The following is a 68678-nucleotide window of genomic DNA, read 5'->3' as shown; positions in this document are numbered from 1 at the left end:
GGTGGTATGGACATGAAGTGTCTCCAGAGGCCATGTGCAGAGGGCATAGATGCCACTGATAGAAGCACTGGGAAATGGTAGAGGCTTTAGGAAGCAGGGCTGGTTGAAGGAAGTTGGTGTTTGGAAATGTGTTCTGGAAGGCTGTCTTGTTTCTGCCCCTCCCTCCGTCTGCTTTCTGGCTGTTGTAAGGCGAGCAGCTTTGAGCCTCAAATACTCTGCTTTGTTATAGGCCCTGAATCAGCAGAGTAAATTCACACCATGGACTAAAACCTCTGAAGCTGAGGCAGAAGAAATCTCTCTTCTTTTAAGTTGATTTTTTGGAGATTTTGTCACAGTAACAGAGACCTAACAAGGCAGTTGGTTTTGAGATTTGATTTTAATGGGACTTTTATCACAAAAGTAAAAAAATAAAAAAAGGATTGTCTTACTCCACACAACATATAAATTTTCATGAAAACACATCCATTTAGTCCCTAGAAGTCCATCCTCTCCCCTCATACAAAACACAATAATCCTATCCTAATAACCTCAATACACTACTGCGTCACCTCTAAGAACTAAAGTGCCAAGCTGCATGTAAGTGTCACCTAAGTAAAATTGGGTGGGCTCCATGGAAGCTTGGGGGTGACAGTGGTGGTGGTGGTGGTGGTGGTGGTGGCCACAACCAGTGTACACATTTAATCCTAGCACTTGGGAGGCAGAGGCAGAGCCAAGGGGTTGATTTTGAGGCCAACCTAGTATACTTAGTGAGTCCCAGGACAGCCAGTGCTGTTACACAGAGAAACCCTGTCTTGAAAAATCAAATAACCAAAAAGTCTCCATGTGAAACAAAATTCCTAACAATCTGTGACCAAGTGAAACCAAGCAAGTTACACACAGTAAGACAGTGGTGGGCCTGACCCAACTTGCCTGTTACATCCAGTAGTACAGTGTCTTAGTTGGTGCTTACATTGCTGTAAAGAGTCATCATGACCAAGACAACTCTAATAAAGGGCAACATTTTAATTGGGGCTGGCTTATAGGTTCAGAGGTTCAGCCTATTATCATAATGGGAAGCATGGAGGTATCCAGGCAAGTATAGTGCTGGAGGAGTTGAGAGTTCTACATCTTCATCCAAAGGAAGCCAGGAGCAGACTGTCTCCAGGCAGCTAGGAACAGGATCTCAAAGCCCACCCCCACAGTGACACACTTCTTCCAACAAGGCCACACCTACTCCAACAAGACCACACCTCCTAATACTTCTACTCCCTGGGCCAAGAATATTCAAACCACCACAGACAGTGACAACCTGACCTACCTTGCTTGTAATACTCCAGCTTCAAAGGCTGACATTCAAATATGGGAGCCATATGGGAGCCATTCTCACATTTGAACCACCACACTGGTGTTTACTATTCTAAACATTCTGTTTATAACTTTCAAGTATGTGAATTTGCAGTTTCAAAGTTAACTTTTTTGGCTTAAAGTATTGATGTTTGAATGTAGTGTTTTCTCAGCCTTTGCCTCTGTCTTAGGGTTTTATTTCTGTAACAGACTCCATGACCAAGCCAACTCTTATAAAAATAACATTTATTTGTGGCTGGCTTACAGGTTCAGAGGTTCAGTCCATTATCATCAAGGCAGGTACATGGTAGCTTCCAGGCAGACATGGTGCAGGAGGAGCTGAGAGTTCTACATCTCCATCTGAAGGCTGCTAGCAGAATACTGGCTTCCAGGCATCTAGGATGAGGATCTAAAAGCCCACACACACAGTGTCACACCTACTCCAACAGGGACACATCTTCTAATAGTGCTACTCCCTGGGCCGAGAATACACAAACCATCATAGCCTATCTCTGTTCTTTCTTGTACTTGCCCAAATCTGCTGGTGATGCTTTCCTCTGTTTCTAACTGATTGATTGATATGGTTGGTCATTTCCAGAATTTAGCTTGACTTTGTTGTTGGTCTCAAGTTCCTTGCTGAATTCTCTTTCTTTTTGTTGGCTTTTTTCATCAATATTATTGATTTTCTCATCCACTTTGTTGACGTCTCTACCTTCTTTGTCTGGGTCATGGATTGATTTCTTTACTTGGTTCATTCAGTTGCATTTATTTGACTTCACTGGTCATTTTTGCTAGTGAATTTCTCAGATCTTCAGCTGGTATTTTACCCATCTCAGTGTCTTTGAATTCTGTAACTGAGGGTTTGTGATCATTGGGACATCATTTCCGGTTTTGACAGGAAAGGTCCTCTCCATCTGGCTGGCTTACCTCACAAGAGTTTGAGAATGCAAACCCACATGGGGGAAGGCGAGAACTGATGTCTGTAGCTGGAATCATTCTTCCTGACTTTCTTCTGTTTTCATGCTTTGCCCTTCTGTTTCCCTGAACTTTTCAGGTGTCCTAGCATTCCTCTTGTGGCTATCCAAAGTCCTCTTGTCTTTCTCTCTATGCAATTGGATCTGCTTCTTCTTATCCTCACCACTTCTTCATCAGGTCACACAGAGGCAGCTTCAGATCCATCAGCTTACCCCAATATTTGCTTTCAGATGATTTTTTTTTTGGTGATGGAGCCTTTCTTTGTGGTTATACTAGGGTTCTCTAGAGAAACAAAGAGAACTGGTGGAGAAACACACACACACACACACACAAAATTTATTAGAGTGACTTACAGGCTGTGATCTGACTATTCCAACGATGGCTATCTCTCAACATAAGGAAGAATCCAGTCCAAAGCTGGATGTCTCAGTGGTCTTTAATATAAGCTGGAATCCCAAGGAAGTAGGCTCTAATGCCAGGGAAGAAATGTACCTGCCAGAGGAAACAAGAACTTCCTTCTTCCATACCCTTTATATAAGCTCCCGCCAGAAGTTGAGGCACAGATTTAAGGTGGGTCTTCACACCTCAAATGATCCAGTGAAGAAAAAGTCCTCACAGGTGTAGCCAGCAACTTCAGTTCTGGGTAATTTCAGATGTAGTCAAGTTGAGAACAAAGAGTAGCCATCACAGTGGCTAAGCCATTATCTAACTTGAAGCAACAGACTGTGTGTTTGTCCTTTTGGAAACATTTGCTGTGTTGGTACAGCATTGCCAGCTAATGTGTGCTCACCAATGAGGTCAGAACATTTGTGACCATTGCTGTTTGGTCCCGTGTTTATTTGCCATAACTCTTTCCAACCAACTTGCTTTGGAGCATGATGAAATTGAGCAGAAGAGCTTTTGAGGTCATATCTCATCCTTTCAACATGACCCATGTAATTGGGTTCTGCTCTAGGTGGCAATGCAATGGGACCTAGTGAGCACTGAAGCCAAGCTGTCCTGTGTTCTCCCTGTGTAGTCAAGGTTCTCCAAAGGGGGGAAAAATAGGAGTGTGTGTGAGAGAGCAGGGGAGGTGTTAAAGAATTGGCTCATGAGGCTGAGAGTTCTGCAAGTTCAAATTCTGCAGGGCAGGGCAAGACATATCTTCAAGGAAGAGTTCAGATTACGGTGTTGAGTTTAAGGGCAGTCTAGAGATAGAATGCCTCCGTTGCTGGTTCTTTTTTCTCTCTCTTAAAGCTTTGAGTTTGTTAAATGAGGCATACCTACATTATGTGGATAATTAGCCATTACACTCTCTTATTCCAGTGAGCCCTCCCTGCAGTTTTGAATGTTGTCTGAGCTGTCCAGGCACCACCTATGAGGTAAACCCAGGAGTGCCTGTGTTGGTAGTTTGATTGCACAGACCTATTCTGGTAGGGTTTCCATTGCTGTGAAGGGACACACCATAACCAGGCACCTCTTAAAAAGTACATTTGATTGGGGATGACTTTAAGGTTCTGAGGTTCAACCCATTGTCATCATGGTGGGAAGCATGGCATCATCCAGGCAGGCATGGTGCTGCAGGACCTGAGATTTCTACATCTTGATCTGTAGGCCTCTCGAGAAGACTGGCATTTTCATGCATCTAGGAGGAAGCTCTCTCAAAGCCCACTTACACAATGACACACTTCCTTCAACAAGGCCCCACCTACTCCAACAAAGGCCATACCTCCTAATGGTACCACTCCCTAGACCAAGCATATTGTTACCACACCCATGAACGGAGACATAATTCTTCTCTGAGCACTGATACTTTCCCCAAAGACTAGACAGATGTGAGACCTCACACAGCTTATGTTCCAGTAAGAGAGAGTTTAAAAGTCTACAGAACAAAATCAGCTATGTGCCACAGAAGAGGAAGAAATCACAAGGAAAGAGGGGAGCCATTAAGCCAGGCCTTTAAGAGCACACACATTATTGGCAAATTCTGACTTAATATATTTCTACTTTCAAAGAAATAATAAAAAATTCTTTTGCACTCAATTCTTAGAACAATTGTTATGATTTCACTCTTTCATTCAGAGACAGTCCTGTGCTGTCTTGATTTTTCTTATTTTTCACTTTTTAGCTTAGCTTAGCTTAGCTTAGCTTAGCTTAGCTTAGTGTGTGTGTGTGTGTGTGTGTGTGTGTGTGTGTGTGTGTGTGTGTATGTCAGAGAGGGCATTAGATCCCCTGAAACTGAAGTTACAGACAGTTGCAAGTTGGCACATGGGTACTGGGAAGCAAATCTGGGTCCTCCGAAAGAGCAGCAAACATTCTTAACTGCCTTGGCAGCTCTTCAGCCCCAATTATTTAATTATTTTCTTAAAAGATACCAACAAGAATTCTTGTATAAAATGTAGTTATATGCCCTGAATTTTAATGTATCTAACAGAAGAATATAAAATTGAAAAGTCCTAGAAAATGAGAATAAGTTATTACAACATTTTCTGGTCTTGAGTTGGAAGCACAAAATTATTTCATGAGTTAAAAAAACAGCAGCATTGATTCCATATGTGGGAGCTTATGGACATTAACTGGAAATATAACCAAAACAATTGGCAACAGGTCCTTTTTTTTGACACTTTGAGGTTGGTTTTAATGTATACATCATGATACATATTCACAAGGTTTATGTCATACCAAACTGGGACACTACACACACGAGGTGACAAGTACTTTAATAATCCCTTTTCCCTCTCTTACACTTTAAAGACATGCTTATTTCTAGCCACTCATAGCTCCAGTCACTCTGAACAAATAAATTCTCTGATTTTTTTTAAAGATTTATTTATTTTATTTATATGAGTACATTGTAGCAGTTTTCAGACACACCAGAAGAGGGCATCGAATCCCATTACAGATGGTTGTGAGCCACCCATGTGGTTGCTGGGATTTGAACTCAGGACCTCTGGAAGAGCAACTGGTGCTCTTAACCACTGAGCCATCTCTCCAGCCCCAAATACATTCTCTCATCAATGACTTCCCTTAGAAGAATCCCACTTTTGCCTTGAAAGCACTTATTCTCTATTAGCTTATAATTAACTTGGCTTCTTAAGGTTTCAAGCAGAAATTATCCGAGACAAATCAGATCTGATACAGCCAAGCCTGTAACCAGAGGCACAGTGAGTATGCAAACAAATGGCAGGTCTCAGCATGGGGAGCCCTGGACACTACGAGTTGGTAACATGGACAGTCCTGTGTGTGGCTCAGCATCTGGTTTGAGTTCTGTGGCACTTGGCTTTTAGTTAAAAATAGATGGAACACTGCCGAGTCTCTCCCTGAGAGACTAATGTGGAGAGAGTCACTCAGATGGAGGAAACAGCGAGCAGTCTTGACACAACACCTGTTTTATTTTATTGGCACATTTAAGCATGGTGTCTAGTACTGTGGGACCTGTTAGTAGCCAAACAATATAAAATACAAGGCTCCTTTTTCTTTTCATAGGACACTAACAACTCTCGTTCCATCCTGACTTTTTTATGAAAATGACATATATGTGTTGTTCTGTTTCTAAAACAAATACTGGTCAAGGTCATATAAAGCTACAGAGGAAGTTCCAATTGCCAAATGTGAGGTGGGAAAGGCTGAGTTGTGATGATGAGTTCACCCCCTTTTCTATAAGCTCGTCTGCACCCAAAAACTTAGTCTAGGATGGCAGGAACTAGAGCTTTGGTTCTTATTACTAGAACCCTTTACTGTAGGTGGGAAATTATCTTAGCTAATTTTCCATTGCTATGATGAAATGCCACGACTGAGACAATATATAGAAGAAACTGTTTACTGGGGGCTTGCTTCTATTTTCAGATGGTGGGACCATGACTGGCAAGGTAGGGAGACTTGCAGCAGGTAAGCAAACGTGGGAGTGGGGCAGTAGCTGAGAGCATTCTTATTGACACAACAACCAAAAGGTCAAGAGAGAGAGACAGAGCCAACTGGAATAGTGTTCTTTTCAAACCTCAAAATCCACTTCCAGAGACATTCCTCCTCCAACAAGGCCACACCTCCTAATCCTTCCCAAACAGTTCCACCAACTTGGGACCAAGCATTCAAATATATGAGCCCGTGGGGACCAATTCTCAACCAACCACCACAGTGGTCTTCCTTTTTATCATAACTTTCCCTCGTTTCACTATGGCCTACTTCCTTGGTAGAAGTTGCCAGGAGGCTTTAAATTCCACAATATTACACTACATGGATAGGGTCAACAGACTGATTTATTCTGGTGCTGCTGTGACAAGCAGTGTAACTCTTCATCTTTCTGAACTCTTATTTCACCCTCACTACCATCTTTAAACTGCTGTCACTTGGGTTGCTAAAGAGGTGAGGATTAGAGTCAAGCACAATAGAGATGTTGTAAGGGTTACTTTTGATGTCAGAATTACTAAGGAAGCTGTTAGAGATGGTGAAACACCCAAGGTCTTCCTGAAAGTACTCCTATAAAACTTTAACATTTGGATTGGTAAACAGAATAAAGAAGTTCTCTCCTCAGTGCGGATGGGCATCATCCAGTCTGTCAAGTGCCTGAATTTTCTCTCTGCTTATGTTAACCCATCATTTTCTCTTGCCCACCAGTACTGACATTCTTTTTTCTTTTCTCTTTTTTTTTAAGATTTATTTTTCACTTTATTTGTCACTTTCTTCAGACACACCAGAAGAGGGCATCAGATCCTGTCACAGATGGTTAGGAGCCACCATGTGGTTGCTGGAAAGTGAAGGTTCAGGACCTTTAGAAGAGCAGTCAGTGGTTTTAACTGCTGAGTCATCTCTCTAGCCATACTAACATTCTTGATTCATAGGTCTTAAGTCTTAGGGAGGAAATGTCAGTTCCTCTGTTTCTCAGGCCTTTGCCTCACACTAAGTTATCCTGCTATGGGTCTTCCTGAATCTCTAAACTGCAGCCTCCATAATCAGGTGAGCCAATCTCTGGATCAAACCCCACTCCCCTCCAAATCTGTGTGAGAGAGAGAGAGAGAGAGAGAGAGAGAGAGAGAGAGAGCGCGAGCGCATGAATATATCTTAATGGTCTTGTTTATCTAATACAGATTTCTTAAGCAGATAAAGGTAGCAGTCATTCTTTTTCTCTTTTCTTTTTTCCTCACCTACAATACAAACTAAATCCAAGAGGAAAAAAATCAGCAAGATGCTAGCAAGTGAAATGCCACAGTTTATCACAAGGATTATACACAATGACTAACATACATAACTCAGCAGAATTGTATGTGTATTTATACACATGATATACATGATATATATGTATATAATAATATTTATATATTTATATATAAAACAAGAATAGTTTGAAAATAGATCACAAGTTGGGGGAGGGGAGGAGCTGAGGAGGGTAAGTGTGGATCAGAATTAGGAACTACCATATTCACATATGAAATTCTCAAAAAAACAAACAAACCAGCAATAGAACCAGTGCTATAAATAAGATCATCTCAATAGATGAAAAAAATGATAAATATTCTCTAATGATTAAAAACCCTTAATATATCAGGACTAAGAGATTGCTTTGATATACTAAGGCTCACAAGAGAAACTACAAAAACATTCAGTGGTGTTAGACTGGCATCTTTTCCACTATTTACACTTCTGTTCAGGAGAGTACTAATTAGTCTAGGCAGACTAACTAGGCCAGAAAAACAAATAAAAGGCTCTAAATTAGGAAAGAGAAGCAGACAGTTCTTTGCACAAATGATGTGACCCTATAGATATAAGCATTAAAGATTTCCTGTAGCTAAAGTGATGATGAACTCCTTAAAGTCATAGGACACAAATAAAACCTACATAACTCAATCACATTCTGTCTGCTGACAGTGAGTAATCTGTGATGAAATTTACAGAACAATTTCATTCATGGTAGTGTCAAAAGGAATGAGGCCTGATGTAATGATACATCTGCTGTATCTTCCAGGGCTTGGGAGGCTGAGGAAGGAAGAGTCCAAGTTTGAGACCACTGTAAGCTGCATAAGATCCTGTCTCTTACGCACATGCACGTGCGCGCATGCACACACACACACACACACACACACACACACACACACACACACACACAATGTGCTACCACAGAGTTTAGTTGACAACTCAGGAGAAAAATTCGTCTTTACAGCAAATAGGGTAGAGAAAACTGGATGTCTCCATAAAACTGGGCCCTTACTAAACACAATACACAAATATAATTAACTTAAAATGGATCAAAGAAAGACCTAATTTGTAAACTATTAGAAGCATACACTGGATTGGATTTGGTGATGGTTTCTTACATGTGATAGAAAGGGCACAGGAAATTTTAAAAAATGGTAAAATTACACTTTTTATACATTTTAACATTTTATGCATCAAAAATGATACTGACCAGGTAGTTTTTTAAAAGAGAGAGAAAGTCACACAATAGCAGACACTTGCAAATCAGATATCTGATAGGAATTGATATTCAAAATATGTAGAGAATGCTTAGAACTCAACAACAGGAAAACAAAAGATCCAATAAAATTGGACAAAGGACTTGAACTATCAAAAGATGGACAAATAGGCAATAAAAATATAAAGATATGCTCGGTGGCTCAAAAAGTCATGTGGGGAATGTTACTTAAAATGCTAAGGTATATGTACCACACCATACCGGGTAAGGTGCCCACTATCAAAACGAACAACAACAAACTCAGCAAATGGCATGCATTGGTGAGGAGGAGAATACTTCCAAATGTAAAGAGGTACAGAACACAAAACAATAGGGCCACCATAACAGCAAGTAAGAGTATGACAGTTCCTAAAGACAACGTAGAATTACCGTATGCATTAGCAAGCTGCTTTTTGCTGTCAAAACAACTGAAGAAATTAACTTACAAGAGAAATGCTTCATTCAACATTTCTCATTATTCTGGAAGATCCAATCCAAGGTCAGGTGCTCACATTGCTTTGAGCCTCTGGTGGGTGTTTTCAATGGTGGAAAGCAAATTGTTTACCTCATAACCAGGAAATAACCAGGGAACAAAAAAGAAGAGGCAAGAGTCCCAATGGCCTAAAGATTCACCCAGGCCTTATCTCTGGAAGGACCCATCACCTACATGGTGGTTTGCATTCTTTGGCACTGAACACTTGGTTCCCAGTGGTGCTATTTGGGGAAACCTAAGGGGTTCAGTCTTGCTGAAAGAAGAATGTCACTGGGGTCAGGCTTTGAGGTTAAAAGTCTCTAACCATTTCCAGGTGACCCTTTCTGCTTTGTACCCGTGGTTTATGATGTGAGTTCGTAGCTTCCTGTCACCATGCCCTCTGCCTGCTGCCTGCTGCCTGGATTGTAGACTCCAATCCTCTAGAACCACAAGCCAAAATAAAGTTTCTGCTATAAGTTGCCTTGGTCATAGTGTTTTATCACAGCAGCAGCAAACTAATATACCCTCTGTGATGTCTATTCCCAGTTGTCAACTTGACTATCTGGAATGAATTATAATCCAGGGATGGAGGGCATACCTGTGACCCAGACCTTGAGGCCAGAAGACATGCACAGCCTTAATCCAGATCTTGAGGCACCTCTTCTGCTGGAGCCATACAGTCTGTGGAGGCCTTCATAAGGGCAATGGAAGAAGGGAGGGTTCTTCACCTCCTTGCATTACTTGCCAGGACATCTATTGGGAACTACTTCTTTAGGATTTCAGATTATACGGAAGACCAGATGAACCACCCAGGCTTGTGGGACTGGTAGACTTTTGGACTTTCCATTTACAACTGGCCATTGTTGGGTTAGTTGGACTGCAGCCTGTATATTCATTCCATAAGTTCTGTGACTCTAAATAAACCTGACAGGTAAAGAACCTCTCAATAGAACTACCTTCAGAAACAAGCCTTTAACTCATGGAACTGGGAAGAACAGTTATAGAAACCATAGCACCATGTCATCTAGGGAGTCCAATTCTGGATGTAATTGAAAGACTCAAAGAGGCTCACAAAGAGATGCTTTACTCTTGGGAGAACAACATCGCTATTCACAGTAGGTAATGGATTGACTATCCTAATCACCCATGTACAAATGACAAAACAAATCATGAAACAATCTGCAATGCAATATCATTTAGTATTAAAAGGGAAAGGTGTTCTGGTATGTTCTAAAACATATCTGAATATTGGGACATTACAAGCCAATCACAAATAGTCAAATCTGTATGATTCTGGTTATAGACAAGAGCTGAGATAGTTCACGCGAATCCCACAGTGGACTAGTAGCCTCTAGGATTTATAGTGTAAATAGACAACAACACTACTAGAACATGGAAAATAGACATAAAATAGACATTTCACTGGGAAGGAAGGATCTGCAAATGAAAACTAGCATGAAAAGGCATTCAGTATCACTAGCCATAATAAAAATAGAAGTTAAAATCACAGTGACGTGTCATTACATGCCTATCAGAATGGTTAGAATAAAGAATAGTAAAAAAAAATACTAAATGGATGTGGAAATTGGACCAGCTGTTGGCAGAAATATAAAATGATCCAACCACACTGAAAAATATTTTGATCATTTTCTAAAAATTTTAAATGTATGACCCAGCGGTTGGTTGTATTCTTGGGCCTTGATTCAGAAAGAATGGCAACATGTGCTTGCAAAAAATAAGCATGCATAACATTCTTTCTTCTCAAGAGCCAGGAAACTGGATGTGTGGCTAGTTAAATGAACTGTGGTGTATTTATACCAGGGAATTCTATGCATACACAAAACCACTTTGGATGATTCCATGAAATTACAGCATGAAGAAGGGCCAACCCCAAAACATCGTTCATCATGTACTTCCTTTTACATAACATTTTTAAATGACTGTGTTTTAGGAATGAAAGACAGATTAGTCATTGCCAAAGCCTGGGGATAGGAAGGGACTCAGGAGAGGAAAAATATTTTGGGGGAGGGGGAACAAAACCATCTTGTGCTTGGCTCAAGCTTTGCTCAGTACTGGGACTCCTGAAGACGTTGGGAGCTCTATGAGGTGCTGGGCAACCCCAGGGAAGCCAATGCTACCTTGGGATTAATTTCAGCACCTCCAGGGCAGAAAAGAGGTTGGGATTGTTGTTCTCTGCAGCATCTATCTTTAAAGGGTCTTTGAATTTCCAGATACTGCCAGGGAAAATGTCCGAGGCTATATTTAACAGCTCCTGTATGCAATTAGCATTCCAGTAATCACTAGCACTGGAAGGTGAGCAGAGCAACCAAATGTTCTCTACCTGATTATATCAGAAGTACCGCATGAGTTTCTCCAACAACCCAGGTCAATTCCTCAGACACCACTAAAGGCCAAGCAGAGGAAAAGCAGCTTTCTGACCATCCGCCCTTCAGTTTTCTTAAGAAGCCCAGACATGATCTTCATGAGTCTAAAGATTTGCAATCTTGGTTTCAGCCTCAACACAACTGTGTTCCATTTTCCACAGTTGCCACCACTTTGAGGGTCTCTGGAGGCCACTGCTGAGGATCTAGGAAATGCTCTTTCTGAAAAGCCACAGGCTACTTGATCCTGGACTTGTGAGTTTACAGAATCCCAAGTGTAGCTGTTAAAGCACATTGCTGCCCATTTATACATTGATGTTGTTTCATTTCTGCCCACATATATTTAACCTCTGTTCTCTTTGTAGAGAAGAAAGAATACACACACACACACACACACACACACACACACACACACACACACACACACACACATACACACACACCTTGGCTTTTTGAAATTTCAATTGTTCCCACAGAGATCACAGTGGGTAAAGGCAAAGTAACTCAGGCCCTCTCATTCCCACCCACCATCTGGGGCGAGTATACGTGAGTTCTCTTTCCTCTCTAATCTGGCTTTGACTGAAACTGATGAGTGGTTGCCAGGTAATAGGAATCCTCTGTGAAAATCAGAGGAGGGGGCAATCCATTATGCCCCTCCCTCTCCTTGATGAAAGATGCCCAGGGCTTAAGACATTAAAAAAATTTAAAGCCAAATTTAAAATTCTAAAATCAGTGTCATGCTGCTGTTCTGTTCAGTTCTATTTACTCATTTATTCATCCACCTTTTAAATTTTTAAGTCTTACTAAGTAACTCTGGCTGGCCTGTTTCTATGCAATCATTAAACACTTTGTTCATGGCTTTCTTTAAAAACAAGATGCCCTAGGATAATACCCACATTTACATATACATACCATTTTGCTTCATGGTTTTAGAGAGTCTCAGACCAGCTAAATTGACTCAGCCAACCTGGGCACGGTAGCTGCTTGTTAGAATTAAAGTATCGGGTGGTCAAGAGAATAAATAGTCAACTAAATATGGAAAAAAATAAGGAAGTTTCTGTCTCGGGCTCCAAATGTCCAGGCATAACAAAAGAAGATTTTAAAACATGGTATCCCGATGTAGAAGTAAAAGAGTAATTTCAGTTAAATACAGACTGAAATTTTTCAGAAAGTTAGAAGTCAGAAAGAGCCATATTCGAAATGCATGTAATGTGATCCCCGAGGAAAGGCACAGGCCCCACATGCTGCACGCTCACATGTATGCAATCGGGTTGCTGAGGAAAGGCACAGGGCCCAGACATGCTGTGTGCCCACAGCTGCTGCAGGAGGACCCAGAGGCAGCTAGCAAAGAGATTTTCCAGGGATGGGAAGAAGTGCAGCCAAGCTAGCATTGACTTCTAACTCTTTTCCCCACTGAAGTGGATAAGAGGTAAATAACAGTAGTGTTCCCAGACATAAGAAGAAAGTGGAGTCTTGGGCTGTATGATCTGCACAAGGAAAGCTGGTGATACCCTCAAGACAGAAATACTGTTTGGAGCACTACACCTCACTTCACAGGCAGTGAAGGAACGGGATTAGATGCTCTTAAAGGTACATAACCAAGGGTTTTCAAATGTCAAAAAATGTTAAAATCCAAGGGAATCCTAACAGCAGAATTATCCTCCAGAATCAATGTCATGGAGCAAAGTAGAACTTAGAATAACTATTATGATTTGGGAATAATATTCAACAAGTCCTCAGGGAAATTCAAAAGCAGAAGAAAAATAAAAACAAAAGTAAGTAGTTAGGAAAATATATTTTTGTAGACCAATAGAAACGAGTATTCTGAAAATATTCATAAGTGATAACCAAAGCAAAGGAAAAATTAAGCAGAAAACAAAGACCAAAATATAATATAATTCAAAGGAGAGAAAATTAATCTAATTGAATCAATTCTTACGCATCTCTTTCCCACCTCACTACTAAAGAGTTAATGGGAAATCAGCCTATTCCAGGTAAACTAGAGAACATCAGAGCCCACATTGGGCCTCAAGGAGTCTGAGCTGTCAGCAGTGGTCTATGAGTGATCACAGAGGGCTGTGAGAACAGACATGGCTCTAACCAAAAGTCACAAGCCAAAAACAAGCTACAAACTGATCTTAATTCTGTTCACCTCCAGTTATTTTTGTTAGGTCTTGCTTTTGTTTGTTGGTTGGTTTTGTTTGTTTGTTGTTGTTGGTTTTTTTTTTTTTGGTAGAAGAGTGAAAAGAATGAAAAGCCATAGTTAAAACTCCTCATCATTTATGGAGAGAGAGAGAGAGAGAGAGAGAGAGAGAGAGAGAGAGAGAGAGAGAGAGAGAGAGAGCATATTTTCCTAGAGATTCAGGCATCTCTCTAGCTGTTAAAGAGAGAACTTTTTAAATAATCACTATATTCCAAGCATGTGCTGGGAACTGCATTGCCCCATCAGGGATGGGCAGGGAATCAGGAGTTAAACTTTGTGCTTGATGTTATAGTGCTGGCAGACAGCAGAAATGCTCTGAAAACCTAGGTCTCCTGGACCCCAGGGTGTCACTTTTAACCTCTCTGCATTACTGTTTCAAGTTTATTGAATGCTGTGGCTCTGTGTCTACAGCAGGCAACCCTTCACACACCGCTTTGCCTTTCTGAGAAACAAGATGCTCAATGGGGAAAGCACAGGAAGATCTTTAAATGCATAGTTGTGGCTCCTTGTTCACTAACAGTTAAATAGTTTACCCCAGTAGATTTTAAAAAATCTGTAGGAGCTGGAGAGATGGCCCAGAAGTAAAAGCACTGATTGTTCTTCCAGAGGACCTGGACCAGCACCTACATGAATGCTCACAATCAGATGTCATTCAGGATCCAGGGTATCTGATGCCTTCTTCTGACCTCCATAGACACCAGGACACATATGGTATACATGCACACCACACATATAAACTAATAAATAGATCTAAATATTTTTAAATAAAACACACACACACACACACACACACACACACACACTATAGTGTGTAGGCTAAACAATTGCAACATGAAGAAACTAGACTAGAAACCAAAGGAGAGCGTGTCCACCATGAGATGGATGACTTAAGTGATAAAGAATGAGCTTAAGGAATAGTAACCTTTACCCTTAGCTCCCTTGAAATGGTCGCTAAGCCTTTGGAATGCCCCATGGCAGAAAGTCTTTGTTTACCTAGGTATCTTTGGTAGCAGTGGACAGCCATGTGGTTTCAGCTCAACTTCTGGAGGGACTGAAAATTAAAAGTCAGCCATGTAGGCCATCAACCATATCTCCACGATCAATTGACAACCACAGCTCTGGATTTGCAGGCTAAGGGCTTGCAGTGTTCAGTGCATGTTACCATACAGTTTCAGGACAGGTCAGCACAGCCTCCCCAGGGCAACTCACATTACATACAGCGCTTGGCTGTAATGAACACTAACCATGAGAATATGTGTCAGGATGTCTTGAGTCCCCTGAATCTCAGGGAAGTGTTTATTCTGAGTGTTTTTTCAAAGCTAATCTTACACTTGCTGTATGGTGATGCGGATTTCTCATTAAAATTCTCATAACTAATTCTGGAGAATATGACTCTTTTCAATTAATTCATAGGAAAACTGGGGACATAATCTAGCCCTCCCACAGGGCACAGCACACGGGATGATACTACAGTGACAATGTATTTGCCGGCACTCTTGTGATCCATATATCAATAGTCTTGTTATCCTTGCTTGCATGCTATCTGTCATTAGGCATTCCGGGGAAGTTGATTATTTGTAGAAGGTAACAATTCAGTCTTGGACACTACAGACATAGCTTTGATTTCCACGCCCAGCAATTACTGAAGCTTGGGGCAGGCTATTTAATCTCTATGTTTCATGAGCCTTATCTCTTTAATAATATTTAGGTTGCATGGTTGACATAAAAATTAAATAAGACTCCGTTTAACTCACCTTGCTATTGATTCGCTGTTGCTGTCATTGATCTTTCCTATCGGTCAACTGTGTAAGCATGAAGAGAGGGTCGGGCATATTTTTCTATAAAAATCAACATTTCATTATTTCTTTTCATTTTTACTGTGGTGGAATATTAAGTAGCTACCTATATTAATAAAGTATAACTTAAAAACCCTCCACCTGATTGCCTTTAATTATGGATAGGATGGTAAATGGTGGCATTTACCTTGTTTTGTCTCTATTTCAACACATATCAAATGGTCGGTTGGTATCTGTCTGATTAAATTATTCAGTTTTTTTAAAAGTCTGACTTTTTTTAAATATTTATTTATTATGTATACAACACAGTTTTCTGCCTGCATGTATGCATGTAGGCCAGAAGAGGGCACCAGACTCCATTATAGATGGTTGTGAGCCACCGGGTGGTTGCTGGGACTTGAACTCAGGACCCCTGGAAGAGCAGACAATGCTCTTAACCTCTGAGCCATCTCTCCAGACCAAAAGTCTGACTTTTAAATCTTTGATTTTTTAAAACATTTTTCTAGTTTTTGTGTGTGTGGGTGTCTTGCCTGCATGTCTGTGCTCCACATGTGTGTGTGCAGAGCTCAGAGAAGCCAGAAGAGGATGCTGGATCTCCCAGGAACTGGAGTTAAAAGTTGTCTGTCAGCCAAATTGTGGGTGCTAGGAGTTGAACCCAGGTCCTCCTGAAGAGCATTCAGTGCTCTTAACCACTGAGCTATCTCTCCAGGCCCAAACCCTTAAGTCTTATAAAAAGATTTAGTACCATTTTAATCTGGTTTACAATGTTTAGTGCTGTAGTTCTGGAGAGATTTTAGTGTTTTGTCTTTTTTTTTTAGATTTAAATAATGTATAATACTTTTATAAAATACAAAATAAGAGCTGGTGAGATGGCTCAGTGGGTAAAGGTGATTACTGACAAAATGGGTTGGATCAATGGAACCCAATGGAACACTTGATGGAAGGAGAGAACTGGTTCCTGACACCTCTGTCCTCAGATTTCCATGGGTACCTCCTTCATGAATAAAAACAAATTAAAAAGAAAATATGAAATATTTCACACTTTACAAAGAACTTATTAAAAATGTCACTCTTAATCCTAATAGTTGGTCAAGTGTTGCCAGTATTTTGGACCCCCTCAAAAACTTAAGATCAAAGGAGCCCTCTCCTGCTTGGCCTAGCTTTTTCCTTCTCCACCTTTCTCGATGAACAGGATACTTTCAGCTGAAAAGTGTTTCTGACCTGGAAAAGAGAAATGGGTGTGGGCCTAGAAGTAATGAACAGACATGGCCAGATCTGCTGGCCAGTGCAAACGTTGAGATGGTAATCCTGTGTTCAGGCAAAGTAACTGGGACCAGGTGACTCATCGGAGAAAACAGCCACAGTCCACAGTTACACTGAAATGCTTCCTGTGTAGACAAAGGTCACACTTACCACAGTGGAGTGGAGCGCAAGGATCTGTGTATATGTACATATCACACACGTATGTACGTATCACACATATATATGCACATATCACACACATATGTACACATCACACATATATGTGTATGCCTCTGAGAAAAAATGCATTCATTTCTGAGAGCCAGGATCACGTTATAGGTGGTGGAGCTGTGTTGGCAACAGAACATGGACTGATCGGACATTTTAGAGTCTTGGAGTACAGGGCTGGTGAGCAAACCCTGGACACCCCCAGGCTTTTCACAGGCAGCTAACAAAAACTATTCTCACCGAGCCCAGACTGAGGACTCTGCTTTAGGCTTTTTTTTTTTTTTTTTTTATAACCACCAATCAGAGGAGGGAGTCCTGTAAGTGGAAATCAAAGTATTGTACTGTGCCTTTGAGCTGTTCTCAAGTATGGGGGTTACAGAGTAAGTTTGGCCATATGTCAATAATTGTTGGACTGAGTGATAAAAATATTGTGGGGTCTCCCATGCATTCATTGTATGCCTGACAATTGTTTAATTAAAAGTGTTCCATTTGTTTGTAACAATTTTATCGACTCGTATGTAACTCAGGAGCTCTGGGCCTTTTTATCAGTCTTGATCAGCAGCTCATGTCCAGTGTCTAGAACAATCTCTCCCTGTTCCGTGACTATTTAATCCACCAGCTCGCTACATGTTTAAAGCCTTTCAACAGAGATTCTAGCTTCCTTCTGTCCAATGAACGCATGAGATTCAGTACTGAGCTCCGCTCTTGACCTAATATAGATTGTAAGGCAAAGTGCTTATGTTGTTTGTTTTCCACTCCTCGTGACAAACCTTAGTGTAACAGTGCCCATTGGCACAGCAGTGACAAAGGAAGACAGGGTCGAGGACACTGAGGAGGAGCAGAGCACAGTAAGTACGCTTGGTTCACCCTCCCTTGTCCTCTCTCCAACCTCCTCTTCCCAGACTGCCACCACAATGTTTTGTGCACAGATCACTACCTGTATTCTTCACAAAGTATCTTGAATTTTTAAAAGAATGTTATTTTCTGGCCAGAGCCGTCTAGAACATTTGTGGTTCTCATGGATTAGGGCCCAAGTACGGCACTGAAAAATTTTCTGGAATTCATAATTATCGTCTCAAGGGAGAAAAAAAATACTTCAATGCCTTCTATGCAGGTGTAAATAATATCCATTGTTCTTATTTGCTGTGTTTACTAATATGAAAAGCATGAGTATAAGGCATCTCACAGCAGTCTTGGGCTGGGACCTGTCAATGAATAGAATCAGTACCCTTAAAAGAGCCAGAAAGAGGACTCTTTTGGTATCTCAAGACATGGCTAAGCAGCCTGTCTGCAAATGAAAGGCTCTCAGGAAGAATGGGCATAGCTAACACAGTGGTCTTGGAATTGTAGCCTTGAGAGCCGTGAGAAATGAACTTCTGACTAACCCAGTTTGTCTCACTCTTAAGGACAGCCCAAACTGATGGAGAATAGGTAGAGATGGCTCAGGGGTTAAGAGCACTGACTGCTCTTCCAGAGGTCCTGAGTTCAATTCCCAGCAACCACATGGTGGCTCACAACCATCTGTAATGGGATCCGATGCCCTCTTCTGGTGTGTCTGAGAACAGCTACAATGTACTTATATACATGAAATAAATTAATCTTGAAAAAATAAGTTTAAAAAAATAAAATAAAGGGGTTGGTGGTGGTGGGAGGAGTCAGCCAGTGACTCAGGTTCCTATTGTGAGACAATTCCACATGGCCTCTTGCCTCATGACTCTGTTCTGAACTCTCTTCAAGAACATTTGTGATAAATGGCCTTGGGTGACAAAAATCATATTCTTCCTTAAATCAAAAGACAATTTATTCTCCAGTACACAAGATAATATCTCCATCTGGAACAAAGGCCAGATAGACCTACTTAGCCTTTTCAAAGATGTAGTTTCCCTAAACTTGGGGTTCTTTTCCTACAGCACTCTACTGCCACTCTGCAGGTATGGCTGGCTCTCTCTGTATTGTCTTACAGGAAATGAGGCTCAGAGAACTGAGATGAATATCCTCACGCCCCTGTGTGCTGTACATGATAAAGTTAATTGTCTCTAAGAGATCAGTAGATTGACAAACATCGCAGTTAGTCAACACAACTGACCAACACTGGACACAAGCTAGACCTACCACACTGAATGGCCCACCTAATAAGGCAACATATATTCTTAAACACCCATGAAGATTCCTCTACTAGAAGCCATGTTTGACACCACAGAACAAACTCCAATACAGTTTCTTAATCATGGTATAATGAACTTAGAAATTAGCAGCAAAGGAGCCAGTGGTGGTGCACACCCTTAATTCAAGCACTTGGGAGGCAGAGTTTGAGGCCAGTGGGTTAACCAAGGAAACCAAGTGAACTCTTCCATACGATTAAAACAGAAGAAGAACACATCCATGAAGGAGCCCTTTAAGGAGAATTTAGAGCTGTAAGTGCCTGTATTAAGAATGAAATCTAGGCAGGTATGGTGGCACACACCTTTAATCCTAGCACTAGGGAGGCAGAGACAGGTGGATCTCAGTAAGTTTGAGGCCAGCCCGGCCTACAGAGCAAGTCTAGAACACCCCACTCCCCGAAACGAAATCTCATTTACACAACCAAAACCTACCTCCCACCAATAGACTACTTCAAGAGATAGAAGAGAAAACTAAACCTACAACAGAAGAAATAGGAAAGGCAAGATTGGAAATGAATCAAGAGTGGAAAATCAACAGTTCTGATTCTTTGAAAAGATGCAGAAGAAAGTCTTTAATAGAAAGAGAAGGAGGGAGGAGGGAGGGAGGGAAAGAGGAGGAGAGGAAAAGAGAGGAGAGGAGGGGAGGGGAAGGGAGGGGAGGGCAGGGGAGGAGGCTCAAATGGCTAAAACCAAGAGTGAGTCAGTGGCCATCACCTCCTAACCCTAGAGAGCACAAGAAAGGAGCAATGGAATTAGGTTGTCAGCTTTTCCATAGTAAAACCAAACACAGCCTTCCATTAGAGCCTTCACTAGGCTCTCTGAAGGACGGACTGAAAAAGCTAACAAAGGCATTACTGAAATCCCTGCGCTTATTAGTCAGCTGCTCAACCTTCAGCTTGGAAACCCATCTACCCAAGCTGTTCCCATCTTCACAGGAGAAAATGGGTGCTAAGAGACTAGAGTCAGCATAAAAACAGTAACAATGCAGCAATTCTACACAACCCAGGCGCAAACATCTATAAAAGTGACATTATATTGATCAAAGTTAGCAGCAATTAAAACCATGACCCACTCGGGCTGGTGATGCCAACAGTGCTGAGAATTATGGAAATTCCTGCCGCCTGCACATAACATTTTGGGAATTTTGTAGCATTCAGCAGCAGATGTCCTTGTGTCAGACTTCAGTAAACTCCGGCAAGTGGCTAATTTTAGGGACCCTGAAGTATTTACTTAGGAAGACATGGCTATCTGATCGTACCTTAGGGACCTACAGAGGCCATTAACACTTGGCAAGTCTTATTTTAAAAGTCGCCTATGGCTCGTTTGTTTGCTTGGGTGTATAGCACTGTCAAGAGGACCTGCTTTCTTTTCTTTTATGAGGAATGATAAAAATCAACCTAAGTGTTATTTTTATGTCAACTGGACACGAAAACAGTTATCTGAAAGGAGGGAACATCAATCAAGAAAATGCCTCTATAAGATCTGGCTGTAGGGCATCTTAATTAGTGATTAATAGTGGAAGGCCCAGCCCACTGCAGGTGGTGCCAACCCTGGGTTGGTGGTCAGAGCACCCAATAGCATGTCATAACGAGCAAGCCAATGAGCAGCACCTCTCCACGGCCTTTGTATGAACTGCTGCCTCTGGGTTCCAGCTCTGCCTGAGTTTTTGTCCTACCTTCAATGATGGATTACAATGTGGAAGTGTAAGCCAAACAAAACCCTTTCTCCCCAATTTGCTTTTGGTCATGGTGCTTCCTCACAGCAATTCCCTGCTTTCTTCCCATGATGAGATCTTCAGACAGTGCAGATGTGACAATCTCCAGTCAGTCATGTGAAGACTTGTAAGAAGGCAAAGTGGTACCAAGTGACAGAACACTGGCATAAAGGCAATTCCTACTTGTACAATTCCTTTCTTCCCTCCTCCCCAGTCTTGGGTACTTAAACTTCTGCCCTAGTTCCAACTATGCTCCATCTTGTTGCTCTCTTGTGTGATTCTTATTCTGAGTGTCAGGTATCCTCACACCTGTTTGGAAAAACCACCCTTGTTGCAGGGGAAGAGCCTGAGCTCTCCTAAGACATGGTACCTGACACTCTCAGATCTGTGGGGCCCAGCCTTCAACTTATGCCATGTGATACAGGATTTTTGCCTTGAAAAACACCTGTGATTGTCATGTAGGATTTAATAAGAGATGATGCCGAGTCACCTGTCATCTTTCCAAGGACAGCTATTCCCAGAAGGTGCAGCGGATGCGATTTGCATTTTTAAAAAAGTTCATTAAATATTCACTACAGATAAACCAACAAAGAGCAAGTATGGGAAAGAGGATCTGAGTAAGGATCTCTAGGTAGGATAGTGGGGGAAAAGATAAAAACTTGAAAGTATGGGCTGGAGAGATGGCTCAATGGTTAAGAGCCCTGACTGCTCTTTGAGAGGTCCTGAGTTCAAATCCCAGCAACTACATAGTGGCTCACAACCATCTGTAATGAGATCTGATGCCCTCTTCTGGTGTCTAAAGACAGCTACAACGTACTTATAGATAATAAAAGAATAAATAAATCACTAAAAAACCCAAAACCTTGCAAGTGAAGAGAACAGCCCTTTTTAGGAGGAAAGACCGACGTCTCTTCCTGGGATAGAATGAAGTGTCAAAGGGACAGCTGAGATGCATATGTAAGTGATGGGGGGTGATGGTGGGGATGTGGGGGTGGGGTGGGGGTGGTGGTAAAGGGGTTTGCTTGTGCAGTGACTCCCATTTGCTCAGTAAAATCAGAAACATTGCTAACCAGGGGCAGAGTTAGTGTTGTGATTGAAGGCCTTTGTTACAGGGTTTCCAAATTGTATGCGATCTTGTCTACCACATCACTCACCTTTGATCAGACAATCAGGGTAGCACAGATTGTAGGCTGTGGCTTTGTGAACATACCAGAACAGAAAGACATGACAATTAAACAAATCCATTGTGGGAAGGGGTCACCAGGAGGATAAAGTGAAAGTTTAAAAAAATCGATTAAAAAAATGTATTTAAAAAAATCCAACTGATGTGTTAAGAGGGCAATAAGGGTGCCTGGGTATTCCACACCATAAGGACACATTTGTACTTTAGGCTGTAGGCAGTTATTACATGTTATTCAGAGCTAACATGTGCACACTGTAATGGGCTGTTCTTTCTGCACTGCTCGCTGTCCCCCCGAGTCAATGGTCTTGGAGGAGGACACATGATACTAGCCAAGACCAAACTGTTTCACCAAGCGTCTCAGCCTGGAGTCCAGACACTGAGGGGAAAGAACAGGAAAGGTGTGGAGGAAGGAGGCACCTTAAGGTCCTGGCTAATCACCTCATCAGAGATGCAGTCAGCTTTGAAATGATCAACTGCCTTATGTCAGCCCTCCCTGTAACATCTGCTGCCTTGGAGAAGAACTTGCAGTTCTTTTAAGGTCTTAACTCACACTTCCTTCTCCACACTGCCAGCTCTGAGTAAAATACAACTTTCAACAGTCAACTTTTAGTGTTTTCTACTGGTGTTTATGGTGATGATACAAGCCCTAGAATTTCTGTTTTAAACAGTGATAGAGCAATATGCCACCTAAAACAAAGTTATGAGAGAAAACTGGGAACTTCAAAGTGGCTCAGCTTTCCTCAGTTTCCCTAGCTGGCTACATGGGAATGTCAAATTCCTTGAAGATCACCAATCAGATACTCTAGCCTCAGGGTTCTTCACTCCAGTGCCAGTGTTTTTCATATTACTCTGCAAAAACAATTCATGTGGGTCATATCCTAGGATGTATTATAGTTTATATCATTTGTTTATCCCAGGCTATCCCTAAAGTAGCAGTGCTCCTAGCCTGCTCACATATTATGGTTTAAAGTTTATTTCTGAATGATAGCTTCAGTGTGCCCCTTAGTCAGCAATTTTTTATTCTTGTGTAATATTTTACTCCTGATACCTCAGATTTTATCCATATCCATTTTGAGGTGCAACCTCAGGAGGCTGGAATGTGGTATGACAGAGTTGTGGGAAAGAAAAAGAAACATTTAAATATTTCACTACAAGTCATTTTAATTCTAACACTTATGTCAACATTTACAGCATAAATCACTCATGTTATAAAAGAATCATTCCTTCATCTAGAATGTGATTGAAATTAGATATTGGTAAACAGGCAATGTAAATACCTCAGTGTTTGCCTCTGATAGTTTGCAATGACCAAGACATGATACTATAGCCTCATCAAGTGCAACTTTGTACATGTCTGATGCATATATGTTGTGTACATGTTGTGGACTGAGAGGACATCTTCAGGCACTGGTCCTCACCTCCTAACTTGAGATAATCTTGTTTGCTGTTGAATGCATCAAGCTAGCTGGCCCATGGTCAAATTTTCTTCCTGTACTAAAATGTACGGCAGCAATGGGATAAATCTTAGGTTAACAGTATATTCAGATGCACTGTGTATAGCAATAAAAAGCTCCAGTGATGTTCTCTTTCTAAAGACACACTGTCCTTCTGGGGAGGTGGGATCTGACTCTAATCTGGCACCATGTCTAGCTCATTTTACAAAATTAACCTTTACAAAGATCTACATCAGCATCTAGAAGAGTCACCAATCAATGATCAAGAAAACTGTTATTTGCTTTTCTTTCTTTTTGACTGGGTAATTTCCTTAAGCTACATTATTATGGGCTAACTGGAAAACAAAAAACAAAAGTGAAGGTGAATACTGTTGTTTTCATGCTCAGGCACCATTTGAAGGTATCTAGAACAAAGCCTGAGAAAGGAACTATTCTTTTAAAAGGCATCTGAGGACTAATAGCAAGGTTATACTTACTTCCTAAGCAGCAAGAGTTAAACTGCAGAACCCTGATACCAGCATTACTTAAATGGGAAAATAGTTGTTTATCTTAAATCCCAGTGTCTAATTAAAAAAAAAAAAAAAGCCTCTCATGATATACTAGAAATCATCCAGTCATTTATTTTTGTTATATACCAGAGATATAATGAACATATTAAAAAGAAAAAATGTTTTTATACCAACATGTTTTTATTGTTTGTTTCTAGACTCCTCCATTTAGAAAATAGGAACCACGGTTTCATTAAGCTGTGGCTCCTTTTCCTTTAACCTAAGCTTAGTTTAAGGAAAACTTCCCTCGTACAATTATGTAACTAACTTTAATCAATACATAGTAATTATGCAAGCCTCAATACAGTAGCTAACTTTTTGAAAATGACTTAACACAAAATATTAACAACTACCTTCTTTGAAAATTTCTCTATGCAAGTATCAGAACAGATTTACTTCTCTTTTAATTTTCATTTCCTATTTTTTGGGTATGCCTTAGAAAAGTAAAATTACATATAAACATTGTCAACTACTTTATTTGTAAAGTCAAGATAATGGATTATCTCCTCTAAGTATTTAATTTTTGCAATGACTAATTTTTAAAACTCAAAATTGCTACCCATAAAATTTAAAAATTGCACTGTAAGATTTTTTTTATGGATGACAACAACTTATAGGGTAAAATGAATGTATGGAACTTCACGTAGTAAGTATAAAATGGCATGGCTCCATAAATACAAAAATAGCCATATCCTGTCTAACTTTGAGACGTCTCAAATGCAGCCGGACAATTAGCGTCTAAAGCAGGTGTGCTGGACCAGGACTTACTCCAGCCTACGGTGGTCACCCGGCAGAACTGCTGACACAAAACACTCACGTGCCAGAAATGAAGCATCACAAATGGAAAGGCAGTCTCTTAACAGTGCACACTGCTGTGCCCTAAGTTCAATTACATCCAGAAGCACAAAGTGTTAACATGTCACTTAAGATAACTCAACATCTTTGGTTTTCAAAGAAATATAATACTTCAAAAAATAAAATTCATCAATTTGCATTAACAAGTCATACACATGCCAAATGAAGTTTTACTTAACAGCTGAACGTCAAGATCCCAATTGTGTAGAGCTATCTTCAGAGAACTTGAAATGTAACGTGCTTAGGTCAGGTTAGATATCATCAATGTCTTCATCATCATCTCCAATATCATCAAACTGGATTTCATCGTCATCCCCAGGACCAAATGTGTCCGTTTCATTGATTTTGGCATGTTCTGGAAGTTCTCCATATGCCTTCAGACTTCTTGCTTCGTCTGCATTGTACTTTAAGATTACGTCAGCCTTGTTGTCTTGGTAGTCTCGTAGACCAATCAGTATAATGTCTGAGGTGTTTATCCAAACCTTTTTTCTCAACTTCCCTCTTATGTGGCACAGCCTCCGCACACCGTCAAAGCACATTGCTTCCAACCGTCCGTTTCCCAGCATTTTGATCACCTGAGCATACTCTTGCCCATCCTCTTTAAACACTAACTCTCTCTTCTCAGATTCATTTTCATTTTTACCTCTGCGCCTGTTTTTGCCTCCTTTGCCTTTATTCTTTGGCATGATGAAGATGGCAACCACAGGGGTTGGGTGAGGAGTCCCTGCTGACAGTGACTGTGACTGCTAGGATGGGTGGCAGGAAGTCTCTTAATAGTGGCAGATCTGAAGTGACTGAATAGCGACACTGTAAGTATAGAAGATCCACAAGCAGCAAACAGTGTTCCAGAGTCCTGGCTTCTAACAGCTGAAAACATAAAAAGATTTTTAGTAAATATTAAGTGACTGTGGCGCATAAGCTGGGCCAGCTCTGGGTTACACTGTGTTGTTTAGAATATTGGCTTCAACGCTCTGCCTAGTCACAGATGGCTCTATCTACTGAAGCAACAGCCTTGACCTGAGCTACTCCATTTTCATCCTAAGTGCCAAGGAAGAATGGCTCCACATCTTATTTACAAAAGTAAACACCATTATCTGCTAGCATACCAGGAGACACAAACTGGTATTTTGTGCCAATAAATAATGAAGACTGAAGATATACTGAATCTTTTTTTTTTTTTTTCGGAGCTGGAGACCAAACCAGGGCCTTTCGCGCTCTACTGCTGAGCTAAATCCCCAACCCCAATATACTGAATCTTATGAAAATAAAAGACACATGAGCTTAGTAAGCACACAACGGAACCCCCCACCTGGGACTGTTAACAGAAGGTACACCCAGAGACCAAATGTAACAGCATACTGATTAACATACCAACTAATCTCTTGGTCACCTGTCACACGCTTGCCCAGGAACACTGACACATCACACAGCGCCAGGCCTCCAGCTCCAGTAGTTTGCCCTGGCTGACACTGTGCCACTTCAAACCGCCTCTTGACGGCCTGCCACCCAGAGCTGTATTTGATGTCGTTGCACTTGGGCAGCTGTGGTCTGCTGCCCTGCTCCTGTAGCAGCTCTCTGCCTTCAGGACGACTGCCCTTCTACATTCTTAACACAGCAGCCTCTTAACAAAGATTTTGCAACCCACTCATCAACAGTGATGTGCAGTGTGTGATCTGGAGTTAATATTAGTAATTAAGGAAGAAATAAAAGAACCTATAACTGCCAGTGATCAGCTTTCAAGCAAATCTGTATTTCTTGCCTCAAATATAACTAATGTGAACTTACTTATTGTACAATCTATGGTTCTGACAAAACATGCTCATCAGAAAAACTCATGACAGATTTTTTTTTTTTACTAAAAAACGGAAATATAACCCAGGCAGTGATAGCATACACCTTTAATCCCAGCACTCAGGAGGCAGAGGCAGGTGGACTTCTGTGAGTTCAAGATCAGCTTGGCCTATATAGCTAGTTCCAGGACAGAGAAATGCTATTGAGAAAAGCCCCCCCCCCACCCATAAATATATAAAAATATAAAATTTTCACACACACACACACACACACACACACACACATACCACACACACACACACACACTGAACTTTTGGTAAATGTACACCTTTGCTTCAAATTACTTGTGTGTTTGTGTGTAAGCAATACACGTAACACATGAAAATGTCCATGTGGAGGCCAGAGGTCAACACCAGGGATCTTCCTCAATCACTCCATGTTGTTTTGAGACAGGGTCTCTCACTGAACCTAAAGCTCATGGATTCAGCCAGAGCAGCTGGAGAGTCAGCCCCAGGGACCCCTTCCTGTCTTGGGCACTAGGCACCCTGGGTGGAGCCAGAGTGTTGGGCCCTTACGCTCGCAAAGCACTCTACCAACTACCCATCTCCCAGCCTCCTTCGTTCAGTTCTTTAGGGGACTCTACTGGTCTTTCTATGTAGCTGAGGCTTGCCTGGAACTGGTGATCCCCCTGACTCATCCTCTTTAGTACTAGCTTATAGGAATGAGTTCAAGTTTTATTTTACTCTCCATACTGATTTCAAACTGATCTAGCACAATTTATCCAAAAAGAACATTCGAAACATAACCCTAATAAACCACTGTGGTATTCTATTTTTAGTCTGTTTCTTGACTAGTCTGTCACCTTGTCATGATATTTGAATGCAGCTTTATGGTATACCTTGATCTATATAATCCATGTCCTCAGACTTTTTCTCCCACGTCTGCACCACTATGTGCATTTTAAAAGCAGCTTACGGATTTCCACAAACAGAAAATACACAGTAGAATACTGACTAGAATTATATACAATCCACAGGCCAATCTGATAGAATTAACATTCAATTGAGTCTTAAGATGTCATATTGATCCCTTTAAGTTGGTATATTTAAAATTTCTCATTGTGTTTTGTTTGCAGAATTTACTTCTGGATATCTGATTTTTTTTTTCTTTTTTTCGGAGCTAGGCAAGCGCTCTACCGCTGAGCTAAATCCCCAACCCTGATTTTTTTTTTTAACTACCAAAAAGTCATTTAAATCTCTTAGTATTCGGATACTGACATAGAGATACAGCTGGTATTTTTGCATACTGACCTTGCCCAGTGATTTTATGAATCTCAAAATTACTATCAGTAGTGGACTTTTGGGGGGGGGGGGCAGTTTGGGTTTTATAAATATACATTTCCAAACAACTTTCTCACTGGCTTTTCAAAGTCTGAGCTTTATTTCTTCTTGCCATGCTGTCTTGGTAAATTTTCTGTCATTTGCTTTTAAAAATTCCAAGCAAGAGTGCTAAAGAGATGGCTCAGTGGTTAAGAGAACTGATTGTTCTTCCAAAGGTCCTGAATTCAATTCCCATCAACCATATGCTGACTCAAAAATCAAGTGTAATGGGGTCTGGTGCCCTCTTCTGGTGTGTCTGAAGACAGCGATAAATAAAAAAGAAATAAAAATTTCCAAACAAGTTTTTCTGTTTTCTTTTAATGGTTCACTATTATTATTTTTTTTTTTTTTTTGGATCTTTTTTTCGGAGCTGGTGACCGAACCCAGGGCCTTGCGCTTCCTAGGCAAGTGCTCTACCACTGAGCTAAATCCCCAACCCCGGTTCACTATTTTTTTTTTTTTTGGTTCTTTTTTTCGGAGCTGGGGATCGAACCCAGGGCCCTGCGCTTCCTAGGTAAGCGCTCTACCACTGAGCTAAATCCCCAGCCCCCACTATTTTTGAAGAACAAATTGTATATTACTAATTCCCTGAAATGTATTGTCTGAGTTTATGGCCTAGTACATACTATAGTGTGTAAATAGCCTCCTATAAGCATCTGTTCTTAGAATTATCTGGTCAGTAGCTACTTTTTAGCAATCCAACTGCTTGATGGAGATGGAACCCACGTACAACTAGTGAAATGTGTGTGTGATGCCACTGGTACCTTCTCTGCTACTCCAGTCAGTATCCCACTACTCCCTTCCTTCCTTGCAGTCTAGTTAGATACTAGGCACAGTACTCAGCAATGTCGTTCTGTTCTGTTCTACTGGCAATAAAATACATTTACAACCATGGTTGTTCACGTAAGTCTGCCCATTTCATGTCTCCTTTCCCCTACTTATGATTTCTAGAGTACCATCAGGAGAGAGAGTATTTTAAAAAGCATTATCATTGTGGCAATCACGTTCCGAAGCTACTTGATTTCCTAATACCTTGTCATTCCAGGTCATCAGCAATGACAGTTGAGCAACACTGCCCATTTCCCCCTGTATTCCTCAAATATTACACAACACAGTCTAGGGTCTGATGCTATTTCAAAGATTCTGCTTTGATTTCTCGGGCAAGTTACAGTATCAAATCACTGTGCCAATCAGGGGTTCACTGGGGGAAAGATGGTGCAGTCAAGTTGGGTAATACGGAGAGGGACTATTTATAAACATGAAATATCAAAGCCCACCGTAGAGAACAGTGCAATTCTCTAGGACTATACACAACAGTTTCATAGTGAAAGAGGGAACAAGAATAAGATGCTTAGACAAGAAATTCTGACACCCTTGTTGACACTTGTTTTTTTTTTTTTTTTTTTGGGCACAACTGCTGTATTATGAGGCCTCACTACCAGTCTCTCAGTCAGGGCTCCCCCTCCCCGCACTCCTTGCACACCCCTGCCCCCCCCAGATGTTTGAGGCCTTTGCATACCTATATGATTTTGCATATCATTATAGCCATTTACCATTCTACAAAGGTAACTAAATCTTGGTAGAAAATACATCTGATCCATAGCTAATGATTTAAACTTTTTCATATTTATATACACAATATGTAGCTCTCCAGGCCCTACAAATATGAGGCTAACACTATGTTATTCGTAGTTCACTGTGACTAAATGTCTTAGTATCATGTTGTTGGAAAGGGACTACAGTAGGAAAACAACTTGTTCTTTCCCTCGGGTTTTTTCATAGATCATGCTATCTTTAATAAAAATGTTTTGATGGTGTAGCATTTTCTTGTACATATTCTTTTCACTTAGCAAAAGCCATGTAAATTAGGAATGTGAACTTACTGTCTCTGTCATAGCACCCTGTATATTATTCCTACCATCACATGCCTGGATGCCTGCCTTTATGTTATGAAAACTTCTCTCTTCTCTTCTCTGTCAACTGTGTGTGTGTCTTGGGGCAGAAATGTTTGTTTCTTTTTTCTTTTTTTTTCGGAGCTGAGAACCCAACCCAGGGCCTTGCACTTATTAGGCAAGTGCTCTACCACTGAGCTAAATCCCCAACCCCGAAATGTTTGTTTCTTATGTCTCCATTTGGCAGTAGGAAGAACTCTGTGATAGTTGAATAGAGAACTGTGTTTTAACTTTGACCCTTAGTATTTGGAGCAATTGCTTGTATGTAATTTATTCCCCCAACTACTATGGAGGAACCTAAGGGACAAAGACCAGAGTCTTATTCAATTTTTGAAGCTGATAGCCCTAGCCATATTCTTCCTGGGCCCAAGAAGAGTCAAGCAAGCAAATCTTGAGAAAACAAGGGCATTATACTGTTCAGCAATATGGAGGGGTCAGTAAATAGGAAAAATGCCCAACCTAATTCTTGATCAAAGAGACACAAGTGTATAAAGATATTTCTTTCAACCTATACAATTAGCCTAAGTTAAGTCAGTAAGATCCAGTGTGAGTTGGGGAAACTGGTTTTTGATCATTTCTGCTGGAAAAGGAATTTGGTGGGTATGAAGAAGCAAAACGTGAACATACTTGATACTACAATTCTGCATTTGGTATACATCAAGTAATGTGAGATACAGTTTTCATGAACCTCTTGTCTTCCTCTTACATACAGATGTGCCAAGTCTGCAAGACCCTGACTGCCCTTTCCTGGGGCTTTGTTATTTTTTGAGCTGTTAAATTTGAAACTATGGTATCATCTTGCTTCAGACTGACAGCAGGCTTACTTCAAGCTTGTAATAAAAGCAGAGGGTTATGGAAAGTCAGTGGGCAACACACTTTAGTTGCAACACAAACCTACTCTGTGCACAGCAGCCATCTAAGCCACTTTGACCCCTCTTATGGGACTTGACGGCAAGAAAACTCAACAAAAATACGCGAGCCCAACGACCCTACTACGAAAGAACAAAAAAAAAAAAAAATTAAATTTCAACTTTCCACAAGCACTTAAGCTGGGTCTATTGAAATTAAATCGTTAAGTAGCACAGTATACAGGCACATGTCTAAAACTCCTGTACATGGGTATTACAGTAGTCCTTCAAAGATCACTCTTAACTGGGCTCTTCTGAATGGTAATGCATTATCTACTACATTTATCTTAGCTGTCCCTAACCCAGACCCCTTTTGAGGCTAAAAGACATTGCTTATTATTCACTCTTTCCATACCAATGTTATTGGATGAATAGGACATTTCATGCAAACCACCAGTTAAGGTCAAGAACTAAGATACTTTTCAGCTGCTTCCTACCCAGAATATATATTTACAACTATCTGCAGCTGTCAATGCAGGTTGCTTTCCAAGACAGAGCACTCTAAATAAATTTATACAATTATTATTCATTTTCTCTAACATTCCATGACATCTCTTTAATATTATGTGTCAAATACAGGAACACGAACAAAGTTCTCTATCTTATCGAAGTGTTAGAAAATGGAGGAAGGTACCACAGTAATAACATTTAGCATGGTGTCTAGAAAATAGAGGTGATTATAGAATGATACCTTACACTTCTCCAAGAAACTGCTTTCTGCTTTCTCCTAAAAGGATGCTGTACTCTCTTCTGTGTCCACAGCATCTTTCTGCCTCAGCTACCACTCCATTGTTCTCCTAAGCATCCCTACCTATACTCGTCACAGCTCTGCACTGACTCACCTCTCCCATGTCACCAGTCACCTTGCATCAGCAGACACACTGCCATCTGACACAGTAATTTTGCTGATGACCTTTTTTTTTTTTAACAGATTACTCTTACTCCCATATTCATATAGCTCTATCTAATCTTATTGCAGCCAGAATGTTCTTTTTAACAACAGAACTCTAATTAGGTCCTTTTGTGGTTCATTATCTTTGATGGTTCTCAACTGCCTTAGGAAAAAGCCTAAACACCCCAACACAACTCTCTAGAAGCAACTGTTAATGTTCTTTACCCATTACATAACCATACTTCATTCTCCCTTTTGTTATTCTAGTATCTTTAGCAAGTTTTGCTCCAATGTTTCAGCTGTGAAGTCTGCAGCTCTCAGAAGCAGAACAATGCAGCTTCTGTGCCTGGCTAGAACTCTGGTAAGTGAACAGCACCACCTAGTGGTCACAATGCTGTTGGGGCAATGAGGGTTTCTGAACTACAAAGGCAGCGTGTTTCTCACTACCTTAATTTCCATCTTGTTACACAAACCTTTCAAATGTGGATTTATATCAGGCTTATAACCCTAAATCTTAACTCTGCCATTCCGAGGAACTTCTACATAGATGAGCAATGTGGTCTGACTATTACACTCTCTGATGACTTAACATCTAGTTAAGTGACTGAATGCCTGGCTTCTAGAGATTTTTTCCATAGTTTCCATCTCAACCATTACTGGTAGCTTCTGAAAACCAGTGGCTTCTGATCTGCTTTCTTCTTGAGACAAATGTGATCTGTGCAACTGAGCAATGGCAGGGTTCCTTGTGGCTTTGTTCGCTACACTCAGTATCAGGTAGGTTGTCACACTCACACATCAAATTTTGAACTTCAAATTTATTGTAGGAAAACTATAACCTGTAAAAGTACTCAGAGACTTAGGAATTCAGACTCCAAGTGTCTGCCTGTCTAGCTCTTGAACTAGAAAGTATGAAAAAGGGCTGGGTTGATGGCTCAGCTGACATGCATGCTGCACAAGCATGAGGACCTGAGTTCGGCGCCCCAAAACTCACAAAGCCAAGGTAAGTGGCTTGTCCCTGCAATCTGAGAACTAGGGAAAGGCAGGAGGACCTGTAGGGCTTGCTAGCCAGCCTATCAAGTTGAATCTGTGAGGTCCTGGAAAACCTGTCTTAAAAAACCAAAGAGAAGAGCAATAGGAGAGGGCCCATCTATCAACTGCTATCCTCCATATTTCTGCATAGGTGATGAATATTGGGTCTATCTAACATTCACTTAAGTATGAGGTATCTGACAAATTCTTACTAAAGAACAATTCCTTAAATTCACGTAACGTGTTTATGTCATGTGTTTTATATCCTGTAACAACCGCCAACTCAGTGGCTCAAATAGAAAATGTATTCTGACAGCTGAAGTGAAGGCATTGGCTCACTCTGTCTGAGGCTCTGCAGAGCTTGTCCTAGCTCTTCATGACGATGGACAAGCTTTGGTTTTCCTTGGCTTCTTCACACATCTCTCTATTGCCTTTATGTTCTTCGGTGTGTCTCTAGTCTTCTCTTCTATCAAATATCTTCTATTCGTTGTATTTAGTGCCTCCTCTAAATTTAGGATAGTCTCTTCTAGAGATTAATTTAACTGCAACTGCAAAAATTCTTCCAAACTTATTAACAGGGATGGGAATGAGATCTTGGAACTGAGTCTGAAGGGATACAATCCACACCACTATAAATAGGCAAGACATTTTAAATATAAAGTGTACATTTTTCAAATAAAAATTCAATGACAGTAAAGACACTGCTTTGTATTTTTATAAATCTAGATTCATAGAACAACCTGAGTGCTCACCTCCTTCAGTCTGCTATGCTGTTTGGTTGGAATGCATCATAAAAATCCAGCCTTCAACAACTACAACCCCCTGAAAGATTTTTCAGATGACTCTGAGAATCACAGCTTCAAAGTAAATACTCTAAAGTGTATAGAGTATGGTATAAAATTGTCAAGGTGAAACTTCCAGGCCACATGTACTACATAATATACATATTACCTTCCTCTTTATTACGTTAAGCTTACCCCAAAGTGGAACATGCATGTCTAGCACTGCTGTACTTTGAAAATTTGCCTGTTTGGTGATATTTAATTGTAATATTAAAAGTGATACCGCAGGCTAGAGAGATGGCTCAGTGGTTAAGAGCACTGACTGCCCTTCCAAAGGTCCTGAGTTCAATTCCCAGCAACCACCTGGTGGCTCACAACCATCTGTCATGGGATCTGATGCCCTCTTCTGGTGTGTCTGAGAACAGCTACAGTGTACATATATATATATACATATATATATATATATATATATAAAGTAAACAATTCTTAAAAAATAAAGTGATACCACACTGATTCTTTTATTACTAGTTTTAGTTTTTTAATTTTTCCCTCCTCCCTTTCCTCCCTCCCAAACCTTCCACATTGCACTGAGATTTTAATCTTATTTCTTTATGGAGAAAGGGTGGTTCCCAAACCCCCACCCCCACCCTCCATACTCCCTTGTAGCTCTGGAGATTCAATCCTAGGACTTGGACAAGTTCTACTGGTGAGCTCCATTACCAGCTCCAAGATAAGAGCAAGATCACCCGTCCAAGATGAGTCAAAAAACAAAACCTCCATTTTTCACTGCCAAATTCAGTTTTATTTTCACTCACCTACAAAATTTCTGGCCTGGCTCTCAGGAAGGTCTAGTCTTCCCAGTCTGGAAGAAATTAAAAGAATGTGACCTTAAGCCTCCTTCCCATTTGCCCCAGCAGAAGCTTTAAGTGCCTCAAGGCAGCTGAGTGAACTTCCGGCTCTCGTTTTATCCGCCCCACCCAACCCTTACTCAGGGCCTTGCCTCACTCCTACCTGCCAGCTACTTCGTTCTCATAAAAACCTCTCTACTGATCCTCGGCAATCTAGAGCCCACCTTATCTCTTTCACTAAAAAACAAACCAAAAAGCTCCCAACACCCCCCCCAAAAAAAACAAAACAAAACCGGAACACCTGATTCCTGTTACGCACGTGGGAAGCGTAAAATGAATGCCTTACAAGAAACGCCATGTCGATCAGAAGCAAATTAGTTACTTTGCTACTGTTGGGTCCTTAACTCCCTAATCAGTAAAACAGACATACTATCACTTACTGTATGAAGAGTAGAAGGAGCTTGCTAAGAGGTACTCAATGGATGTTTGTTTTAGTCTAACCGAAACTTATCTTGTGCTTACCACGTGCCGGCCACTCTTCTAGACCCCTTTTCCAGATAAAGAACTCAGGAAATAATCCGTATTTATTTTAGGCAGTACTATTTAGAGTATAGCAGAGTTTTAGCATCCAGGCCGAGGTCAGCTGGCCGGAAGGTAAAGAGCAGGGATTAGAAATTCTAGTCTTCTACTCATCTCTGAGAACATGCGCTTTTTGCGTAAGCTGCCTCCTCCAAATACGACTGTACTCTGTGCGACAACCTCCTGTAAACTAGAAATCTCTCTACCACCGGGGATTAGCCCTCCATAGCCCTAAAACGAGCTCTTGGGAGTCCCTAGGAGATTCCCCAAACTTGGTACTCACAGTGACAAATGCAGCAGAACCCCTCTACCGTCTCAGCCCGGCGAGCAGCGAGACCACGCGCCCTTCCTAGGCAACGGCCGGCCACGCCCCTTCCCGTCGAGTTCCCGCACTGCCCCCTCCCCTCGCCCAAGGAGGGCCGCCCACGCAACGCCGAGGCCTCACGCTCTTCCACGTCCTCACTACAACGCCTCGCCCACCGGATTTCACATCCGGGTCACCGGGTCCTGTCCCGGTCCCGCCCCTTCCGTTAGATCTCGCCGTACTTCCGGTCAGCGAGGCCTCTTCCTCCGCTGGTTTGCCGGGTCTCCTACCACTGCCCCTCAGGTTTTCCTAGAGCGGCTCGGGTACCTCATTGCGTCTTTCCGGAAGCCTGCGCTGGTTCCTCGTCGCACGCTTCACTAAGGCTCGCGGGCCGGTAGGGGCTGGGCCTGCCGCGCGTGTTGAGGCCCCGCAGCTCCGTTGAGGCCGCCGCGCTGTCAGGATGCCGCGGCCGAGGTCGGCGACTTGCTGGGCGGCCGCCGCAGGCCGTTGGAGTTGCAGACTGCTTGCTCTACTGTTGCTACTGCTACTGCCGGGTCCGAGCGGCGGCTCCGAGATCACTTTTGAGCTGCCGGACAATGCCAAGCAGTGCTTCTACGAGGACATCACTCAGGGCACCAAGTGTACCCTAGAGTTCCAGGTACCACGGGCCCCAGCCACCGTGATCCGCTAACCCAAGAGTGACCTCAGTAGCCTATGCAGGACATTTAGCTTTTCTTTTCAGAGCTCAAAGAACTGAAATTTCAGAAATGCTTCCTGTGGCTGTCACATTCTCCAGTGCCACTCATTGAATGGAAGCCGCATTAAATAAATTAATTTAAGAAGTTCTTTTTAAAAAAGCTGTTTTCTGCGCACAAATACCCAGTATCAGCTCCCTATTCCTGTAATCCACAACTCCAATTTAATCGGTTTGACATAACACACGGTCGTTTCCGGTATTTTGTGGCGGTTGGGTTGGATTTAGGATTTTTGTTTTTGTTTAACACCAGGATTCTTTCCTTACTGCAGAGGTGATTGGAAATGCTCTGTTAAGAGGCTTTTTCTTTTTTAAAGACGGTCTGTCAAGGGTGTTGTAAAACATTATGATAAACAAGAGGCCCTTTCTTAGTTCGCAGACAATGTAAAATAGGAACTTTATTCTTTAGGAGCCTAAAGCAGTCTACCGGTTTGTTGTTGTTGTTAATAGTTTCATTTAACATTTCAGCAGCTCTTTAGTGCTAGGTCACCTGTAACTGGAGCTACAGGAGATTTAACACCTCTGACCTCTGCAGGCGCCTGCACCTACATGCACGTATCATCTCCCAGACACACCCATAAAACATAATTGAAAATAATAAAAATCGTTTCTTATTAGACACGACAATAGCTTAGTATTCATACTATACTTAGTATTGTACTCGGTTAGTATTTGTGGCGAAGGAGAAAAGCGAAAGGTAAAATCAACAAGGCTTGATAACAATTTGTATTGTGAGGAGAGAAATCTAAAGATCAAAAAAGGAATTAAGGATATATGTGTGTATCAATTCCCAATATATACAATTACAAAGGAATTATAAGCTGTAATCAGAATATTCTTTATTTAAATTTAATATATGTTTGTTGAATTTTTATATCTGTAGCTACAATACTTGGTGCTATAAAACATTTAAAATTTTTTAAAATATTTACATTGCATGTGCAAGGTCCTAGTCTTAATCCAAAGTACACATTCATTCATTCATTCATATTTGTACTTAATACATGTATGTAATCATATATGGAATAATACAGCTCTCTAAGTACAAAATTATATCTCATGTACTTATTAAAATGATCTTGTAATACAACTCTATTAGTCATCATCTCAAGTGACAAAAGGTCATATAAATCATAGAAATGTCTTTGAAGTCTGAGCTTTAATGTCTTCGTTTTATTGATGTACACTTTCAATACTGTGTTAGTCAAAATACTTAAAACTTGTACTGTCCACTGTCATAGTTTGGGTTGCCAAAACTATTTTCTCTCCCGATCTCCCCATCTTTTAAGTTCCAGGTTAAAGCTCAGGGCTATATCAAGCAGCACAGTGATCTGAACGGTCGATATAATGAAGTTTCCTCTCTCCTGTTAGGAGAGAACCTCTTCACTTTTTGTAAAGCTTTAGTTGAGCTGAAATCTTTATGTGTGTTTCATCCACTGGTGAAAATCAAGATCTGTGATATTGTGATAGGAAGACTTCTGAATATAGCTTTATTGTTGTTTTAGCAGTAACTGGGTTAAATTTTTCTGTGTTAGTTACTGTGATCTCTCTGTAAATCTTTTACAGGTGATTACTGGTGGTCACTACGATGTAGATTGTCGATTGGAAGATCCTGATGGTAAAGTGTTATACAAGGAGATGAAGAAACAGTATGATAGTTTCACCTTCACAGCCTCCAAAAATGGGACATACAAATTTTGCTTCAGCAATGAGTTTTCTACTTTCACACACAAAACGGTGTATTTCGATTTCCAAGTTGGAGAAGACCCACCTTTGTTTCCCAGTGAGAACCGAGTCAGTGCCCTTACCCAGGTAAACAAAAAAGAACAGAAGAACATTGGTTAAAGGAGGGAGGGGCACATAATTTAATGCAGTGTATTCAGTCCTAGATGAGCATTGAATTTTGATGCTATTTCTAAGAAATTTAAATTCTTCGAGATTAGGCATTTGGCAGAGAACTTGAGTCATAGGTTGGAAGTCATGGCTAGCTTTCCATGGCTGTGACAGAGACCTAAAGATGATCAACTTAGCAGGAGGAAATGTTTCAGAGGTTTCAGGCTCTGGTCAGGTAGCCTGTGGAGAAGTAGAACAGCCATGGCCAAGAATGCTCATTAAAGGAAGGTTGCTCATCTTCACACCAGCAAAGGGAGAAGAAGGGCCAGGGTCCTTCCTGGTATATCCTTAATGGCCATGCCCCCCTGCCGTAGGCATGGTCTGTAGCTATACTTCTTTGCCTATTTTATTGGATTTTTATATCTACCACACTTCTAACCCTATTCCTCCCTAATCCCTTCTAACTCCCTGACATAGGTAGGAGAGAAAGAAGGTTAGACAGGAAAGGGGACATAGACCTCTGTAGAGTACTTCCTGCTGATTAGGGGTGTTGAGTTCCTTGGAGCAAGGCTAATCTTAGTAGTTAGCAGTCCAGCAAACAGCAATAGCAAAAGCAGCAGCCACTCCAGGCCCTCTTGGGGCTCTCATGTTTATACCCCCTTAAGAGTCTCCAGAATTCTAAATGTAAATCTTCTTCAAGATGCAAAAATCTCACCCCTCCTAGTGCAGCAGACAACCATAGTGGCTGTGGATAAACTGAAGCAGCCCCATATCCCACACCTTGGATTAAAACAAAAACATTCATGTAATACAACTAGATTTTTAAAGAAACCAAAATTCTCAGCACATTTCCCCCTTTTAGTCCAAAAATGGCTTTTTCTCTAATATCAATCATCTATATACAGTAAGAACAATTATGAGAACTATCTAATAACAATTATATGTACAATGTCCAGTCCTTTGGTATTTCACAACTATGGAGAAAGTACTCTACTATCTATCCTGTCTAGGTGAGTCCAAAGTTCTGTACCTAAATCACTGTCTTATTATAACTTACATTTATCAACCTAAAAACATCTTTTTAGATCTTAAAACATTCCTTAGACCCTAAACAACTTAAGCTTTTATGTCTTTAATTTCTAATAAGAAAAACTGTTAAGACAGTAGTTAGCTAGTCTCCAACCCCATCAGAAACCTGAAAAGGATAAGTATTATCTAAGTAAACAGGAAGTACAGAGCAAGAAGCTTCCAAAACTAGAAATGACAGAGACTGCTGGCTACCAGGTCAGTCGCCCCAGGTTCCTCTGTATTGGTCGGATTACTAATCTTCAGCCAACAGGCCCAGAATATCTGACAGACTTATCTGTGAAGCAGGAATTTTGAAGGACTGTCCTCCCTTGTCTCTGCAAAGTTGAGCAGTTGACTTTCCAGTGTCCTGCTTGTCCACAATTTGGACAGCATATTGTCAAGCAGTTGAAGTAGGGGCAGCTTTTTACCCAGTGGCCACCTTTGCCACAATGAAGTAAACTCTGGGAGGAGGTTCTTCGGTGCCCATCAAGTTTTACACTTGTAGTTTTCAAGGACTCGGACTTTACATCAAATTTTTAAATGATTTGCATGCAGTACAATATCCTAACCAAGCTGGCACTAGGCATATATTTTTATGCTCACATGTATGTATGCAAAACACTCATGCATACATACATATAAAAAATTGAAGGATAGGGGCTGGAGAGATGGCTCAGCATTTAAGAACACTGACTGCTCTTCCAGAGGTCCTGAGTTCAATTCCCAGCAACCACATGGTGGCTCACAACCATCTGTAATCAAATTTGATGCCCTCTTTTGGTGTGTGTGAAGACAGCTATGGTGTACTCATACAATAAATAAATCTTTAAAAAAAAAAAAAAGCAGAAGACTATGAACAGCGTTAAACTAACTGAACATACTTCCTTTTAGATGGAATCTGCTTGTGTTTCCATTCATGAAGCTCTGAAGTCTGTCATTGACTATCAGACACATTTCCGACTACGGGAAGCTCAAGGCCGAAGCCGAGCAGAGGATCTAAATACAAGAGTGGCCTACTGGTCGGTGGGAGAAGCCCTCATTCTTCTTGTGGTTAGCATAGGGCAGGTGTTTCTCCTGAAAAGTTTTTTCTCAGATAAAAGAACCACCACAACTCGCGTTGGATCATAACTACACTTTGAGATGCACCATTGCCACCGTAATATTACTGTCCTCAATTTTAGGTACTGAAGAACTTAACATTGGCAACATTCTAAAACCCTGCTCATACTTGTTGAGAAAGCTGTACAGTGCATATCCCCATGGGGAGAGGACATCTTTTTTATTTGTAAAGGTGGAAAACTGGACCTTAATGCAGCTATTCATATGAAATATCTAACACCAATGATCTACTTTTTCTTGGTTTATATTTACTCTTCATACACTAAACTTTGGTATTCTGATTCCTTTTAACCATTTAAAAGTACTTTTCTTAATAGGTAGTTGATACTTAAAAAAAAATCTTAGATTTATTGTCTGTGTGTATTACAGAGGAAATAAACTGCCTTTTAATTGTTTATAGTGAATAAAGTTGTGTTTTTAAGAAACCAAATGTGATTAACTGTAGCCAAGCCCTATTCTGCACTGCTTAATTTTATGGTGGAAAGTAATCTACCATAGAACTTTCAGTTAATATTGATACACTTTTCATTGCTATATCATGATATAATTTATTTCTTGCTAGTTTGAAAAATGTACAGGTTTTGTTTTTTTTTCCCCCATTCTATGATTTATAACTAGCTACATTATCTGTTTAGAAGTGTTACCACATAGAAAATAGCATAATAGACTTAAAAATCAGACTGTTGTAACTGTTAGGATAAAGAATAATATGAGACACTGCGGTATGGTAAATGAAATAGAAATATTTTTAGTGAACATTTTGTCTGAAATTGCATTTTGGGGCTTTTATCAAGAAGAGAGGACCTGAGTCATGTGTGCATTCTGTTGAACTAGTTCTTGGTCCAGTCATTCCCAGCTTAGGTCAGCAGTTACAATCTAGTGTCACATAAGTGCCATATGTCTTCTCCTCATGATGTGATGCACTGAGGAGTTCATTTTTATCTGTCTTCATTTTGTCTTGTTTCTACAGTCTACACCTAAATTTAGAATACTGTGAATGTTTCCTATTTGGAGAGGTATAGAGTTGTTTTGTACTGTTTGTGTCTTGTACCTTCTGTGGATTAAGCTGATTAAAATGAGATTTTGATCTAAGTATTCAGAATACAGTACATGATGATGGAAATTTGTATAGGCAAGAAGGCTTTTTTAAAAGTTAAAAAACACAGCAGTTGCTTTTCAGCCATGCCTTTTAACCACAGGTGATGAGAACTAAATGAGTCAGTCTCCTGTTGTAGAGACTTTCCTATGACACTATAGGATAATGACTGACTAGCAATTTTAGTCACTTAACCATTACTGACTAGAACTTAACTAAGCCATCTTAAAATGCGCTTAGGTGCGTGCACACACTTCTGCATGCAAGAGCAAAATAAATTCAAGTTGTCTTGCTTACTAATTTCAGATGTCACAGTGTACGAGTGAACATGTTTTCAACCTTTTAGGATTCTTGAAGACCAGATCACCTACTCCTTAGACATTTACAGATTAAGAAGAGAAGTTTAAGATTTTTCAGACTATCCATTTGAGTTCTTGTATTGAAGTCCTATGGCTTTTTAAATGTTCCATCTACTTAGTCCGTCATGAATGTTTTAGCACCAATGTTAATGTGATTGCTAAGCACAGGCATATGTAAAATGCCATGTCTGCTTGCTAGTGGACTCTTTGGATACTTACACTGTAATTAAATGGAGTCAGGTATAGATTTTGCCAGGCTTGGCATAAATGATGCCCACATTTAATCTGTGCCTCTCAAAATGTCATGATAGTAAACTCTTACTATATATCATTTTTAATGAGACTATAGATTCAAACTTGAAATCACCAGTTACCCAGTGTCAGAAGTAATATGAATTTAGTTTCGTCTCTCAGTAGCTGGCTAAATTTTGACAGCTATCTGTCCAACTGGTATGATTATATAAGAAAATAGATACCCATATATAAATGTTATATGATATTTTTCTTCCTCCTATGACATAATTCATAGCTTGTCTTTTTTTCTGTAATTCTTACATAAGTTGTTGCAGGAGTTTGAATTTCCCAAATATTTTTGTTTGGTCATATGACTCAATACATATTTGAATATCATAATTGTATATATTTTTAAAGTAGAATAAATAATGGAAAGCAACTTGATACATGAATTTATACTAAAATTCCACCTGGATAAAGATATGTTTTACAATATTGCTTTGCTAATAATCTAAACATTCTTTTATCTATCAAACATGGTTTGTGGCTTACAACTTTTCCTCTGGGCTCGATAATCGCCTTTGAAAATACAGTAGACTGAAGTGATTTATTGAAAGGTTTCATTTATATCTCTGAACTATCCATTTTTTTGTTTGAATTTCTAAATGTAAAATTTATGTTTAAATAGGATAAAGTTGACTGTGACTTTTGTTTTCAAAAATTAGGCAAATTAATATATAAATAATTCAAAGGGTCTTTGTTTACTTTGACAAAGAATTTTTCTCTGAATTAAAGATGGTTTCACAGGATTGCACCAATCAGTTCCATGTAAAATAAAAAAAAAGAAAAACTTCAGCAAACTGACTTCTCTTGTTTCTATCAGGATTTAATTCTTTCTTAAATTCCTTTAAAAAACACAACTCATCCTACTGTTTTAGGGTTATCCCTGTTAATAACGTGTTAAAATACTTTGTGGGTATGATGGGGAGACTGAGGAGACAATGTTTTGGAGTTGGTATATAGAAACTAGCCAGGTATGTTAGCATACGCCTTTAATCCTAGCACTGGAGGCAGGAGCAAGCAGATCTCTGTGACACCATTAGGAAGAAAAGTGGAGAGGGTATGAGAGAAAAAGAGGAGGGAAGGAAGGAAAGAAAGAGAAAGGCACAGCTCAGTACTATTTTTCATTTCATAAAGATGTATGAGAAGGAACTCACCAAAACAGATTGTAAACGGTCAAACCACTGTCTCCATTTCTGTCTTTACAGTTTTTAGTGAAAATGTTAATGGAAGACAGTGATGGATAAGTTGCTCCAAAAGATTGCTAGTCAATTAACTTAGGTTTAAAGCTTCGTAGTGTTGACTCGCCTCCAGCCCTTCATGGAGTAATAAGAAGAGACAGTCTGATTCCTGGGTAGAACTCAACAAAATGGGAAATAGCACTATGTACGGACTGGCATTTATTGAATACTTACACTGAACTGGGCTGGACTGAAAGTATTATGTGTTGACAAGTATCCTCTACAATTGCCCTATGAACTAAGCATTTTATTTCTATTTTTAAATAAGACAGTGTAATTTAAATAAAAAATGACCCTTGTAGGGAATGGTACTATTATGAGGTATGCCCTTGTTGAAGTAGACATGGCCTTGGAATAAATGTGTCATTTTTAGGTTTCAGATGCTCAAGCCATGCCCAGTGTGGCATTTTCTTTCTGCCATGTACTGATTTTGATGTAAAACTTCAGCTCCTTCTCTAGCACCATTTCTTCCTGTATGCTGCCATGCTCCCCACAATGATGATAATAAACCAAGCCCTGAAACTAAGCCAGCCCCAATTAAATGTTTTCCTTTATAAGAATTGCTGTGATCATAGTCTTTTTATACCAATAGAAACCCTAACTAAGGCACAGAGGCTAGGAAATGAACTCATTTCTCACAGTAATTAGACTTTGAATGTGACCCTTGGAGGGCAGACTCCAAAGTTCTGATGTGAGTATAGGATCAGTGGTTTGGCTTTGGAATCCTTGAGTTAATCAAGATTATGTGACCTTACATAAGTGGTTTTATTATGTACTGATTGCATCGGTATTTATTCCCTCCCAAAGCAGTAATATTTAATGTTGCTATTTATGGCCAGGTGTGGTCACACACCTTTAATCTCAGGCAGAGGCAGGCAAGTTTGAGACCAGCCTGGTCTTCAATGTGAGTTTCAGAAGAGCCAGGGCTACCTTAGAAAGACACTGTCTCAACACATTTTTTATTTATCAAGTGTCTCATATGTTCTTTTTATCCACCCCAGTTCTGGTCTCTTGGTTCTGTTTCTAAAGTTTTTATTGTGGCATGAATAGAGTCTGACTCTGATATAGTATGAGACATGAAAGTCTGTGAATGTCATCAACATCATTACCTAAAAACGTTTGAAGAATTCAGATAGTCTGACTTCCAAGAACAACACCACTGAAGCGGTGAGCTCACAGAGGTGCTACAGAACGAAGAGTGCACAGGGCAAATGTTTACTCCTTAAGGAGTTGGACTTCGTTTCCCCATAGTGGATGCCCACGGTCTATGACTTTGCCAATAACTAAGTGGTTGGTTTCATTTCTTGTTCAGCGATATATGGGGTGTACCAGCCCTTGTTACTACAAAACTCAAACTTGTCTTTTTTTAGTTTTGCTGAAAATAAAAACAATATTCGATCTCCTGGGTGACTTCATTTTGGAGTACACAATTTTGGGAAGAAAATACAGATAGGTGTTTTCCCTGAATAAGTATGCAAACAAGACCTCATAGTTTAATTTGCATTTTTTTCTGATATGAAGCTCTTTTGAGTTTAGCCTTTGGTGGGGGGTAGAGGGAAGGAAAGAAGATTGCCCATTTTTTAATTGAATTTTTAGGGGGTGCCATTTTCAGGTAAATGCAGATTTTTTCTTCCTATTTATGGGCTGACATTTCTTTCTCTTGAGTGTGTCCTTGGCTGAAGAAACATTTCAGTCTGGTTTCCTTTACTTATTCTTATTAAAGATTTATTTATTTATTATATATAAGTACACTGTAGCTGTCTTCAGATACACCAGAAGAGGGCATCAGAACTCTTTACAGATGGTTGTGAGCCACCATGTGGTTGCTGGGAATTGAACTCAGCACCTCTAGAAGAGCAGTCGGGTGATCTTAACCACTGAGCCATCTCTCCAGCCCCTCCTTTACTTATTCTTACTTTAACTGCTTGTACTTGTGTACACTCAGTGCTTGTTAGGAAAAAAGAAAAGGTTCAGCAACCTTAATTTCCAACTAAATAAACCAAGGGAGGGAAAGTTAGATATAAAGCAGAAATGAATCAGCTAGAAAACAAAAACTGTAAAATCCAATAAAATTAAAACGTGGTTTTAGTGAAAAAGTTGACAAATTTTCAGGCAAGTAAATCAGGAAGAAACAAAATGGATATATATTACCCGGCTGGAGAGATGGCTCTGCGGTTAAGAGCACTGACTGCTCTTCCAGGGATCCTGAGTTCAATTCCCAGCAACTACATGGTGACTCACAACCATCTGTAATTGGATCCGATGCCCTCTTCTGGTGTGTCTGAAGATAGCAACAGTGTACTCATTACTAAAATAAATCTTTAAATAAATTACCAGAAAGGGAAGTCATGTGACTTCTATTACACTTCTACTCATATAAAGCTATTGAGGAATTAGTAAGAAAGTAAACTTGTGACAGTAAGTTAATATAAAGGAAATAGAATTTTAATTATTTGTACTTATTTTCAGAGATATTAATAAGTCCTAATTTAACTCCATGGTAGTAAAATAAATGAATTGTTTAGCTTTCTCAAGGGTTATGTTATGGCCAAAAGAGTCCGTTTTGGTAAATTTATTACCCGTGGTGGTTGTTAGGCAGAATGTTTTATAAATAACCAAATGAAACTGGCAGGGAGTGGTCAAGTTCACTATTCCTGCTGAGTTTTTACTTATTTCTTTGACTATTGAATGAAAAGTATTCAGATTGCCTTCTGTAGTCATTGCGGCTTGTATATCCCTCTGTGAAGTCTATCAAGTTTTGCTTCATTTATTTTGAAGCTCTGTTTGATGAACACATTTCAGGCTGTTGACTGACTGACTTCTTTATTCTGACATACCCTTTATCTGTGATATTAACAGAGTCAGTCCAGTGTTGTCTGGCTAGTCTTAGCATGGCATATAAAAAACCTTTATTGAATTTTAACAGATCAAGTTTAATCAAAGCATGTTTTACATTTACTTAACTTTATTTTAACTAATAATAAAAATTACATTTATGATATACGTATCTTGTTTCCAAAGTCAATTTTTTTGGAAGCTATTTAAAAAGTTTCTCTTCTGTCTAACTGAAGTTAAGATTTCAGTATTGATTCCTTTGTAAAGGTCTAGGCTTCTGTCTGCTGTCACTCTCCTTTTTTGTCTGAATCACTCCCTTAAATACAATCCTAGGCCCTTCATATACATCATGCTTCTCTTGTTTACTTTCCTGGCTTTAGTCTTTGAATTTGATCCTGGATTTGGTAATGTTTGCACTATTTTGATTCATCTGCCCCTCCCTCTAATTCGTGTGTGTGCATGTGTGTGTGTGTGTGTGTATGTGTGTGTGTGTGTGTGTGTGTGTGCGTGTGTGTGTTTTATAAATGTTCCTGGCTTCCCAGGGCTCAGTACTCTGCCAGCATAGCTTAGCGGTCAGCCAGTGATAGGTCAAAAGGTGTGTTTAAATACTTCAGACTTGCAAAAACTACTCTGGTGGATATGTGTATGGGCTAAGAAACTCATCCACACCTCAGACCGTTTAAACCCTCTCTTTGCCCTCCGTTAGTCTAGATCTCGTCTTTCCATATGTAGTGGCCTTCCATTCAGCCAGTGATCAAGGGAGGACTTGAACACTCAGATCTCTTCTACATAAACATAAACTGTTGTCTGGCCAGGAATGTAGTGAGACCTTGAGTTCTCTTGTGTTGTGTGTGTGTGTGTGTGTGTGTGTGTGTGTGTGTGTGTGTGTGTGCAGGCTTCCTTCCTGTTGTGAAGAAATATGGGAGTTTACTGAGATCTTCAGTGGCTCTCATTTCCAACATCTCCCTATTAAGTCCTCTACCAATTAAAGCATTGATCTGATGCTTGCCTTGTGTCAAATGAGTCTAGATTGACATAGCCTTGGGTTGTCCTCATTTCTTCTTATGTTTATAACTTTTTAACTGACAGTTACCACTATGTACTGCTATCCATATCAGGTTAGCTTGGCTTCCAACAGAATACTTCCTGATTTTTATTGGCAGCCCACACTAGTGATGCTAGAGTGTTGAAGAACAATTTTGATCAGTTTTCTGTATGATGGTATCTTAACTGTGCCATCACTAAACGTCGAATTTACTTGTGGCATTTGTTCTTAATCTTAACACTAATAAATTAGCCAATTTCACAGATGCTGGCAAAAGACACAGAAGTCTTGGATCTGAGACAAAAGGCTTTATTTCATGGGAAAGCAAGCAGCGTCATCACTCATTACCTGAATTCTCACTACTGGTTCTCTTGCTCACAAAGTCCTCATAAGTGATAGGAGAGCCAGTGGATGCCATACCTGCAGTGAGCCAGAGGAACCTACCAATCTCCTTACAGCAAGCACTAAGCTAGTTTTTGTTTGTCCTGGAGGGAAATATTCACATCCTATCTCAAGGGTACTCACAGAAATGTTACCTCAAGAAAATAGCAGCCAGGGTCTGATATGTTGACAGCCCAGGTGAGACATGTGGAGTGCCAAAGGCCCAAAGAGGACCATGTTTCTCTTGAATAACTTATTGGGATTAAGCTCCCATCCTCCACATTTTATAGATGTCCTGTGATTGGCACTGATAGGTCTTCTCATATCCAATATTGTTTGTGTCTTCTCGTCTCTTATGCCCACTGGTCCTTTATTAATCTTATCCATCTTTTTCCAAGTAACTGGAGTTTGCTCTTAGTGAGCCTATTTGTTTTTTTTCTCCTTTAAGTTCTGGTTTTATTTACATTTTTGTTCCTTAATTGAATCCATGCCCCAATTATTTTCATGGTGTGAGGGATTAGGAAGTTAGTTCTCAGACTCAGTTTTCCTTTTTTACTCCTTTTAAAAAGGATGTGCATATGACCAATTTATCATTTTCTTGGAGCAACACACACTTGTGTTGTGAAGACCATGCAACATTTGAAGCAAATTTAAAAGAGTGAGAAAGTTTGAGTCAGTTTATCCTGGACATTGATGACTTCCAGCTCATCGGGACACTTGATATAAGTGTCGAATAGGCAAATAGATAGTTGTTAAATCTGTCAGTAGTTCTCACTGATTTGAATATTTTGGAGGAGTGGCAAGTGAAGCAAGACTCATTGATACAGAGGGAAATTTTATGGTCGATAGAGTGGTAAACCTTGCAACTGCCTACATTCAGCACCCCTGTCTCAGCAAGAGCTTGTGGAAGTTGGTGCAGTTAGTGACAAAGGATGGCATTGCCTTTCTCTTTCATAATGGCTCCAATGATCCATCCCTGCTTGATGATGGCCTAGCCCAACAAACAGTCAGACCCACAAATGCAGACTGGCTGTTATTCGAAATAATCAAATGACAACAAAGATTGATAAAAGTGCTTGTTCCTGCATTAGGGGAAAAGCTGGGGACATGCAACTCCAATAAGGCTGGCTCTCCATTGGAAACAAAAGCAAAGGTTTGCAACAGGTCACCACTATACAATTTCAGATCACTCCTCAGGGTTTAGAGATGACGTTCCTACTGGTACATCATCACAAGCATGTTTCTTTGAATTTCCAAAATGGCCAGGAGAACCAGAATACTGACCCAAACTAATCTCAGTTTGTATAGTTAGATTGATGGGATAATTATTGTATACAAGTAGTACACATACGTAGTTTACATTTTTTCTATGGCATAAGTGGAGAAAGGGAGACAGGCACGAATGCATGCACACACTGATTTGCAGAACTGACAGAGGAAGAAGACGAAGGCAAGAAGAGTCCTAGGCAGCCACAGGTCAAGATGAGATCAGCCACTACAACACAGCAGTATGAGTTGTGACTACCTACAAGATCCCACTGTGAGTGGTCCATTGGCTGCATGCAGAAGAAAGTACCTTGGAGCTCTGAGACCAGCAGACTTCCAAGCCCAGTTTGGTATCTGTTGTTCCCTGGATATGGTCAAATTCCTTTCCTTGTCAGCAAGCAAAAATTTGTCAGAATTAGCTGGGTGTGGTGACACATACCTAGAGCTAAGGGGGTCTCTGTAAATTGGAGGCCAGCTTGGTCTAAGTGTCAAATAAGCACGTGGCTGAGGTGTCTAACATATCAAAGTGGACCTGGCTGCTGGTTCTCCCAGCATTTCTCAGTACCTACCTGTAAACAGGGTATGGTTGGCATACCCCACCCTCTACCTGGAATACTCTAGTCCAGGGGTTTGGCTGCTTTTGCTCTGTAGGCTCTTCCCTATATAGTCTACTCATTTTGTTTACCCCCCCCCTTTTTTTTACCATTTGCCCTCTTGACTGCTACACCTGACCCCCCCCCCAATTAAATTAATTCTTTAATTTCAGAATTAAAAGGGAGAGGAGAGAAGATGCAACTAGACTTTTGAAGTATGATTTGCATTGGAGCCTGAGGTAAAAAATCAAGTTGGGGGCTCTGGAAGCTTCATATTTTTACTTGATTTTTGCTGGTGGTTGTTTTAGTTGGTTTTTGTTGGTGTTTGGACTGTAAGGAACAGACAGAAGCAGAATTCCTTTCCTGGTTTCTCCTTGTCTGGAATTTGAGACGAATTTCCAAGGGGGAAAAAAAAGCAGAAATTTCAAAGGAAGAAAACAAAAACCAGGGAGCCTAGCCAGCATTTGCCTGGGTGGCAGTTCCCCACGGCGTTTCCCCTCCTCCGCCCTTGGCCATCTGCTTCCTCCTGGGGACAGTACACCCCATCCTGTAGCTGGTGGCCCAGTCTGGCGAGACCCGTGGACCCGCAGAGCACGCAGAGCACGACTTCCGAAGGCGAAGTCCACCGCCCTGAGGGCTCCATGGCCAGTCCTGGACTCTGCAGGCTCAGTGGGCGTGGCGTGCGGAGCCACACTGCCTTTGGGACACGATCTACGACAGTAACATCCTAACTTTCAAAGTTCTGTGGCAAGCCGCTTGTCAACAAGGGCTCGCTCAGTGGGAGAGCAAGACCAAAGAGCCTCGTGGCCGCGCAGCACCGCTTCCCAGGTAAGTTGCCGGCGGGCTGGGGAGAAGCGTGCAGCCCTGGTCTGCCCGCAGTGTCCGCGGTGTCTGCCAGGCACGCATGGTGCCTCTCCATACCAGCAATGCCTCCTTCTGAAGGGAAAAACCCAAGCACCTGTTTGCCAATAGTGTGTTTCATTTTGACTAGCAAACTTGATATGGGGGTTGGGGGAGGAGGAAGAGGAGGAGGAGGGGGGAGGAGGAGGAGGAGAAGGAGGAGAAGGAGGGGGGCGATAGAGAGAGAGTCAAGTCTAGCTTCCACCACTATATAGCTCAGTCAGGCCTCAAACTTCAGAATGCTGGGAACATAATTTTGAAAGACCCCCCCCCAGAACCATGAGCAAATAGGATTTTTTAAAGAGTTCTCTGCCGGCTTCAGCCAGACTCACAGAGGCAGTACAGGAAGTTTTGTGGATTTTATTTCTTCTTTCTGCTTTTCCCGGGCTAATCTGAATGGAAGTCATTTGGGCCAGTAGTTGTGAGCTGGTTTCAGTACTGCATTACTTAGGACCACTAAAATTTTCTAGAGCAGTAAACTTTTTAAAAGCATTTAGAAAGTATAATCCTAATTCAACATTTTTGTCAGGCGATAATGGTGCAAGCCTTTAATCCCAGCACTCAGGAGGTCAAAGCAGGTGGATCTTTGAGTTCTAGGCAAGCCTGATCTACAGAGTTCCAGGATAGCCAGGGCTACCCAGTGAAACTCTGTCTCGAAAGAAAACAAACAACAATAACAACAAAAAAGCCCTCACCTAACACCTTAAGGAGTGTGATGGACATAACTAAAATTAACTCCATTTTATGCCATTTATATATCAAATATATTTGTATTCTTCTATATAATATAATTGTAAATTAGAATATTTAATATATAATACATAAATATCAAATAGAATGATGAGTTGTAGCTGAGGCAAAATCAGTGTTTCTGTGTGGGGACTTAATGTACAAACCATGTTTATATTATTGTTCAATAGCATTGCATGTGCTCCTCATTTGGTGGATTTTTTATTCATTCATTTAACAACTTTGTAATGTTAAATGCCACCTTTAAGTAATACCTGCAGGACAAACGTCCCCATTTCTCCTTTTTAAATGTTGTAATTTTAGTTATGTACAGAAAACTTAGTGTACATTTAACCCAGTTTAGTGGCGAGTTCTTTAGCCTTTGCCTTTTCCAGCTTGGCAATGCGAGCCACAGACTTAGGACCCAGAACGTTGCTTCCCCAGCGGGTCTCATCATATCTGTCATTATAATTGGTCCTAATAGCGTCCACCCACTTAGCCAGAGCACCCTTGTCTTCCAAGTTAGCCTGTGTGAAGATAACAGTGGTGCATGTCTTCGTGTGGACCAGGCGCCCCAGCCTAGCCTTTCCCTTGATGATGCAGTAGGGCACCTCCATCTTTCCACAAAGGGCAGGCAGCTCAATGGGGTCTACACCACCAGCTGAGCCTTCTTGTTCTCCACCGAGGTGGTGACTGTATTGACCCCTGCTCAGAGGACAGGTGGTCTCTTAGTTGGGACGTCCCCTTTGCCAGCAGCTTTCTTCTCAGCGCGGGCCAGCAGCCTTTGCTTCTTCTGCTTTGTCTCTGGCCTGTACTTGTGGGCGAGCTTAAGCAGCAGAGTCGCTGTTTGCCTGCCAGCCTCTGGGGAAACTGGTTAATGGCAGGAGGTACTGTGAGCTGCTTATAGAGGATGGCTCTTTGCCACTGAAGCCTGATGTAGTGGGGCCATTTGACAAAGCCCGTGAGATCTCTTTTGGGCTGGATGTCCTGCACAATGCCGAAGTTCTTGGGCCTTTCAGTTTTGGCCACCTTTTTAGCCTCTTGTTTCTTGACGGCGGCTGGGGCCGGGGCCACCTTCTTCCCCTTGGCATCCTGCCCTCCTTTGGGCATCTTGCTGGGCGGGAGGAGAGAAAGCATGTCCCCATTTCTTGGCTCCTTGTATTAAATCAACTCTTTGGAAGACTTGCCTCTGGGCCTCCCTTCCTACTTCTCCTATTTTTTTCTCCCCCTTCCTTTCCCCTTGTTTGCTCTGGGTGTCAGCAGGGGCAGTCTTATGAAATCTGGTGTCTGTCCACAGTTCTCAGTTCTCATCCTTCCTGGCCAGCCAGTAACTCTTTCTTCTTCATTTGATTTACAGCTGACTGCTTTCTCCTGTGCTCCTACCCACTGCTGACTTAGGCTTCTCAACCACTGAATGGTAAGGTGTCACAGAGCCCGGTATAAGATGAGTTCTTTTTAATGTAAGTATTATCAGTGAATTCATCTGGTAACTGCATTTCTTTATCATTGTTAGTCCCAATAACCACACAGAGAAACCAAGATTTATTTCAAGTTGCACCTCAATATCTGTGCAGTATTGATTTATATTAACCACCTAAGCTAATCTGGCTACCTCTCAGCCATGATACTTGCATATTATTATTGATCTTTGGGCTTCAGAATTTTTTTCCTATGGTGATTTCTCAGACCCCTTCCTTTTCATGGCCCATCTGAATCAATCAATCTCTCTCTCTCTCTCTCTCTCTCTCTCTCTCTCTCTCTCTCTCTCTCTCTGTGTCTGTCTGTCTCTGTTTGTCTCTGTGTGTATGTGTCTGCTGTCTCTGTGTGTGTATATGTCTGTCTCTGTCTGTTTGTCTCTGTGTGTATGTGTCTGTCTGTCTGTCTCTGTGTGTGTGTCTGTCCTTCTCTGTCTGTCTCTGTTTTTCTCTCTCTTCTTCCCCTGGCTGGTGAAAATTTCTACCCTATTCTTTCTTCTCCCCAACCACTAGGTGTTCATTTTTATTGATAAGACAGAGAATAAGTGTTAAGAACTGTCTATACAAACTTGAGACAGGAGATTCTAGACATAAGCTTTACACTGCCATGTCTGATTGAAACAAGATGTGAAGGCAGATAAACTAGTATTTGAATAACACAAGGATGATCTTTACACAGTGCACAAAAACATGAAGCCCATAGCCCAGGTCTTGGTCATCTTTGTTTGCTAGAGATACTTTCTCCCAAGAGGATTTCTACCTGGAGTCATTGGTACCTGAGATGACAGCTTCTGAACTGTAATCTCCAGTTTTACTTCTTTTTAGGTTTGCAAGCATGCATTCAGGTCTTTTGACATATCCAACTAGCAAGCTGATGGATATTTTAATTTACCATGTGCAAACAGAACTATTGATATTACTGACAACACAGTCAGTCCTCCTCTCCCTTTCTGCTTTCTTTTAATAACTGTCCACATCTCAGTAAAAATTGCTGCCACTCATGTGAAGTCACAATCCAGGAACTGTTTTTTTCTGCTAGTACTGGGGATGGAGCCTTCTGTATGTAACCCACCTCCAGGCCACGTTTCCAGCCCTAGGAATTATTCTTGCCTTGAGTTTTTTGGTTGGGTTGTTGTCGTTGTTGTTGTTGCTGCTGCTGCTGCTGCTGCTACGGCTGCTGCTCTTGCTTGAGACTGGGACTGTCCTGGAATTCACTGTGTAGACCAAGCTGGCCTCAAACTCACAAAGATTCATCCTCTGTCTCCTGAGTGTTGGGGTTAAACATAAGCACCACCACACCAGGCTTAACTTCTTTTAAGCTGAGTCCCCACACTTAAGCCAAAAAAAAAAAAAAAAAAAAGGACTGTATCTGATTGCCTTCCTCTCAAGCTAAACTGCGGGAGATTATATAGTCTCTGTCTCCAACCTGGCTTCTCTGCAGCCCTCATCCAGAGAGCAGTGATCCCCTCCAGAGAGCAGAGGTTTTTCTTTTTTGTTTTAAAGATTTACTTATCTATGTTATGTGTGGGAGTACACTGTCTCTGTTTTCAGACACACCAGAAGAGGGCATCTGATCCCATTACAGATGGTTGTGAGCCACTGTGTGGTTGCTGGGAATTGAACTCAGGACTGCTGGAAGAGCACTCAGTGCTCTTAACCTCTGAGCCATCTCTCCAGCCCTATTTTTTTAACATGTCAGAACTTTTACTCTCTTCAAAACCATCTGGTAACTTCTCATTAGAATGATAAAAATAAAAAAATGTTTAATGCCCTAGAATGTGGACCCTGCTCTCTCTTCTCTTTGCCTTCCCTCTCTGCTACAATGACAGTTACTCCTGCAGACTCCACTCCTCCACTCCACCACTCCCCGATTTTCCTTCTTATATGCAGTTGAAGGGAGTACTGTCCTGTTATAACAAGAGCCCTTTGCCACTGCCCTGTGAGGTACTGAAGCTACCCTAGTACAGCAGCCCTCCTCTGATGCACTAGATCATTCCAATGGGTTCCTGAAAGAGTGGGGACTCTTAAACCATATGAAAATAAGAATTTCTTCATATTTACCAATTAAGCATAGTAAGAAATTAATAACTGATAAAATAGAACCACAGTACCAACATAGTATCATAAAATTGCAAAAATAAGGGTTTCCTGAATACATGCACCACACTTTTCTGACAGTTACCTGATATTCTACATAATGACTGCTGGGCAAGTAGCATATACAGTGTGGATACATCAGACAGAAGAGTGACTCAGGCCCAGGTGGGACACTGCTCAGAGCAGCAAGAAACTACAAACAAGAATTATACATCCCTGGCTTTTTCCATTTAATAACTTCAGATTGTGGTTAACCCAAGTAACTGAAACTGAAAGAAAACAGCCATGAATAAGCATGTTCCTTGAAACAGTGATATCTTTGTGGGGGAGGGGGAGCTGAGGGTTTGAGACCTGAGAGGTCTCTGTATGGCCCAGGCTGCTTGTAGACCAGGCTGGCCTTAAACTCATAGATCGACCTGCCTCTGCCTCCCAAGTCCTGGGATTAAAGTTGTGCACCACCACCACCTGGTTAAATTTGTGATACCTTTAAAACATCTGTTGCTGATGTTAATGTTAAAGATGTATAGTTATCTTTACCTTGCCTTAAAATTCTATTTTTTAAAATAAAGCATCTTCCTTGTTTTGAGTTTTTTTTTAATACAAGTCTTCTAAATATAGAAAATGAAAGAAAAGAGCTAGAAATGATATCACATGCCCATAACTCCCTAACTTTCAATTTGGTAGAATAGGCCATGATTTGGCAGGGAGTGGAAGGGAGTCTGCGAGATTCCCAAGATAAAAAAGTATATGCCCAGATGAAAAGCAACTTTGCATTTCTGTTCTTGTTCTCTGACAGAGGCAGTTTTTCAAGTCATTGAGCATTTACTCTCTCTGAGACCTTTTCTTTATGCTGTGACAATGCTTATGTTTGGGTGACAGAGAAGTGTTTATAGTTGTAGGGGGGACTAGAGAAGCTCTGGGAGCTCAATTTGTTGTGCCATTAGTAAATCCATGCCGTTGTAAAATTGGCTTATATGTAAAAGGAAGATAAAATATAGTGAAATATGGATGGGCATTGAATTAATGTGACCTGCATTTTAAAAGACAAAACCTAGAAAATATTTTCATATATTAAACCCCCTTTCTTCATATAGCATATAAAATACACATAATTATGTGTTTATATATGTGAAGAGTTTTTATGTGTGTTCATATATGTGTGTGTGTCTGTGTGTGTCCTTCTATACATAGCATCCACAAATAATGCTAACTTTTCAGTTTAGTTCTTTCCTGTCCATTTTATCTGTATTTTGTATTTCAAAGCTGGGGTCATCCTATATATGCTATTTTACATCAACTAACTGTTTACAAGAGTATTTTGTCCTGTAACTAAATTTATTATAAACATTGTTAATGCTTTGATAGGATTCTGTCATAGGAATATATAGCATTTCCACTGCAATTTTCCAGAGTTGGAGTCTTTTTCTTTCTTCAGTGTTAAGGACTGGGTCCCAAGTTTTGCATGTGCTAGACAAGCACTCTGTCACTTACCTGTTCCCCTAGCCCTGTTTTAACATTTGAGATAGAGTATTGATTCTTTGCCCAAGTTATGATGTTACTCTGCAGAGCAGGCAGCCTTGAACCTATGATATTCCTCCCAAGTAGCCTGGGTTGTAGCTGTGACCCATCATGACCAATCTGTGGCATGTTAGTCATTTGCTTCTATATTAATTACTTTACCAAATACCTGACAAAAAGCAACTTAAGGAAAGAATGTTTATTTTGGCTCACAGTTCAGAGGACTTCAGTTCATCATGGTCAGGAAGGCATAGAGTCAAGAGCCTGAGGTAGTGGGTCACATTTGGCCTACAGTCAGAAAGCCTGGAGAGATGATGCTCAGCTTTCTTTCTTCATTTTCTCTTTTTCTTTTCTCTTTTTCATTCAGAGTGCCAAGTCACCCATTCAGGATGGTTCTTCCCTCCTCGGTTACACCTCTCTGGAAACTCCCTATATGCCCAGAGGTGTGTTTCCTCAGTGAATCCAAACCCTGTGGGCAGTGAAAATTAATCATGATCTCTAATAGAATATTGGCTGGCCAATGTACAAGATCTCTCATACCGAGGAAATGTACTCACATTATTCATACTGCAAACAGCCAATAAAAATGTCTTCATAGGTCTTGAAATTAAGAAAGAACTAAGCCAGCCATATAAGTGAATGGGGCCCATGAAGACACACAGGCTGAAGTACTGAAAGAATAAGGGAAAGAGATACGAGATGATGGTGGAGCACTAGGAGTCACATTGGGCATTATTTGTCACATTAATAAGTTTGGACTCTAAGTACAATGGGCTGCTTCAGGGTTGCAGGTTGGATTAACCTGACGAGGCGCATGTGTTTCGTTCAGTCTGGCTGCTGGTTGGAGTCCTAAATATTAGGACAGAGTGAAACATACATGCTAACGGAGAGATGTGCATCCAAAATGAAAATAAGGTAGAGAAAGTGTCATGATTTGGGAGGTTTTGTGAAGGTTGAAGAGCCAGCGTTTGGTGGTAGAAAGGCAAGGCAGAAGAGGAATCTGGAGGGTGAATTCACCCAGTGATGACTTAGAAGCAACACAGGAAAAGAGGAGATGTTAAGGATACTTCAAGTCTAAATGATGGTATTGTTTACAGTGATGGAGAAGTCTGGGAAAATGGGGTAGGAGCTACTTCCCAAGTCAGCACAGATGACAAGAATGCTGAGATGACAGCAAGACACTATAGGGACAGAGGAGTATTACTCAACTCAACCTGGAAGTGGTATATTTTATGACAACATAACCCCTAAACAGTATCTTGAAATATAAAAGATTATCTCTGCTGATAATGGGAATATATATTCTAAACAGACAAAATACAGAGTTAAGACCCATCATGGTGTGCTGGTTAGATTTAACTGTCACCTTAAGAAATTGTGTACATTGGGTTAACTCATTGACATGTTGGCATGTCTACATGGGATTGTCTTGATCATTAATTAATATAGGGAGACCCAGCCATTGTGAGTGGCACCATTTCTAGGCTTTTGGCCCTGGGTTCTATAAAGGTAGAGAGTATTAGCTGAGAACTAAGCAAGCAAGGATACATTCATTGTCTCTTTGCTCTTGAGTATGGATCTGATAAGACTAGATGCTTGACTTCTTGCCTTGATTTTCCCAAATGATGGTGCCTTAGTTACTGTTCTATTCCTGTGAAGAGATACCATGACCAAGGCAATTTATAAAAGGAAACATTTACTTGAAGGTTACTCCACAGCAGGGGCCAGGGAGGTGGAGGAGTGTAACAGCAGTGAGGCAGGCATAGTGCTGGAGCAGTAGTGGAGAGCTTACATCCTGACCCACATGCAAAGAAAGTAAGAGTGGTCCTGGTCTGGGCTTTAGAAACCCTCAAGTTCACCCCAGTGGCATGCCTCCTCCAGCAAGGCCATATCTCCTAATCCTTACCAAATAGTTCCAACAGCCGGGAACCAAACATTCAAATATATGAGCTTGTGGCAGCCATTCTCATTCAAACCACCACAGATAGGTTGTAATTTGGAACTATAAGCCAAATAACCCCTTTTTCTTTTTATATCACCTTTTGTCAGGATACTTTTATCACAGCAACAGAAATGAAACTAGAACAGATGGTACGACAGAGTGACAACAGTTGGGTGTTGTCTCTGAACGCTAATGTAATAGGGGAGATAGTACAGCGGTAAAAAATAAGAGATGAGGTCATGAAGGGCTGGTATATTATTCAAATAAAATGGAGGTTTTCCCCCACTAGGGTACAGGGTATTTGCTGGGTGATCTTTAAGCAACTGAAAAATAGCATCAGGTTTCCATTGCAGAAAAATCCATCTAAAAATAACCTGAAAGGGAAGAGATGTGGGGTCAATGAGACCAGTTGGATCATGGGATTTATTATCATCTGAGCAGGAATGCTAGTCTTTACCTCATATAGACAAGACCATGGAAAGAATAGGAAGAATTTGAAAGGGTTTAAGAGACATATTTGCAAGAATTGAAGATTAATGGGGAGAAGCTATGGGGAGGATCAGGGGAAATTGAGGGTGATTTTCAAAGTTTTTGCCTTGGTAAATCAATAGTGTACCATTATCATCAACAGAGTATCTGAGGCAGAGCAAACTAAAGAGGAAAAAACTGATAAACGTATCTGTTAACCCATCTGCCCATCCATTTTGCACTTACTGAAGGTGTATTATGGGTCAGGGATATTGACCAGTAAGAACGGTACAGGTCAGCTGTTGTGGAAATGCTATCTATGGTCTCTGTGACTGGTGTTTGTTCTTGTGGTCTTACCTCCTTGCAAATTAAACAGAGCGGTGTTCACAACTGCGTGTGTCGAACACAGGCCTGGAGGAGGGGGTGACTTTTGGAAATAAGAACACTAAGTTCACTTTTTAACAGTCATCTCAAGTAGAGATGAGCTCATTGACCTTTGAAAAGGTCTCCCAAGGTAGGAACGGTAGCAGATGCCTATAATTCCCGCACTTAGGAGACTATAGGAGAAGGAGACCAGGCTGGGCCACATAGCAAGACCCAATAATCTCCTGAAGTTATGATATGCCTTCAGCCATGTTTCTTACACTCTCATAACTGTTGATCAATCCTCCCAGGCTGCAGAAATATTCATGATGTTTCTTAACACCAAAGCATTGCTACTATTTCTGTGTATATATGTGTATTGTATGTGTACACATGGGAGCACATGGGTATGGTTGTATACGCATATATAAACACATGCATTATGGAAACCAGGAGTCATGGAAGCCAGGGAGGCCTTAGGATGGCCACCCGCCTTGATTTTTGAGGCAGGGTCTTTCTCAGGGACTTGAGGCTAGCCAGTTCCACTTGGCTGGTTAGCAGTCCCCAGAAGACCTTGGCTCTCTTCTTCCCCAGCACTCGAAAGCCAAAGCAGTAGGAACTTGAACCAGCTGGTTATATCACAGTCAAGAAGCAGAGACTGATGGATGAATTCTCAGTTCATTTTCTCCTTTTTATGTAATCCAGGATCCCAATTCAAGGAACCACACCACAATTAACCAACCAAAATAATCCCTCACAGAAATGGCCAGAGACTAAAGGAGGTGATTCCTGCTGGAATTCTTGGCTCCTAGGTGATTCTCAATCCTAGGAAAGTTGCACTCACCATTAGTTTCGCTTCTTGTCAACTTCACACCAAACACAACATTATTAAGCCATAACCTTTTGCACTTTGTCTCCATAGGTTCATAACTATTACTAAAAAAATGGATTCAGTACAACATCAGGTCTCAAAGTCATTAACAGTCCTACACTTTAGAAGTCAAAATTCTCTTAATTGTGAGTTCAAATAAAAATTTTAAAAATGAATTACATATTTCTAACATATAATAGGACAAAGTAAACATGTTTTAAGATTTTTTTATTTTTTTCCAAAGTTTTACTTATTTTATGTATGGGGATACACTGTCGCTGTCTTCAGACACACCAGAAGAGGGCATCAAATCTCATTATAGATGGTTGTGAGCCACCATGTGGTTGCTGGGAATTGAACTCAGGACCTCTGGAAGAGCAGTCAGTGCTCTTAACCACTGAGCCATCTCTCCAGCCCAAGATTTATTTTTAATTGTGTGCATGTGGGTATGTTCTCATGAGTACTGGTATTCTTGGAAGACAAATTTGTCAGAGCCCCTGGAGCTGGAATTATAAGAGATGGGTGAACCACATATCTTGAGTGCTGGGAACTGAACATAGGCCCTCTAGCAAGAACAATATGTTGTGGTAACTCTGAGCTCTCTCTCCAGCTCCACTCCCAGAGTTAGCATTATTTCAAAAGAGAAGAATCTAAGCATAGCAAGAAATAGTCAGATGAAAGCCAAACCAAACTCGAGCAGGGCAAACACCAAATCCTGCAGCTGAATGTCTGGTACAGTGGTGCTGTTGCCACTGCTGGCACGATTAAATTGTCCAGGCTCTAAAAGGCATGGGTAGCCTGACTCTTTCAGCTCTGTCAGTGGAGCACAGCCTTGCTCTTATTAGGGCCTCTCTACTCCGTGCCCACAGGTTTCTATGGCAGGCACCCGACAGTTCTGCCATTACCAACATCCTGGGGTCTCCACTGAAACTTAGATTTTTGTCTTCACTGTTTCACACAATGGTCTCTCAAGGCTCCCTTGCAGGAACCCTAATCCTGCCACACATTGTCTATCCTCCATTGCTCTCTGAAATCATGGAACAAGAATCCACGATCCCTCGATTTTGCACCTTTCAAGTCTCCAAAAATAGTACCATAGGGATGTTCTGCTGACACTTTGAGATGTAGCCTGTCCACCTTGGACTGCAGTTTTTTGTGTGTGGATATTTGCACTTGAATGTAGGAGCCATAGAAGCCAGAAAAGAGCATTGGACCCTTTTGAGCTGAAGTTATAGGTAATTGTGAACACCCAACGTGGATGCTGGGAAGTAAACCTGACTCCTCAGTAAGTCCAATAAATTACTGAGCCATCTCTCCAGGGCCCTGAACATAATAGGGTTTGGTTTCGGCTGTTTTTGTTTTATTAGTTCATTAGTGCTTGGTCTTGATTGTTTTTCTCAAGATAGGGTTTCTTTGTGTAGCCTTGGCTATCCTGGAACTCACTCTGTAGACCAGGCTAGCATCCAACTCAGAGATCTGCCTATCTCTACCTCCTATAGAGTGTTAGGATTAGTGTGTGCCATAAACTCTCAGAGAATATTACTTTTAGGTCTCTTCTGCTCTCTTACAACTGTTCACCCGTACCGCACATGTGTAGACTTGTGCCCTATAAATGTCTAGTGCAAAATGATCTTGACATAGTAGGGTCTCTGATTCCTACTTGTCTCTGAGAATTATGCTTTCCTGGTGCTCACAGCTAAGAGCTGCTCCCTGCTGCAGGCACCCTCCTCAGTGAGCTCCTATCACCTGGTGCTCTGCATAAAGCATGAATGCAGTGGCTCCTAGCTGTCTGTCTGTCCATCCTGGTTTCATGTCCTTCAAACCCAGCAAGTCTAGATGTGGAATAACTTCCAGCAAAGCCTGTAAACAACAATAAAGCATTTATTAATAGCAAAACATTGGACAAGACACTGGATTTTATGAATTTCTACCACAAGATGGTGCAGTTCAGATATGAAAGGAAAAAGGGTTCTCTGGCTCAATTATCACAGACATAGTAGGATTTTAAATGCATTAAATTTCAAAAGTACTCATTTAAATATTTAACTTTTACCTGTGTTGAGTCTGCAGGCAGACTTTTATCAGATTATTACTGATTATTATTTTGAGGGAATCTCCTCCAAGATAGTCAAAATGTTTTTGAAAGATGAACATTAACTTTTAACCTATTGTTGAAAAACTCTTAGGTGAGCATTCTACCTAGCTAAGCTACCTCTCCAGGCTTCCAAAGTAGATTGTGTTAGAGTTCCTTCTGGAACATCAGGACCAATATGACATAAATGGAGGCTCAGGAGAAGATACATTTTAAAGAGTTGGCTTGCAGGACTGAAAGGGTTGAGGACTGAAGGACAGACCAGGCTGAGAATTCAGCGTGTCCTGGGGCTGGGGCTGCATCTCAGTGGGAAAGTGCTTGGCTAGCCAGTGTCAGAATAACAACAATAGACAAAAATAACAGCAAAGAGTTGATACATTCTTAAGTCCTTCTGCTGGCAGAATCCTTCCTCTGGACATCCAGCTGATGGGACATGGCCCATCTACATTATGAAGATTAATCTCATTCACTCATAGGTTACTGGTGTAAATGTTAATCACCTTCATAGATTGGTATTTAGTCACACTCTGGACCTCCAAGGCCTATCAACACATGCAACACATGAAATTAACTGTCATAAAGAGCTGGATGGAGAGACTAAGTTTAGCAGGAAAGGGACGGTCATACTGATGTTTCCATCTTTAGTCATGGGTGGGACTCGATGGCTTGCAGCTGGAACATCCCAGAGGGAATGTCAGGGAAATTTCTGCAGATAAGGAGAGGCTCTGCTGCTCTGGCCTGCTCTCCTTCCTCAAACTCTGGGCAGAAGAGTGAGTCTGAGGCTTATCAAGTTTGGGGCTAGAGGGAAATAATAACATGCAGACCTAGTATTTCTCCCCAGAAAGGTCTCCATTCCTATCTTAATAGGAATAGTGAAGAAGAGACCTTCTGCAGATATCCACCACTACCCCCCCCACACACACACAGATTTTGTTTTCATGGTTCCACTCAGAAAGGTTTAATGAGAGAAGAAGGGTAGAAGAGGGGAGAAGTAAAGGCCAGCCATGAGCATGTGGAGGGAAGGGGGATGGGGAGTGGTGAGGGAAGGGACAAAGAAGAGGGCAAGAGAGCAGAGAAGAGAGCCAGATTTTGTTTTGTTTTGTTTTGTTTTTTAAAATTTCATGTATGTGGGTACATTGTCACTGTCTTCAGACACCAGAAGAGGGCATCGGATCCCATGACAGATGGTTGTGAGCCACCATGTGGTTGCTGGGAATTGAACTCACGACCTCTAGAAGAGCAGTGAGTGCTCTTAACCGCTGAGCCATCTCTCCAGCCCGAGAGCCAGATTTTTTAATATTGTTTTTTTCTGTCTTATTTTTGAACTCAGCTAAATGGTAGAGTTCTGTGCACCTCCACTGTGCCAAAACTACTTGTCTCAGCGATACTTCTCTATGTTCTCCGTATTTCTCAGTGCTTCTCCCCCTTGGTCAATCCCGAAGACAGTTAGTCTCTTGAACTATTACTCCCTTGGCATCTGGGGCAGCACAGGTCCCCAACACTCCGACTCCGACTCCTTCGCTCGCTCTTTCTGTTCCTGAGTATCCCTTGATCTGAACATTGACAACATCTTCTGAGGTTATTTAAATTCCATTCATGCGGATTACTTTTCTTCTGCAGCTGATCTAACTCTTCTAATTCCAGAATTTCAGATCACAGAAGAATGAATGGAAATCACGTCATTCTTGGTTAGCTTCATTGGAGAAAGCTGCAGATCTTAGTTTCTCATCCAAACTGAGATGTTTGGTATCTTTCCTTGGGTGGATGCATATTCTCTAACGTCCCTGGGACTGCCTGGAGAAAGAGGCTTTTGTGTATCCTAATTTCTTCCAGCCCCACAGTGACGCTGTGAATCCTGAACGCTGACATTTCTGACCTGTTGGTGCTGACTCAGTAGAGGCAGTCAGTAGAGCCAGAGTAGAGTTAGTCATCTTTGGGATATTTGCATCCTATTTGCATTTGTGTTCGCTACCAAAAGGTTTCTCTTGTCTCTGGCAGCCTTTATGAAGCTCAAAAAAGTCTGATAATTTGGTTTCTTAGTTGGCTGTCATTTCTTTTTAGATTTGTTTGTTTGTTTTGGTTTTTTTTTTTCAGTTTGAACAAAAGTTTTTTCTTTTAAATGCTTTGGTTAAACAAATAAAATTCTGCTTTGTAATTTTCCTTTTTAGATTGAAAAGAAACATTGATTCTCAAATAAAGCTCCCTCTTCTGCCCCGTCAGTCCGTCATGGGTGTTGGGAAGTCTAAACTAGATAAGTGCCCTCTTTCTTGGCATAAAAGAGACAGTGTGGATGGCGATCAAGGCTGCCATGAGTCAGACTCCAAGAACTCTGAGAATGCGTCCTCGCCTGCTTTTGTGGTGCATAGCAATGGAGTAGAACAGCCAATAGGGGAGCAGGACAGACCCGAGGCAAAGGGGGAGGGGCATGAGGAGCAAGCTGAAGAAGAGTTCCTCAAATTTGTGATACTGCACGCAGAAGATGACACCAACGAGGCCCTCCGAGTCCAGAATCTACTGCAAAACGACTTTGGTATCAGGCCTGGGATAGTCTTCGCCGAGATGCCATGCGGAAGACTGCACTTGCAGAATCTAGACGATGCGGTAAATGGGTCCGCCTGGACGATCTTGTTACTGACTGAGAACTTCTTAAGAGACACCTGGTGCAACTTCCAGTTCTACACTTCCCTGATGAATTCTGTGAACAGGCAACACAAGTACAATTCCGTCATACCTATGCGGCCCCTGAACAGTCCTCTTCCCAGGGAAAGGACTCCGTTGGCGCTGCAAACCATCAATGCCTTAGAGGAAGAAAGCCAAGGCTTTTCCACACAAGTGGAGAGGATTTTCCGGGAATCTGTGTATGAGAGGCAACAAAGTGTATGGAAGGAGACACGAAGTGTGACACAGAGACAGTTCATTGCCTGAAATGGAGCATGCACCCGGCTCCTGTTTTGTAAACAAAATGGCTCACCTTCACTTAAGAGAGTGGTTTCTAAGAAATGCTTAGATGTGAGTCTGCTTCCAAGAAATCTGTGGCTCGCAAGAAAGGTACATTTCTGCAGCCTTAGGATTGTGGTACTTTCAAATGATAAACTCAAGACTGTCAGAGTTTCTGGCACTTTTCTTATAGTTTTCACAGTTCATGAATATTCTTAACTCATTTCTTGTGTTGAACCAGGCATTTTCAAAATACGATATTGAAAATTCTCAAAAGACATGATGAAAATGGCTCTGGCTGGAGCAGGTCTGACCACCTCCCTTCCTGCTTCTCTCATGAATTTTAAATACCACAAAGCATCCTAGCGCTGTCACACAGAAACATGGGTGGCCAGAATGGGACATGTGCAGTATAGGAGTAGTAAATAGGAGATCAGATATAGACTTCGGGCTGGGCACAAGTAGCACTCGCCTTTAGTCCCAGCACTCAGGAGGCAGAGGCAGGAAGATCTCTCGAGTTCATTCGCCAGCCTGGCCTATAGAGTGAGTTCCAGGATATCCAGAGCTACATAGAGAAACAATATCTTGAAAAAAAATTAGAATTAGTCAAAACAGTCAGGTTTTGGGAAATAATCCAGCCATGTGTGGTTTTATTTCTGCTGGAATTCGGAACTAGATCCTACCACAAATTGGCAATCCTTTCGAGAATGTGATAGAGGGACTCTGGGGAGATGGGTCCCCATCTTGTTAGGTGTCTTCTGTGACCAGGGCTTTAATTCTTGTGAATTTAAAGCTTGTGAAAAATATGCAACTCATCAGCTCTTTGCTTTTAAAATCAATAACCTCTCACGTTAGCCTTTAGAATGTCCCTTGAGTGTTTAACTCAGGGAATGTTTCTTAGCTAGGGCAGTGTGTGTGTATGTGTGTGTGTTTGTGTGTGTGTGTGTGTGCTCGCACACTCGCACGTGCGTGCACACGCGTGTGCCAGGGAGGGCCACATAGACCTGTACCTTTCCCTCATAGAACTTCAACCCATTTGAGACTGTCAAACAAGTACAGACTGGGAGTGTGACTAGGGGTGAGTCACATCAAATAATGAGGAAGTGCTGCTTGGGGAGCAGGAGACCTACTTGCAGTCCAATCTCTGCCACTGAGGATGAATGTGCCAGTGGGCAGCTATTCTCCTTTGTCTGTGAAATAAAAGGGTTGGATTAATGGATCTCTAAAGGCTTTTGTCCTTTCCCAAGATGGGAAAAACCGAAGCCAGAAAGCAATAAGCAGAGCCTTAAACTTTTATGAGGTGACACACAATGTAATCATTGTAGAAGACATAATGCATGTTTACAACAAGTAGATATTTTTGTATATTTGCATCCTCATTGATATTTACTGCAGTCACAGGAAAGAATTACTATATATCCCTACTTGGGTCTTTGGGTTCAGTTTTGTACAGCATCTCATATGTAGTCCTGGCTGGCCTGAAACTGACAATAGACCAGTTTGGCATCAAACTCACAGATCCACCTGACAATGCTGAGATTAAAGGTGTGCACCACCACATCCTGCTACTCAGGTTTTTAAAAGACATATATTTTTATAGGAACTCACGAACAAACACCTTCTTCCTAGTTTGTGTGTCTCCTGATCCTCTTCTCTGAATCCGCAGCTGCTGCTGTTCGTTTCTTATAGCTGAAAGCTACTGTGCCACACAGTCAGACCTCTTGTTCAGTTCTCAGAGAGGTGACTGCTTTCATAGCATTTTCTTGACCTTCTTTGCCATGGTAACTTACTACTTAGCTTTGAGTCTGTTGTTGTTATTATTATTGTTATTATTATTATTATTACTACCACAATGCTTACTACATCTCAAGCGTCAGGTAATGATAAAACATTAACCACCCATCCTTCACATGCCTGCCAAACTGAGACTGATGCTCGCCGTCACTTCTTCAATAAATGTTTTTATTCTTTATGGTTGACTAACCATCATTCTCATCTCCAGTGAAGACTGTGAAAAAGTATTCTGAGAAATGTCAACCCGTGCCTGTCAGATAATGTGGCATGATGTCCCAGGCAATCTGGAGTTCCGCATTTTTTCTTGCGATGAAAAAGTAAATTTTAGGTGCTGAGTAATTGTAGGTACTGAAACTAGCAAGAAATCTTCATTAAAATAACTAATAACAAAAATAAGGCTGAGGTGTGGGCCTTATCTTGGGTCTGTGTTTATGTAGCTTTAAATATGCACACCGACCATTCTGAGAAATTCTGCTAGATGCCAGTGAAATGTCCTGAGTACTCTGTGCCACCCATGTGGGTGGAGCTGTTGTAGAAGGATCAGAGGTATGCCTGAGCAAACAATTCCTCATGACCTAAAGAAAGAGGATAGTTTAACTGAGTTAACAAGGCATCCAGGTTTAACAGGGTCATACAAGACCCTGTTTTTTTCACACAGTGCAATATTATACTGACTTTAAAAATAATAAAATTTGGATGTACTAAAAACATGAATGAGCATTATATTAAAAGGATGAATATTGCATGATTCCACACATGAGGAACACTCACAGACATGGAGTAATATAAGTTATTAGGGGCTGCAGAAGGAGAAATAAGATATAAGAAATAAGAAATAAGGAGAATATTTTTTCAATAGCTAAAGAGTTTGCTTTGGAGAAATGAAGTTCTGTGGAAACCCTGGGTTTATACATTGTACATATACCCAGTGCTGTGAAAGCATACACTTAAAAATGAGTTCAATGTTTTAGCAGTACATTTCCTTATGTGCATTCTGCCACATTAACTTTAAAAAGTAAAAACAAGGGCTGGAGAGATGGCTCAGTGGTTAAGAGCACTGACTGCTCTTCTAGAGGTTCTGAGTTCAAATTTCAGCAACCACATGGTGGCTCACAACCATCTGTAATGAGATCTGATGTCCTCTTCCGGTGTCTGAAGGCAGCTACCGTGTACTTATATATAATAAATAAATAAATCTTAAAAAAAGTAAAAACAAAACAAGAAACCAACATGCCCCCACAAACAAACCAACCAACCATAAGCCCAAGCCTCCGTAGCTTTTTGCTTGGCTGTTCTCAGTTTTCCAGTTGTGCCTCCCTCTGAGAGTGCCGAGGCTGCTCCAGGTTGGGCACACATAGACATGACAGTATCTAGACCACTAAGTCCATGGGAATGAAGGGTCCACCCAAGGAAGAAAAGTGTTTCATTTCTGTGCCCGCATGCATGCCTGCTATGCAGGCCTAGGCCAGTTGAGGGCACTAGATCTCATTACAGATGAGCCACTATGTGGTTGCTAGAAATTGAACTCAGGACTTCTGAAAGAGTAGACAGTGCCCTTAACCTCCGAGGCATCTCTCCATCCCCCATCCCTTCTGGTTGATTTTATTGGTGTTTTTAAATTCTTTCAACTCGTCATTAGGTAAACTCTCCCTGCCATGGATCAACCCCACGACACCCTGGTACACTGCCATGACGTCAAAAACTACCTGGATTTGAATCCCAACCTGGTCCATTGTTATTTTTTTCCCCAAGAAATAGATTTATTTTGAAACAGCCCCTCCCACCCCTCTAGTACTTTTTTAAATAAACAAAATTCAGATCTGAAGGCTAACTGTTTTACATGTTAACTCAATCATTAAAATGTTGTGGTTAGCAGAGCTTTGCTAAAACTAATATTAAAACAGGAATCAGGGCCAAGAAGGCTGGCAGGACCCAGCGATGACCTTCAGCCATTGTAGCAGAACTCCTCAGACTGGACAGTCTGTGCAGAAGTGAGTGCTAACAGTTCTAAAGCCTGAGAAGTCCAAGGTCAAGGCACTAACAGATCTGCTGTCCGGTAAGAACCAGTTGGTCAAAATGGCAGTTTCCTGCTGCATCGTCACTGCAAAAGGTTTCTGAAAGCATCTTTAGTCAGGCAGAATTCTCTTCTCCAATATTCAAAGGTCTGACTTCATCACACCATCA

The 68678-nt window shown here is 41.1% G+C and overlaps 3 protein-coding genes across 6 annotated transcripts; 2 read left to right on the top strand and 1 right to left on the bottom strand.

The window, feature by feature from the left end:
• Positions 1-23244: 23244 nt before the first annotated feature.
• On the bottom strand, positions 23245-35591 carry Eif1a (eukaryotic translation initiation factor 1A). 3 transcript variants are annotated; one of them, NM_001008773.3, is made up of 3 exons: positions 35404-35591; positions 34509-34555; positions 23245-25827 (listed from the first exon to the last, which is right to left on the bottom strand). In NM_001008773.3, exon 3 carries the CDS (start codon positions 25644-25646, stop codon positions 25212-25214), a length of 435 nt encoding a protein of 144 aa, NP_001008773.3. In that variant the 5' UTR covers positions 25647-25827; positions 34509-34555; positions 35404-35591; the 3' UTR covers positions 23245-25211. The 3 variants fall into 3 exon arrangements, with proteins under 3 accessions (NP_001008773.3, NP_001381920.1, NP_001381919.1); NM_001394991.1 differs by lacking the exon at positions 35404-35591 and adding an exon at positions 35064-35237; NM_001394990.1 differs by lacking the exon at positions 34509-34555.
• Positions 35592-35645: 54 nt separating this feature from the next.
• Positions 35646-42722, top strand: Tmed7 (transmembrane p24 trafficking protein 7). Its single transcript, NM_001105758.1, has 3 exons — positions 35646-36082; positions 37745-37990; positions 39971-42722. Exons 1-3 carry the CDS (start codon positions 35885-35887, stop codon positions 40205-40207), a joined length of 681 nt encoding a protein of 226 aa, NP_001099228.1. The 5' UTR covers positions 35646-35884; the 3' UTR covers positions 40208-42722.
• A 7101-nt stretch (positions 42723-49823) lies between these two features.
• Ticam2 (TIR domain containing adaptor molecule 2) lies at positions 49824-66830 on the top strand. Of its 2 annotated transcripts, NM_001108890.1 has the most exons (3): positions 49824-50136; positions 52295-52397; positions 63932-66830. In NM_001108890.1, the coding sequence occupies exon 3, from the start codon at positions 63990-63992 to the stop codon at positions 64686-64688; it is 699 nt and encodes a 232-aa protein (NP_001102360.1). In that variant the 5' UTR covers positions 49824-50136; positions 52295-52397; positions 63932-63989; the 3' UTR covers positions 64689-66830. The 2 variants fall into 2 exon arrangements, with proteins under 2 accessions (NP_001102360.1, XP_087449351.1); XM_087593225.1 differs by lacking the exon at positions 52295-52397 and having other exon boundaries at positions 49872-50136; positions 63932-66796.
• The last annotated feature ends 1848 nt before the right edge of the window (positions 66831-68678 follow it).

The sequence above is a fragment of the Rattus norvegicus genome, chromosome 18, assembly GCF_021556685.1.
Source record: "Rattus norvegicus strain SHRSP/BbbUtx chromosome 18, alternate assembly SHRSP_T2T, whole genome shotgun sequence".
Lineage (NCBI taxonomy): Eukaryota > Metazoa > Chordata > Mammalia > Rodentia > Muridae > Rattus > Rattus norvegicus.
The sequence above is the reverse complement of the archived record's forward strand: the minus strand, read 5'-3'. Positions and strand labels throughout refer to the sequence as shown.

Bases quoted from the DNA above. Each gene is read 5' to 3' on its own strand.
- Eif1a (NM_001008773.3), bottom strand. From the start codon at position 25,646: ATGCCAAAGAATAAAGGCAAAGGAGGCAAAAACAGGCGCAGAGGTAAA.
- Tmed7 (NM_001105758.1), top strand. From the start codon at position 35,885: ATGCCGCGGCCGAGGTCGGCGACTTGCTGGGCGGCCGCCGCAGGCCGT. The intron at 36,083-37,744 runs GTACCACGGGCC...AATCTTTTACAG, and splicing joins AGTGTACCCTAGAGTTCCAG to GTGATTACTGGTGGTCACTA. The intron at 37,991-39,970 runs GTAAACAAAAAA...ACTTCCTTTTAG, and splicing joins GAGTCAGTGCCCTTACCCAG to ATGGAATCTGCTTGTGTTTC.
- Ticam2 (NM_001108890.1), top strand. From the start codon at position 63,990: ATGGGTGTTGGGAAGTCTAAACTAGATAAGTGCCCTCTTTCTTGGCAT.